At 41.1% G+C, this 72,089-nt stretch overlaps 1 pseudogene; it reads right to left on the reverse strand.

Moving 5' to 3' along the window:
* Positions 1–23,297: 23,297 nt before the first annotated feature.
* LOC147887315 (MADS-box transcription factor 23-like) lies at positions 23,298–39,336 on the reverse strand (annotated as a pseudogene).
* Positions 39,337–72,089: the final 32,753 nt, after the last annotated feature.

Genomic DNA, 72,089 nt, shown 5'->3' on the forward strand with positions numbered 1-72,089 from the left:
GAGGGAAAGGAAAGAGGGAAAAAGAGGGGGAAAAAGATTGAAAGATTGAAGGACAAGGAGAAGGAAAGGAGGGAAAGAAGAGGAGAGAAGAGGGAAAGAAGAGGGAAGAGAGGGATCCTACGCCCATCACTACAGCTAGCTGCAAGCCAATGCAAATAACAAAAATAACAAATGGAAAAAAGAGGAAGCACTTACCTGGAATAGTATGTCCCGCTCGGTGTTTTGTGGAAAAGCAACTTCTCAAAGAGATTGGATTGAGGAGATAAGGAGAAAGAGAAGGAAAAGAAATACAAAAAAGACTAGAAGAGGTGAGTCTTCTTTCTTTCTTGAAATCTCGTTTTTTGTTTCAATCCTTTGAAATCAAGCATGAAAACTAGTACACAGCTTTAGCAATACAAGGAGAAGCACTCACAAAATGAAATCTCACAAAAAACCTACCTACATTGTTCAAAGAGACTCACCTTCTTGAAAAACTTCCTTTCAAGAAACCAAAGAGGGAGAAGGGTGGAGAGGGAGCACAAGTGCTAGGAGATGGGTGAGTAGTGCTGAGGAGTGGAGAATAGAGTGGGAGGTCATCGAAAATAGGTGGGAGGATCAAAGATTGCTTTGCTTACAATAGAGATTAGAGAGTGCTAAAGAAAGCGCTACGCGTCGCGTCGAGTTTCGGGTTTTAATCCACAGAGTTGCTATATAGCGACACTGTTCTGTTGCTATATAGCAACATAACAGAGCAAAACGTTGCTATATAGCGACACTTTAAGACACTTTATGTTTAAAGTTAAAAAAGAAGCTCATAGATGCTATATAGAGATGACTTGCAAGGTGAGTAGATACCGGTAAAGGTCTTGAGACACTTTCCCATCATTGCAAGAATACAGCACATGTTCGGGACATGTTCCGATGCAAATCCATAACAGAGTTGATGACATGGCATGCATCTCATCGGTCCACTAATGACACATTAAGGATTCCTATAGATTGTGCAGCTTGAAAGCACATAGACAATCAGTGGCCAGACTTTGCGAGGGAGCCATGCAACTTACATCTTGGACTTGCCATGGACGGCATGAATCCTTTCGGATTACGCTTGACATCTTGGTCGATATGGCCCATAGTCATGGTGAATTACAATATCCCATCATGGCTAACAATAAAAAAGGGACACCTCATGCTTGCACTACTTGTGCCAAGGAAGTACAAGGCAAAAAATATGGACCTGTACATGGCACCTTTGGTAGAGGACTTATTACAAGTGGGTACCATGCTTGTCCTGTTTGTGGACCGGGTTTGAAATCGCTTGCATGATACTCCAAACATATGAGGAAAAATGTTTATGAAGGTCATGCTCGATACCTTCCGCTCGACCATCTCGGACCTGGAGGTCAACTTGATCCAACACCATCATATTTGAAGGCAAGTGAGTGGATTCAAGCTTGGAGGGTGAATGGAGATGAACATCCTCCTGGTATGAAGAGGCTATCGATCTTTCACGAGCTTCCTTATTGGGGTCAGTTACTATTAGCCGGAAAAGAAATCAAGACCAGAGGCTAGAGGCTAAGCATGGCGACGCTCGAGGGCCATAGAGAAAAGGAGAACGTGAGGGCGAACCGTTGTCATGAGAGGGGAAAAGGAATTAGAAGTGGAGGGAAGGAAGAGGGAGACTATGACACAAGGGGAAAAGGAGAGGGGGAAGAGAAGCATGTACATGATAGGAGGAGGAATATAGAGATGGAGACATCAAGGGAAGAGAACCATACTTTATTTGAAAGAAAGGATGAGAGGGAAATATCAAAATACTAGCTAGGTGGCTTTACAAGAATGAGCGTGTCTCATCAAGGAATAGCCCCCTCCTTTTATAGCCAAAAGAGGGGGTCTCTCCCAATGAATGTATCCTCCCACATGCATGGTGTGTGTGGAAAAGTCTCCCATGTGGGCTAGGCAATTACGCACTCTCAATTGTGTGCGACAACACTTTGCCTCAATTTTCCACATAAATCAAGCCCCATATCTCAAGTCTATGATACTCCCTTGGTCTCTTCCCAATTTTATAATATGTTCAAACCTCTAGGAAGACAAGTGGAGGGTTGGCACAAGCAATCTTGCCACCTCATCCTACTTTCCCCATTATTTAACTTGCTCTCTTGGACCTTCTATACCTCCCCCACATGGGCCTATCCCATATCGAGGGAATAACTCAATAAAATATCCATCTCCACCTATTTTATATTGCTTCTCCCATGGACATTGAGCCATATCTCACTAAATGCAGCCTAGGTGGAGGGGTGGCACATGGAGGAGCCATGCCACCTTACATTTTATAATATTACTATCATGGATTATGTACAACACACCTTATGGGTCCTCTTACATGGAAGGGTGGCACATGGTCATGCCCTGCCACCTCAACCTTGGACCCTATGCACACCATATTTTATTATACTATTGCCACATATACAAACACACACACATATTAATGCCTTTTTCCTTAGACAATTTTATCCATAACAGTTCCCCCCCCCAGGCAAGGAATGCATAGCATTTCCATGCCTGGGTCCATCACGCACAAAGAAAGGCTTGAGGTAACGGTTGTTGATCACCTTCTTGCCATATGGTTCATGCAGCTCCTGAACTTGTAAAGACCCATTGCTATGTTCCTTGATGACTTTGTATGGACCAGTCCACAGTGGCAGACACAACAAGACAAAGCACCCATAGACGTGTGCATGGACGCGTTTACTGAACTAAATAAAAAACTTACGGGCGTGTCTATTTGCGAGTCTATTTTTGCATCTGGAGACCCGCGTCTAATTGCACGTCTATATATCAGACACACGCGCGTATAGACGGGCACTTAAACGCATAAATAGACATGCTTATAAACGCGTTTATAGACACAAATATAGATGCAAGTCGAACAGACAGACGCGTAATTTTATAGAATGTTGTGTATGCTATATAGTTACAAGAATCCCATATCCACATTGTGTAATTCAATTCTTATAGTCAACCACATTTTAATTACAATTCCAAATAAAACATTACAACTCCAAAACGCAATAAAATTGAAAGCTCAAAAAGTGCCTATATACATATAGCACGAAGCTAAGCCATGTCATGTGGCTTCAAGTACAAAAAATAAGAGGAGTGTATTTACAAGAGGCACAAAGCCAAGCCAGTGGCTTTAAGTACGAAAAAGAGTAGCTAGCACTACTTGTACGACTAATCTATGTTCTCCAAGTCCTCTCTCCCTTCCACGCTCCCTTCTACGCTCCCTTCTGTGCCTCCTTCCTCCTCTTCCTCATTGTCTTGTGCATGGGCCTGTAAACAAGGGACAACATATATCAATGTATGAAAAATCAAATCTTTACTTATAATTTTGGCATTATTTAATTACTTTCAAATACCTCAGGGGCCGCTCCAGTAGCCTAGGTATACTGCTCCTCAGTAATCAACCCCTCATCATAGAAGTGCCTCCATGTATCTCCTCTGCGATGGTGACGGTGGTAGGCTGTCTCCACAGGAGTAGGGTATCTGCCCACGACCTCAAGCTACATGACGACACACTATGCAGAGGGATTAGTACAAAGAAACAACCTCCTAATAAACTACATAAGCAATATAATTTGAGATCGATACTTACAAATTGGGCCTCCCATGATTCAACACCCCCTGCTCCAAAATGCGTGCTTCCATATTCCTCCATCTGGATCCTCCATGCCTCCACGGTGCTACAGACTGGGGTCCTCCCTCGCTGACTTCATTGCCTTCTTCCACTCATGCTTGTGAGCGGTGTGGGGCGGGCCCCTTGGTGGTTGACCTACCTCCAGCCTGGCAAGCTCCGCTAGTGCCTGCCTCTTAAGTGAAGATCTTTTATTGCCAAGTATCGTAACAATCTTTGACTTGGCCCATTTATCTATGAACTAGAGATTAGGGGGGTTAGGATACCTAGAGCATCGAACAGTAGCGAGGGTCTCATCAGCCAACCTCTTTGGGTGGTCTTTGTAGTGGATAAAGCAATCTCTGTAATTGTTAGCAATTACAAAGCGCATGAAGGCCATGATGTCCTTCCCTCGTGCATCCATCAAGATGCCTCCTGTCTGAGTGATGTCATAATAAATCGTACCATCACCCAGAGGCACATCTAAATCATCTGAATCATCATCCTCCCCACTGCCACATTGCCTAAAGCATTGTGCCATGCATCCCCCACCGCTCTCCTTGCTACTACGCCTGCTACCCTGTTGTGTCGAGCTCGTACGCTGGCCACTCGTAGCTGGAGACTGCACGAGACTACATTGACCACTCGTAGCTGGAGAACGGAGTCTCGACAGCACAGGAGTACGTCGACGGCTCTGCGAGACAGAAGGACCTTCTGACGACATGGGGGAAGGGGCATAAGACGGGATGGAAGAAGGGACATAAGAGGGCATGGGGGAAGGGACATAAGATGGTATGAGGGAAGGGGCATAAGACAGCTGTGCTGACTCTGCTAGGGTGATCTCAGGCGGTGTGGGGTGGTTTGGAGTCTGTAGTGCCGACTCCTGGGGAGTGTTTAGAGTACCCGTCATATACCTGTATAACTCTGCAGGACTAGGAGGGCGCCCTAAAAGGTTATATAAGTCCTTCCAAATAGATTCCCGGGGATCAGGTGAGCTGGAAGCACTTCCTGGCCACATGTTGAACTGGCAAAAAGGAAAAAAATCTATTACTGATGAGCTGAGAAGAAAGGGGAAGGGAAGAGAGTCTTACTGTCAGATCGCGTCTACAGACACGTCTGATTTGCACGTCTATAAGCGCGTCTAACAAAGCATCTAATAGAGCGTCTAACAGAGCGTTTAATAGAGCGTCTAATAGAGCGTCTAACAGAGCGTCTATCAATGCATCTATCTCTGTCTGCAAATAGGCTAGACGCACGTTTAGACGCGCCTATAGACACGCTTTTAGATGCGCTCTAAGATGCGCCTATAGATGCACTCCGACAAGCGAGATTCCTAAAAAGTAGAAAAGGACATTGCGCCCGACACACAAACGTGACACTGATACCCAGATCATGCGCTTCTTGGATACGAGAAAGTACAAATCTAAAGAGAGCAAACTTCCAAACAAGATCAATTGCAAAAAGACTTACTTGGATAGAGGTATGGAAGGTTCTTCTTTCTTTTTCAAAGTTGCTTCTCCTCCTTGTTCGTCCTCCTCTCCTTTAAGCTTAGAAGTAAGTGTGGGTGCCTTCCTCTTAAGTATAAGCTTGAAAGTAAGTATGGGAGCTTTCCTCTTAGGCATCGAAACTATGGATCTGCTAATAAGGAAGGAAGCAAGCCACGCAAAGTATAAGTAATGTGAAGAAAAGCAAAGCGAGCACGCTAAAAAGCAGGTTTAAAAGCCGCATCTATAATCGCGTCTAATAGCGCATCTATAGGCGCGTCTAAATACACAAAGTAGACGCGCTTTTAGACGCGCCTTTAGACGCGATTTTAGACATGCTTTTAGACGCGCCTTTAGATGCACCACAGAGTTTAAATTAAACATTTGAAGAAGAGCAAATTTGGTGGGTTGTTTGTTTGTAGGATGTCTTCATCTTCAACAAGTAGCTCTAGTGAGGATGAATCCCTCCGTATCCACCATCGCAAAATGTGGTTGGAGCAAAAAATCAAATGTCTGTGTGATCGATGTCGAGGAAACATGTATCGTGCATGCAGGATTACACTCAATCATATCTCAAAGTATGGAGAATGGGATGTGATTGTAAACAGGGTAAGGGTTTATAAGTTAAAGTTGATTGAGATACCTATGGGTGTTCATATGTTTGAGTTATGATCCCATTTTAATTTGATACAGGATGCAGTGCTACACCCGCATATGTTACCCTATGCTCATCGTGAGGAGGTGAAGCGTCAGCGATATGAGGTGGGATCTTTAGGAGGGACCGTTATAGATGCATGGAGTGATGGTGATAGTAGCCCTCTGCCATTACCTCATGAAGCCGTGGAGGAGGAGGTGTTTGATGATATGGTGCGGGATTTATATGTCCATCAAGGGAGGGATAATAGCATGGAGCAGAATGATCTTTTTACTGCAGCATCGACTCCACTGTTTGAGGGGTGCACATTCTCTATTCTACATGCCTCCCTTGAGTTAGTAAACTTGCAAACCATCTATGGATGGAGCAATGCAAGTTTGAATGCATTACTCAAGTAAGCTTTAAAGTCGATTTTGCAAACATGGTGAATTATGCTAGTGGGTCAATTACTCGAATGCTTTTCCTCATTTATGGTCTTCACGTGCAGGCTATTGTGTAAAATGCTTCCAAGGGAGAATAAACTACCAACCTCAAGAGATATGGCAAGGCAACATGTGATCTCTCTTGGAGGATTAGATTACAAGCGCATCCATGCATGTGTCAACGATTGCGTTTTGTTTCGTGGACTACATAAGGATGCAAGAGAGTGTCCTACTTGTGGAGAGGCAAGATATAGAGCAGATCTCAAAACCTTGGACGTGCCTCGTAAGGTATTGTGACATTTTTCCATAATCCCTTGCATCCAACATATGTTCAAGTGCAAATCTATTGCAGAGCTCATGTCATGACATTCCTCCCATCGATCAACCGATGGCAAGTGGAGAACTCCCGCGGACTCTCCTACGTGGAAGCATATTGAAGACAAATGGCCAAGCTTCAAGGAAGAACCTAGGAGCTTGAGACTTGGATTGGGTATGGATGGTGTGAACCCATTTGGTCTCAAAAGCATGTCTTACAGTGTATGGCCAGTGGTATTGGTGAATTACAATCTTCCACCATGGCTATTAAGAAAGGACATGTTATGCTGTCCCTTCTAATTTCAGGGAAACATAAAGTCAAAAACCCTGATGTTTATTTGGAGCCTTTGATTGATGAGCTAGAGATACTTTGGAGAGATATCGAGGTGCATGACGTGAGAAGGCCTCCCTCGTCACGAGACTTCAACTGCAAAGCAGTCTTGATGTGGACGATGCATGACTTCCCAGGCTATGGTGAGTGTTCAGGTAAGCATTGCATTTTAAATTATGAATAGGCAAAGGATGTGGCACCCTAAACCCACCTTCCACTCTTAATTGCATCTATTGTTTAGGTCTCACTACATCGGGTTACCATGCATGTCCTGTTTGTGGTCCTTCGCTAGTTGCCTCATGGGCAGACACATTGAATAAGGTCATCTATGAGAATCACCATCGATTTCTCCCACCTGATCATCCTAGATATGTTGCCCCTTGGAATGAAGTCCTCCCACAATCACTGACCGCGGGAGATTGGATGAGAATTTGGGACGGTTCCACGACTCCTCCACCACTTGGCATGAGCCGGTAAGGGTTTGTAACTATTGGCTGGAAGTAAAGATTGGCTATATTGGCTGAAAGTAAAGATTGCACGCTAACACTTTATTTTGTTTAGATACTCCATCTTTTATCGTTTACCATATTGGTCCCACCTCAAGATCAATCACCTGCTTGATCCCATGCATATCTTCAAGAATGTGGCATCTACTATTTGGGAGCATTTGAATGGGACACGAGATTCGGCAGGCATAAGGGAGGATCTACGTACCACAGGGAGGATGCATGAAGCTTGGCCTCAAGAGAGACCAAATGGGCGTGTTTTTTGACCTCGTGCACCGTGGATGTTATCAAAGCCAGAGATGGCGATGGTGAAGCGCGCTATTACTACAATTCGTACTCCCACTGGATGCATGAGGTGTTTGAAGGGAGCCTTTACAAAGAGCAAGAAAAGAGGTGTAGAGCAATTATATGGCTTGAAATCTCATGATTGGCACAAGATGCTCCAAGTAAGTATTTTATGTGCATAATACCTTTTTCCTTTCAAATTTGTGAGTGAATAGCTATAAGCAACTAATCAACCACCTCCTCGCGGGTTCAGTTCATACTACCTACTAGCATTTCACGTAGTGCATCGAAGGACGTGAAAGATTGTATTTACAAGATGGGCGAGCTTGTGAGGTATGTGAGCTCAAAGGAAATAGATCCCACCACACTTGAGAATGCTCGAGTTATGTCAGTGGAGGCGGTTTGTTTGGTGGAGGAGACATTTCCACTTTCTATTCTCACAAGCCAACTACATCTCATAGTGCATTTGGTGGATGAGATTGCTATATGCGGTACTATACATGCATGATGGTTGTTCTTCTTGGAGCGCTTCATGAAGACCTTGAAGGGCTTCGTGAGACAAAATGCAAGACTCGAAGGTAGCATGGCCGAGGGTTGGTTGGTACAAGAGTCACTTGTATATATTTCTAAGTTTCTTGTTGATGTGGATAGCTCTCTCCCAGGACTATGGAGAGATGATGAAGACCTAAGGATGACCTCTATTGTGCCTCAAGGTAAAGGATGCAACAGAGTAATAGACACGGAGTTGCATAATAGTATCAACCTCTTTTGCGTGCTTAATAGTGATGTGATGAAAAGATGGGTGACAAGATACGAGGATGCAAAGGCAGGAAGACAAGAAGAAAGGGCCCTCTTTTGTACACACCACGGCTCGTGTGCCATACCCTCAGTATCTAAGAGCACTTCCAAAGGATATTCATGTGGATTGGCTACTTGGTGAAATGGAGAAAGCAGAGAAAGACGAGGGGATGCATATCACAATGGAAGAATGGGAGTATGCTAGGGGATGCATGAGCAAGGTCTGTATATAGAATGTTATGCATAAGTTAGGAGCTTTCAATAATATAGATTGCTTATTTAATTGATTTTTTCTTGGTGTAGTGCACTATGTTCAATGCTATATGGTGTGAGGGCAAGCATTTTCGAACACAACGGATTGATGATAAGAGAAACACACAAGATTGCGACATCATTGCTAGCTTTGAGGGAGCCAATGGAGCCATGGATGATTATTGTGGCAGACGCTTCTTTGTGTATGTTTTGGATGTAAAGTGGTTTAAGGACGTGGTGGAAAGAGGCCCTAATGCAACAATCAAATGCCATGCAAGTGGCTTTGTAACTATTGACTCCACAAAGTTTTGGCAAAGTAGGAAGGACACACTAGTACTACTGCAACAATGTGAACAGGTCCTGTGCACACATATTAAAATACTCGCTTTTAAATATTTGATGCAAGAAAAGTAACATGATTGTATTTGTGTTTGAATTAGGTTGTCTATCAACCAATGGTGGATAATAATAGATGGTGGCATGTCATACCTATTATGCCACGTTCCAAAGTGATGTATAGTACATTTACTAATATGGAGCGTATGGAGGATGATCATGGCCATGGACGTGATGATGACCGTGATACGAGAGAGGAGGATGATCATGAGATAGGAGATACAGATATTGAGGCCATTACCCGTGAGGATGAGCCTACCATTCGAGATGCTGATTTCGATGAGCACATGAGTGGCACAAGTAGTAGTGGGTTGAAGGTATTTGTAGATCTAAACACTTGTTTGGATTTTGAAGTAGATAGTTTGGCAAGGGTTGATCTCATTGAGGATGAGATTGAACCGTAGCCCCATAATTGATATTGGCAAAACTATTTTACATATTGTCTCATTCTCCTCATCTCACTTAATTCTTGTATATGTGGGCTTGCAAAAAATTATGTGCTTTGGTAATCATGGGCAATGTTTGGAAAGCAATGATGTACACCAAAATCTCACTTTCTGTATTCTCTGGTTTGCGTCTATCTACGCGTCTAAATGCGCATCTGATTCTCAGTGTAAATGCACAAATAAATGCGCTAATACGCGCGCAAATAGATGCACTAATAAACGCGATGTTAGACGGGCCCTTATTTTCTCAAGTTAGATGCGCACGTAGATGCGGTAATTTACACGCAAATAGATGAGCTTTTAGACACGCACTTAGACGCACTCATAATTCCTCCACTAAAGCAACGCCTGTAGACGCGCCCACTATTTTGCATGTCTACCAAGCGCATCTATAGTTGCTTTGTGTTGTTGTGAGAAACTTCTTATCCATTTGGTGGTCCAATCTGTTATCAAAGCATAGCACAACATCCCCCTCAGCAAAGTGTCTTACCCATCCCTTGCGAATCTTAGCATCCAAGCGGGCTTTTTGTCGATTCTTTCGGATCTCTGTTTGGTGTAGTGCAAGGTGTCGGGTTTTCAGAAACTTGTAGATACCACCATACCATGGATCCCCAACTTCTATGGCTGCTACAAGGGTTACATCAAGGCACTCCTCTAAATAAATCAAAGCATTTTTCAAGTTGGAACAACCCCCTTTTACAATTTTGAAAGAAAAATCATATTCTTGTAGAACTGCCAACCATTTGGCCAACCGCCCCATGGGATTTGGTGATTGAAGAACCTGCTTTGCAAGACCAGTGCTAGTGAGTATAAAGAAGGACTTTCCAGCCACATAATGCTTAAATTTCTCAATGCAAAACACCAAAGACAAGGCATGCTTGTCGGCCTCTGAATAGCGTCGCTCAGTGTCGAGCAATTGTCGAGAAGCAAATCGAACGGGATACATGAACCGATCCTCCCCTTGCTGGAGAAGAATACCTGCCAGAGTGTGCTCACCAAACCCAGGATTGATATAAAAAGTCTTTGACCAATCTGGATTGCGTAGAATGGGTTCTGAAGCCAGAGCATTCTTGATTTGTGCAAACCCATGATCACAATCCTCATCCCAAGAGAAATCAATCCCATCTTTTAATAGCATAGTCATGGGTCGTGTCAAAGCAGCATATTGATCAATGAAGCGGCGATAGTATCCTGCTAGATTGACAAATGAACGTACCTAACGTTTGGTTGTAGGCAGGGAGAGCTTGAGGATGGCTTCTACCTTCTCGGGGTCAGGCTTGACGCCCTCGGATGAGACAATATGTCCCGATAACCTCCCTTGAGTGGCTCCAATGGTGCATTCCTCAGGGTTGAGACTGCCATTTGCATCATTGACCCTTTGGAAGGCCAATCTAACCTTCATGATGTGCTCCTTACGTGACGAGAATATACAGAAATCATCTAAAAACACCTCCAAGAAATCCCCCAAATAAGGAGCAAACACCATCTGCATAAATCTTTGAAAGGTAGCAGGAGCATTGGTGAGGCCAAATGGCATTACTTTGAATGCAAATGTCCCCCAAATGTGGTTTTAAGCACATCTTCTTCGGCAATTTTGATTTGATAAAACCCAGAGTAACCATCACAGAAAGTATACATCTCATGACTACTTACCTTCTTAAGAATGAGGTCTTGAAAGGGCAGAGGATGATGATCCCTCTTGGTGGCGGCATTGAGTTTCTTATAGTCGATGCAGACTCGCCACTTGTTGTTTTTCTTTGGGGTGACTACCACTGGTGAAACCCATTCAGTATTGTGAACCGGAACAATAAACCTAGCCTCTACAAGCTTCTGCAACTCTGAGCGCAAAGCATCGGTCTGTAGGGGCCGTAATCTCCGATACTTTTGAGCCACAGGCTTCGCATCAGGCTTCAGCTCTATCTTGTGCTCTATGGCAGTCACATGGCGAAGGTGGTGGTAGCTAGTTGCAAAGAGGTCAGGGAAATCTTTGAACATTTCGAGGAACTCATCTTTCTCACTTGGAGTGAGGTCTCAGGAAAGCATAGATTCAAGCTGTTGAGGACTAGCTGTTATCTTTTCTGTAGGTGGCAGGGTCAGAGACACCCCCATCATGTAAACTTCCTCCTTTGATAATTTCCCCCCCCGTCTGATTCTTCCATGGATTCAAACACCGAGGATGAGAGAATATCACTGTCTTGCTCCTCTTCTTCTTCTGGTTCCATGGCACCAGGTTGCACCGGGATCTTATCCTTGGAAGCACCAAAAGACATGTGTCTTGTCTTCCAATAGCTGACTGCATCACTCTTTCTCAACCATGGTCTCTCGAGTATGGCTAGGTAACTCCTGCCTATATCTTCAATGTCCACTACATAGAAATTGACAGTGGTGGTCAACCCATTGACAATGATGGGCAAATCCTCAATGACTCCCAAGGTGGCGAGTCCTCGACCATCTGCTGCTACCTTGATTCGAGTGGAGGAACGCCTTGTACATTTCAAATTCAATTTCTTCATGATTCGGGGCACCATGATATTACATGCAGCTCCCCCATCAACACACACATTTTTGACACGGCAATTATCTATGATGACATCTACTGTATGTGGGTGCTGATCAATTTCTTCAGAGATAGAAGATACCTCTCGTACCTTTCCCTTTTTCTTGCTCTTCCTTGTTGAGAGACCTTGCTACAGCTCACATCTCACCTTAGGGCTTAATGCTATTAGTTGAGGGAGTGTGATGCTCAAAGACCGATGAGCAAGGTACTGAACGACCGAATAGTCCTCTTGCCCTGAGCCGATGGGAAAATCCGAGGGTGACCACTTACTCCTGTGAGATCTTTTAGTCTTCTCTATTGGTGGGTCTGCCATCTCAGCATCTGAGGGCTCTGAGAAGGACACCTTCTTCCTGGGGCGGCCTAATCCACGGTTTGGAAAGGGGTCCAAGGTGGCACGACTTCTTTTCTCGAGGTCAAGGATCTCCACATCAGAATCCTCAGTGCCCGACTCACTTAGAAGATTCACCCTTGGAATATTGGGGCATTCTGTGCGATAATGACCCTTCTGGTGGCACTCATAGCATACAACATTAGCACGGTCTCTTGGAGGGTGGTTGGCTTGATTTTTGATGCCCACCATCTCAAGCCAAAGATCATTTAGGGCCTTGGCTAGGTCATTGACTCCAGGTTCTATTGCAGGGGGGGCCTCTTTAGCTGGAGGGGCCGAGGGAGTAGAGAGGAGCGGGGCTCGTGAGCGAGGCTGGGGAAATCTTCGAGGCGGAGTGTGAGGATATACACCTTGTTGAGGGTAAGCATCTAAGGGAGGACCATACATTTGAGGTGGAGGCGGTGGATACATTCCTGATGAGGGGTGGGGGTATGCCCCTGAGTTAGACCCCCTAGGTTGTTGTTGCAAGAATTGAGGGGGTTGCGGAGGGACAATCGTCTTCTTTGAAGCGGGGTCAGTCAGACTGAACTTTATCAAACTTTTGAGTGATCTCATGTGCTAGCACCATAGTTTCTGGATTCTCCCATTTAAGCTTGAGGTGGAATTCATCACTTGCTCCTGCTACAAGGTAGCCCAGCACATGCTGAGTCATCCTAGCTCAAAATTTGGCATTGTCCTCCTGCGTGGCAATTAAACGGTCTAGGAGCACGGCCGCTCGATCCACATATCGACGTGCCGTCTCACCTTCGGACTGCTTCAAGCTTGCCATGTGCAGGTACACATTTTCTGGCTCCTCTTCTTTGCCGAAATACTCAATCATCGCTGCTGTCAACCTTGGCCAGCTTTGGCGAATGTCTTCGGCCTGCTTTTCATACCACACTTGAGCCAATCCCTCTAGAAATGTGGGAAGAACCAACAGCCATCTGTCTTCAGTAAGAAAGTTGAGAGAAACACAACGGCGCTTGAAGGCCACAAGATACTCATTTGGATTTTCTTCCACCTGTCCACAAAACACGGGAATGTCAGCCATGCTTGGAAGATGGAAAAGAGAGGCTTATCTATGGACAAACAATATAAAGAGGAAGCTTGAACTGAAAATCAAGTGAAGATACATCCACAAAGCACACATAGGCAGGGTAGGGTGTGACTGGTGTAGTGTGAAATACTACACAGGAAGAATCTTCAGCATAGAATAGCACATAGACAATCTTAAAAGGACCAACCCTCATGATATCACATCTATCTTTATAGGCGAGGGTTAGAGGCGCAGCGTTGCATGAGGTTGTTCATCAAGGCAAACAAGAATGCCATGACAAATGTCAATAGTTGGAGAGCTTGCACATCACCTTCAGCTTCTTCCAGTTCTTGTAGTCACCATGCTATTTCTTCAAGGGGTGTGCGGTCTGGCATCCTTCTTTTGAGCAATGTCCTTGAGGACCTTTCTGATGATCTTTCGAAGTCGGTGAACTTGTATCAAGTATGCCCAACACTTAGTTTCATGATGACCACAACCTTTGCATTCCTTACAAATGATCACCCTCCTTCATGGCTTGTGGCTTTGTTGGGGTAGTGCTTCCACTCATGTCATGCGTGATTGAAGTACAAGCTTCACGTGCCAAGAAATTAGCAACAAGATTTCGAGCTCGAGGGATATGCTGAATTTTTACCTCTTCAAATTGGTTGCAAAGTTCCAAAGCTTGTTGATGTCATGGAATCAAGCCTTTGCTCCGCACCTTCCACCTTCCACTAACTTGTTCACACACTAGTTGAGAATCTCCTTGCATGTTAAGTTGCTTGGCATGATGTTCTTGTGCCTTTTGTAGCCCAAAAATGAGCGCCGAGTACTCAGCTTGATTGCAAGTACTTGCAGGTGCAGACTTGCTGTAACAATACTCCTCACCACCCGGTGAAGTGAGCTTCACACCCACGCCAACAGCCTTGGTCGAAGGTTTGTAAGCTCCATCAAATTGAAGGATCCAAGATGTCATCACACCAAGACTAAAATTCAGACATCCCAAGTTTCTCGGTAGTCTAAGATAGGTAGGAGGAGAGGGTGGGGAGAATTCAACACTTGAGCCAAACATTCAGCACCAAACAAACTTGCAATCCGTTGTTGATAGTTTATCTTAAGACAAAAAAGAATTACAACTTGAAGCTCGAAATGAGGCACAAAAGGTTGATTAGGTACAAATGGATTCCTTGGGTGAAACATTACCAACCATAGCCAAGGGGTAGAAACCTTTGTAGTGAGATTGAGAATAAACCATTCAGGACGAGCTTATCCACAGGAATCAACAAGCAGATGCGCCAAATCTCCCCCCAAGCTTGGGGAGCATCCCACCCTTCGATGAAGAACACCGTTTTAATTACCTCTGAAGCAGCAAGTAGTTCGATCACCGCACAATGAGTAGAGGTAAAATCAAAGTTCTCCCAGCGTATCAGTAGTTCTTCACCATGAATCATCCACGGTGTATCATTCCACCCGTCATCTCCTTGAACAATGCACTGGACAATCAGCCGTTGAAGGTCGACATGAAGATCAAGGAAGACATCTCGTGCATTGGTAGCCGTAAGGTGCGGAGGACCAGGCACCAATTCCTTAAACGCGTCAAGAAGTGACATAAATGTCCACCCTCCTCGTGTGGCGTGCGTCCGTGAAGTGAGCTTGGAGAAGTTATGAATCGGCAATCTAGTAGGAGATGTGGATAGAGCACATAAAATGAAGTATTTTTGCTTTTTACAGCAAGAGCAAACTCCCCACGGTTAGAGAGTTACAGTTCCCACGATTTCGATATATGAACAAAAATCATCACTTTTACCACTTCCAACTTATTGGCCCAATGATAAGTCTCCCTTTTGTGAAGGGGGAGGTCTGGGGTTCACAAATCCTACTCTTTAATAAAAAGAGAGGAGAGGAGAGGAAAAGGACAAGAAGAAGAAGAGAAGAGAGAGGGGGCGCGGGATCTGCTGTTATAGTTTTGCAGGAACTCAGAAAACTGTCCGCGACCAGAAGCCGCAGCAGTCTAGAAAACTATCGCGTGGGCAGTAGATGCATGGAGCGAGAAGACTGTCCATGACCAGAAGCCACAACAATCCAGGAAACTGTCGCACGGGTGAACGCAGTAGACGTGCGAAGTGAGAAAACTGTCCACGACCAGAAGTTGCAGCAGCCCAGAAAACTGTCACGTGGTCAAACACAGTAGACACGTGAATCAAATGCACGCACAGTAGCTTAGAAGGAGCACAGATGGTACAGTTTTACAGATGCGACCGGTACGAGTAAAAGATTCGCCACTAGCCATGGAGATTCGTATCCCAGCAGCCACACCATTTCTATTAGCTGGAAAAGAAATCAAGATCAGAGGCTAGAGGCTAAGCATGGCGATGCTCGAGGGCCATAGAGAAAAGGAGAACGTGAGGGCGAACCGTTGTCATGGGAGGGGAAAAGGAATTAGAAGTGGAGGGAAGGAAGAGGGAGACTATGACACAAGGGGAAAAGGAGAGGGGGAAGAGAAGCATGTACATGATAGGAGGAGGAATATAGAGATGGAGACATTAAGGGAAGAGAACCATACTTTATTTGAAAGAAAGGATGAGAGGGAAATATCAAAATACTAGCTAGGTGGCTTTACAAGAATGAGCGTGTCTCATCAAGGAATAGCCCCCTCCTTTTATAGCCAAAAGAGGGGGTCTCTCCCAATTAATGTATCCTCCCACATGCATGGTGTGTGTGGAAAAGTCTCCCATGTGGGCTAGGCGGTTACGCACTCTCAATTGTGTGCGACAACCCTTTGCCTCAATTGTCCACATAAATCAAGCCCCATATCTCAAGTCTATGATACTCCCTTGGTCTCTTCCCAACTTTATAATATGTTCAAACCTCTAGGAGGACAAGTGGAGGGTTGGCACAAGGAATCTTACCACCTCATCCTAGTTTCCCCATTATTTAACTTGCTCTCTTGGACCTTCTATACCTCCCCCACATGGGCCTATCCCATATGGAGGGAATGACTCAATATAATATCCATCTCCACCTATTTTATATTGCTTCTCCCATGGACTTTGAGCCATATCTCACTAAATGCAGCCTAGGTGGAGGGGTGGCACATGAAGGAGCCATGCCACCATACATTTTATAATATTACTATCATGGATTATGTACAACGAGTGTACAACACACCTTATGGGTCCTCTTACATGGAAGGGTGGCACATGGTCATGCCCTGCCACCTCAACCTTGGGCCCTATGCACACCATATTTTATTATACTATTGCCACATATACAAACACACACACATATTAATGCCTTTTTCCTCAGACAATTTTATCCATAACATTACCAATCAATCATCTCTTTGATCCCATGCATATCTTCAAGAATGTGGGGGCTACTATTTGGGCACACTTGTTTGGTTCCAAAGACTCGAGAGGAGTGCGAGAAGACTTGTGTGCTATGAATAGGATTCTCGTTTGTGGCCCCAAGTGCATGCTTCAGGAAAAGTTGTCCTTCAGAAAGCAACGTGGATCCTCTCTACGAGGGAGGAGGCAACGGTCAAGGCGGACATTACCTCTTTTCAAACACCGATAAGGTACATGCGTTGCTTGAAAGGAGAATTTTCAAAGGACAATAAACTTACTAGGCTGAAGTCCCATGATTGGCACAAGGTCTTATAGGTATTCTAAGCTATACAATTAGTGTACCGATAATCGTGATGCGTTAGCGTAATTATGATTATGTTATATTGTTGACATGACTTCTTTGTTGTTTTGATAGTTCATCCTCCCAATTACAATAAAAGGGTGCTTACAAGAAGATGTTAGAAATGCTATATTCAAGATCTGTGGTATTGTGAGGTATGCTTACTATCAAATCGCATTGATTGCATTTTCTTCAATTTAAGCTGATTAATCTGTAGACTGATTATGAAAATATCTTACATGGACATGTGAAATAGGTGGATATCTCAAAAAGAGCACTCCATATCGAGCATCGAGAAGGCTAGGGTGGAATCCATCAAAGCCGTATGCTTGCTTGAGAAGCACTTTCCCTCGAGCATTATGACAACTCAAGTCCACTTGCTTGTGCACATAGTTGATGAGGTGGCTATTACAGGTACCATTCATAGTCGATGGATGTTTTTTCTCGAGTGGTTTATGAAAACTTTGAAGGGATTTGTAAGACAAAGAGCAAGACTAGAAGCAAGCATGGCAGAGGGATGGCTTGTGCAAGAGTCATTAGTATATATCACAAAGTTTCTTGCATCCATGGATCCCGATATGCCGCAAGCTTGGCATAACAAGGATGATGATCGCATCGTTGGCGAGGTTCCCCAAGGAAAAGGGATTGAAAGAAAGATGAGTGAAGACCAAATGGAGAAATTCAATAAGTTTTGTATCCTCAATAGCCTTGAGATGCAGAAGTGGATTGAGAGATATGAAGTGGCCAAAGCAAAAAGAATAAATGCAAGGAAGAGATTCAGAGTAATGTACAGGCGATCGCAACCATATCCATGGGATTTGGCTCTTCTCCCCACTCACATATCACTTGATTGGCTACAACTGGCTCTACGTAAAGCCGAACGTGATGGAGAGACAATAAACAAGCGCGAGCGAGAGTTATCATCTGGATGTATGATGCATGTAAGTTTCTTACCTCTTGACGTAATTAAGTAATTATTTGTGGCAATATACGCTATAAAATAGATGCATCTTCGTTGTTTTAATGATGCTCTTTTATAGTACAAAAAGTACATCGCATTAAGGTCATATGGATGACATTTTTGCATGGAATGCATCGATTTAAAGAGAGTCATGTATGATTGTGGAGTCATGGCTAACTTCACATAAGATAGCCGAGCAAGTGCTTCAGATACCAATCTTCTCTCCTCATAGTTGGATTATTGTGGAACCATACGCGAAATCTATGAAGTTGATTTCAAACGATTTAGTATTTTCATTCTTGATGTAAAATGGTTTAGAACTATTTACAACGGTCCCCATGCGACAGTGAGAAAAGATAGTAGCGGTTTCTTTGCAATAGACTCCACCAAACATTGGACTGATGAAAGTGATACTTTTGTTCTTCCTGAGCACTGTGAGTAGGTGCATACTAATGATTTAATTAATCGAAGCTTTCGTTTTTAAAGATCCATTGATACATGTACTTGATCATAATTTCATATATATAACTGATGACATCTGGCACCCATCTTCAATATAGGTGGTTTTTCATCCGGATCATTCTGATCCAAGATGGTGGTACATGATCCAAGTTGTACCACGAAGTAAGCAAATTTTTAAAGATAGAGATGTGGATATGGAGATGCCACTACCAATGCCGGATCCAATTGATCCTGATGAATCTAGTGAAGAAGATGAAGATCTTAATATGAGCCAAGAGGAAGATGCACATAATGACATCACACGGGAGGAAGATGGAGATCACGATAGTAAGGAAGAAGACAACGATCATCAAGAATCACCACACTTTATTGAAGAAGATGATCGAGTACTTTTAGGTGAACATACGATGCTAGAGCACGATGATGATATAGGAGATCAACTCGGTATAGAGTTGGAGATAGACTTGTTTGGCACCTTAGACTTGACTCAAGATGAAACAGTTGATGTAAATGCTCTTCATTGATTTTTTTCATCTCAAACTTGGACATGAATATATGAGCTTCAAAGGCTTGATGTACATGCTCTCATATTTTTATTCTCTCAAAAGATCAAACATGTATGAAAATTTAAAAATATTTGTCATTGGAAAAAACTAACTTTTAAGGCCTATATGAGTAAAAAACCTCTCTGAAAAACGTTGCTATAAAATAGTATCTCAGTGTCGCTATATAGCAAGACTTAAAAGTCGATATATAGCGACCTTTGTAATAGTCACTATATACTGACGTTTGCCTACATTCGCTATATAGCGACGCTTTATGGGATGCGCAACCTCGATTGAGGTATTCTATGCCTCATGCACATTGCGGTCATAAACCTCGATCGAGGTATTCTATGCCTCATGCACATCGTGGTCATAAACCTCGATCGTGGTATTCTATGCCTCATGCACATCGTCGTCATAAACCTCGATCGTGGTATTCTATGCCTCAGGCACTCAAATCACATGCATGTATAACTTACCATGCATGTTGATGATGTGGCTCACCATCATCATGATAGGTATACATGTGGCTGATATGGCACCATGCATGGTGATGATGTGGCAATATGGTGTGGAATATATGAGTCTCTTCCATGACGTGGAGATGTGATGTGGCATGATGAGTTGGCATTCATGAGGTGGTAGATTGACATGGCAAATTGAGGTGGAGGGATTGGTGATGTGGCAATGTTGACGAGTTATGCCAAGGTGGCAAGGTGTGATGACATGGCTCCAAGAGTTCCTATGATGTGGAATGATGAGGTGGCACATGTGGCTGATGTGGCAACATGTGTGGCAATCTAAGGTGACATGGCAAGGAGTGATGTCACATTTCCTTGATGACATGGCACCATGCGGTCTAACAATGTGGCATGGTTGCAAGGCAAAAATAGATGACTCAGCCTTCCACATGGGCAGCATGCACACTCCAAAGGCTTGCCACTAGGGTCGGTGATGCTCCTGGCCTACTACCTCATCAAGCCTAATACCAAGCCTACCTTGTTGGGTATTAGGCTTGGGTGGCCCTTTTTCCCCCACAAAAGCGAGATTTCACTCTTGGAGGCCATATTGTACGTTTCCCTTAGTCAAATTTAACGAAATTTTTTCCCTCTTATTCATCATGCGGAGTACTAAAAATATTGACATTTTTGAAATGTTTGGTCATGTTTGAGAATTACTAGATTTATTCTTAATATTCTTTGTTGATCCTCTAAGGAGTAAAAGTAAAAATTAAACTTCAATCTTCCTAAATCTAACCATTGGATTTGGGATTTGATGATTGAACCACACACCCTTATGTGCCTACTAACCTTCCACTAAATTGGATTTGCTTAATTATTCAAAATACTAAAAAAATGTGGTGTGCTACTAAAATGCATGTATTTTATGACTTTATTTATTATAAATAATTATTTATAACTAGATAAATCATTCAAATAATTACCAATAAATCAAGTTAAGCTCTACATAATGTAAAGGGACCACCTACAAAGTTTCAATAACATTTAATCTAAAATGAGTGAGAAATTTAGAATTTAATATGACAATCTCTATTTGTGACAAAGGTGTGACCGCCGTGGAACCATGCCGTGTGACACAAAGAAATTTTTTGTGTGTGCATCGAATTTTCGATCAGACTATACCATTATGTGCACAATAGCATGTGTGATGTTGTGTCTGAAGACTTCAAAGAGATCCATAGGGAAGTACATGAGATTTGCATTTTTGTGGCTAAAAAGCTTGTTTTTCCACCTCCTAAGGATTGGGGAGTGAACAAAAAGCGGACACCCTTAGCTTGCTACTTCCCTGGAATGCTAGAGCTATAGTGTGTAGCAGATTATCATCGTGGCCACTACGACCTACATCACATTTGAATGGAGTTTAAAAATTCTCAATGGATGGAGATAGAACGGATCTTCAGGGGTTTCATCTGGGTTGAAGAGGGGGGATAAAAAGAAACTGCAGTCATCCTTGTGGGAGGCCCTCAAGGCCCCAAAACCTTCAAGGCGGGCTAGGCCTACCAGACATTAAGACAAAGAATATTTTCCTAATTGCTAAATGGTTCCCTTAGATTCTTGAGAAATAAGTTCCGTGGATTGAGATCACCAAAGCTTTAATCTACAAGAGTTGAAGCAAAGGATCCAATGCTTGCAAAGAACTTTCATGGTATGAGCGACTGATTTCTCTTTTCTCGTTGTCCATTGTTGGCTCGAATTTGATTGCAAGGTTGGTAGTGGCATGGAAAGAATGCGTGGCTCAAACTTGATTGCAGGGTTGGTAGTGGCATGGAAAGAATGCGTGGCCTATATGACCTAGGAAGGGTGGAGAGGCCTAAAGGGGGATGCTAGCTTGATGAAGAATATATGGTGGAGTCTTGTAGCTCGATGGGGTGGCGAGGCACTTGCATCAATTAATGTAGCCCGGGCCAGCAATGTATCCAAGGAAGGGGTCTGGCTGTGGACCTCTAGGATGCATACAAGGCAAACTGGTTGTCTATTGAAGAGGTGTGCAACCAATTCCATTTGAACAATGAAGAACTGGACTTGGTTTGGGTAGTGCTAGATAGCACGCAGTTAGAGAAAAGACATATATATATATATATATATATATATATATATAGGGTTCTTATAATCCCTTTTATTCAATGCATATGTTGAAGGAATAGGATATGAAATCTATAAAATACAAGGTATTTACCATTTGAGTGGAAATGCTAGCTAGGGCTTCAAGTTGGGAAGGCTTATAATACAAATTTTAGAAGATTCTTTAAATTTGGGAAGGATTAGGATACAAAATCTACACAATATAAGGGCATTTAAATTGATCATTTGAGTGCAAGTGCTAGTAGCTAGGGCTTTCAAATATAACAAGTCAATACCAAGCTAACCAAGTTGGAGGCCAAGCTTCATGGTATCATGAGATGGGCCTAAGATTTTTATTGTACAAGAAAAATGTAGTGTGTATTGCTATCCACATGTCTAGGGTATATCAAAGACAAATGTAACATCTCTTTTTGAAAAGCCAATCTTGTGGGTTGTTTAGGTACCATAATAAGAAATATGTTATTAAAAATTTTTAATTTCCAATAGAACGTACAAGCTATAAACATAGTTAGCCAAAATTAGAAGTGTTGGGAGAAGTATTGTCTTTATCCAAACACAAAATGATTCAAGGATAATGATCACAGGATACTCGGGTGTAAATATCAAGGGTAGAAGTAGAGTTTAATGACCAAGGAAGGTCTAGAAACTTTCATGAAATGCATCTAGTCACTTTTAGCTTTAAGGCATGCATATCAAAGCATAACTAAAAGACATAAATATCCTTTCTTGATGGGGTACTTCATGTAAATATCAAAATCTGATAGCATAAGTGAGAGAGGGAGAGAGAGAGAGAGAGGAGTGCACATGATATAGCTACTTGTACACTAAGTTGCATTGAACATAACATGAAGATATACATGTGAACCCATTAGGGTTAGGGTTATGATTTTTTCCTAATGTCCTAGAGGTATGGTGCAATTTATACCATCCTCCACACCCTCTTAAATTACACTGGGTAAGTAGAGGGTGCATGCACAAGACCTTTTTGTGTATTTTGTTTGGTGCATATGATAGCATCCAAAATTACAAAGAAATTAAAGTAGTCTGTGTGTGTATGTGAGCATAGTGACTACGTAGTGGAAGCATGTACAATGAGTACAACTTCTAATCCTATACATAACATGGATTTTCCCCTCTTAAGTTATGGGTCATCCTTCGTCTTTGGGAGTAAAACCCAAAAGATAGGACAAAAGGAAGAGGAAGAAAATATGCAGGAAGTCAAGTCCACTTGGATCAAAAACTGGTTGATTGAAAGATGAATGCATGTATGGCTTCGTGCTGAACATGTCAAGGCTGAACATTTCATAAGTCATCCTGGACTGTGCAGCTGCTCTATAGAAGAGGCATCACGATGTGATGCTAGTTGATGTAGCTATGAAGAAAGAATCCAGTCGGTTGTGACATACGAGAGTGTCACCAACTCAAAGACAGCAATGTTGATGTATGCTGCAATAGTCATCTTGGACTATTACAGCTGCTCTGTAGAAGAGGCATCAGGATGTGATGCTAGTTGATGTAGCTGTGAAGAAAGAATCTAGTCGGTTGTGACATACGAGAGTGTCACCAACTCAAAAACAGCAATGTCGATGTATGCTGCAATAGTGTAATCTCTGTTAAATGATACAAGATTGTAAAAGATTACATAATCAGTGTGGACAGAGTGATCCATGGGATGCATAAAAGCTAAGGCCGAAGGTGAAGCTGTGATACACTACTCTATTGATGGGGAGGCCCATAGAACTGACAAGGTACGGTAACCTATCGAACCTATATGCTCAGTTATCATAAGCTCAAGGTCGTCTACTATGTTCATAGCTAAACATGCATCGGCATGGGATGTAGCATCTGTCATAGGCTCATCGAGAAGGAGCTGATAGTATAAAGGCCTAGAAGTTAGGAATATAACTGAAAATGCATGTGATGTCCATGAGGCATATGCAGTGCTGAATGTTGATGTAGGGAGTGATATGAAGTCATGGATCCAACCACTGAGGTGCATCATGTAAGGAATCTATACCACGGCCATAAGTGCATGATGAAATAATGAGTCTCCCCAGGTTGCACTATGGCTGAACCTGATGATGTCTACTGAACTGGGGTAGGACTGTACTGATGCATAAGTATCCTCATACTGAGGAATGATCCGCTAATCAAAGGTGGTGATAATTGGATTGAAGGGTGGTGCAATGCGGAAGGACTGACTCGATGCTAGAATATCCTAAAGACTGATGTGTTGATCTCAACTCCTAAAGGAAAATGAGCCCAAGATATGCTCCGTATTAGAGGTGAAAGCATTAATGATGGATGCTGGAATGGAATCACTTGAAGAGCTAGATGCGCTGGGTCATATATCTCTGCATGCGGCAGAAGATGTGAGTTCCTTGTACTGATGAGGACTTACCTACTAAATTCCTATTGAGCATCTACATCTATGGCAAAGGATGGAGTCAGCGGATCCATGCATGAAGATGATGGTTGTGTATCATGAGAATTAGACGATGCTGATATGAGTGGGACTACCTCGTGCTGAGGGCTTATTAAAACAGTTTAAAAAATCAATTAATAACGTCTTTAATGAGAAATATGTGTTCCATTCCCTTGCAATGTTAGTGAAATCTAATTATTTCATATGCTATTTAAAAGGCATGTTTTCTAGGTTTACTAGATCTCAAATGCATTAGAGTACTTGAAACCACTAGTCTAATTCTCTTGTGTCCATTTTCTTTCTTATATACATTGTTTTCTACTTCAAACTATTTAGCATCATTGATTGAAGGAATGTCTTGCAAAGGCTTGAAGTTGCTCAATGTGTTGCACATGAAAATACTCTTTAACTATTGATTTTTTATTTTTTGAGCTCTCTCTCTCTCTCTCTCAATGACAGGAGCTCTCTTGTTAAAGACAACCACCAAAAGTATTAACATACTCTTAAGCTATATTTGAAATGAAACCTGTAGAATTAAATGAGAAGAATTATCCTCTGAACCTTGGTGAATCCTAAGCTTCAGTAGAGACTCAAATTAGCTAATGTGATCGTCTCGTATTCATCTCAATCTTTCTTATACTCTCTCTCAGGCAATGGCAGAAACACTCTTGTTAAAGACTGCCACCACAAAGCTTTCAAATACGTTTATGTCGATAAATGCTTAAGCTATATTTGAAATGAAGCCCGAAATGAGAAGAATTTCGTGAATTCTAGGGAACGGAGATTGGTAAACAGTGTGGAATGTAGCGCGAAAAGCAAGTTTAGATTGAGTCGGAAAGAGAACTAGCAAAAAAAACGAAACCACGTATGTATTGTCCTATCCTAGGCTGATGGAAGCAGCTCCAACCTGAGGAAAAATTTACACGCGATGTTAGCTTCCTTCCGGGCAATGGATGCCTCAGAAATTATCAATATAAACTGCTGTCAAAAACTTGGTGTAACGAACAACGAATACAGATTGTACGTTCAGACAACGGCGTACCCGAGGTGCAAGGAAATGCCGGACTCTTTGGTAGCTTTATGACCTGCGCCGTGATTGTTCAATGAAAGACTTGGGGACGATCTCTTACTTAAGCATTCGTCCATTCTTTGAGCACTTGAAGCTCCTGACGGCAAAGGGAACCTCGATGTTGCCTCAGCAAGCTGCAGTACACGGATTTAATATAATTACATGGATTCAAGACGATCTATTACGATTAGAAGTAAAAAAAATCCCACCAATCGTACCTTGATTTTCAGTAAGTTGTTTTCTTCCCGGAGCATATTTTCCTGAGCGAAATATATTGTAACAATATACAAATACTCAGTATTCAATAGACTACTCGTGTCTATAGCCCTAGCAAAAGAGAATTCGGGTTATACAAAATACTCCGTAGTCGGACAAATACTAGTATCTGTCCCGGTGGAATAAATTGGTGTGCTAGGTTTGACAATGAAATCGAAATGTGAATGAAAATTAGAATACAAGCACACACATGCTTTTATTAGACATGCATCTATTCTCTTCATTAAGGAGAGAAAGCCATTACAGGAAACGCCACCATGGAAGCCAAACGTTGGATCTTACATAGACATTTAGGATCTTACATGGACATTTAGGATCATTGGATCGATAGAATAGGAAGGACTTTTAGTCTTTGGAAGGTTGAAACAAGGAGTCTCAACGTTTCTTGCCGTTGATTGATGAACAAGCTAGGCCAAAGATTATTGGAGGAATAATTGTTTGAAAATTGCACAGTAGGCATTATCGAGTTTATTCGTTGAATAAGGCACTTCTATTGCGATAATTAATACTTGCTAGCATCTTTTTCTCTCTTAAGGAGAGCTTTGGGGGAGGAGGATTGGAGGAACATGGCCCATTGGATTCAATCTAATCAATCTGAGCCATCAAATTAAAGTGCTACACGAATTGGTGCAAGGGTGGTTACAAAAATGGATTCGCCTTGAATCGCATCTTGCGACATGGATCCTAGCTCTGTAGAGTATTCGTTCCATCTCCAGAGCACCCATCACTTTTGCACATGTAAAATCACCCTCCAGCATAAAGATGATCGTCGTCGCCTTCTCCAGCATCCTCTTCACAAACTACGTGCAATCCTTCACAGCTTTTTCCAACACACAAATTGGGATAGTTTCGTGTTTATTTCTCCACAATCGCTGCAGCTACCTATTGTGCCAATGCATGCCCCTCACCCACCAAATCTGTGTAGATGCCACTCATCTGCTCAAGCTGCTTCCTCAAAAGCTTCTTGAACATTGCATCCGACACCACATTTGGTAGTGTCACCCCCTTCATCTCCTTCACCAATGTCTTGATCTTTTGGATTTGCTAGCACTGGCCTAGCACACGCTCTGCATATTTCAATGCATGCTCATGTATCCTCGATGTGAAGTGCAAGCGCTTATCATTTGGAAATACGTCCATACTTCCTCGCATCAATACTTCCTCCATGTGCAATCTAGAATTCCTTTCCAAAGACAGCACATTGGATCCAAAAATTGGATGAGATGATGATGGATCTTGGCAAGAAATAGGCATGCTCCTTTCCTCACAACACCACATCTTTCATCATGCTGGCAGAGGAATTGAGTGGTATCTCTCATTGGGCAAACCATTACCCTGCAACTCTATAATCCCAACTCTGGTCCTGTCGCTAATTGGGTTGCAGGACAAAGGTTTGCTCAAGCAGATCTGGGTGTTGATGGATATGGCTCCATGAATGGGAAAAACAACCTTGGCAAAGACCCACTCTTGCATGGGAGAATAAGCAGACAAAGATCTGCCACCATGCACCATTAGAGGACAAAATGTAGACAAAGCAATCGAATATCCGCTATAAATAACAGAAGACCTCGCTGATGGAGGTAACATTGACCCTCTAACCCCTCGACCTAACTTTGATGAGTGCGAGGGAGAAAACCATGTAGTAAAAAATAATCTGCACTCAGGAGGAAACAATGTCCCTCCTCATCATTCCGACACATAATCGGGCGATGGCTACACAACCCACCAAAACCTCATCATCGTGCCTCAAGAGCCTGACATAGTCTAAGCAAAAGATTACCTGCAATCGATGATTGACTTAGTACACAAAGATCCGAAGTGAAATGCGAAAGCAACAATAATTCTTCAATTTTAGACATGACACACATTCAATTCTTAGTCGAAAGTTTCATAAGACAATCATTGTCAAAGCCACCAAATGTAGCCGAGCAAACTGGCCTGTATTCCTCTACATGCATGTTAATTCCCTCATCAATTTTAACATGGCACTTACACTTCCCTATCCAAGGGTCAAGATGAAGTCTGAACTTCATCTTACGTGATTGCTGAAGTGTTTCCTCCATCCTGGTGAACATCACTATAGCAACACAAGGCCCAAAGGTCTCTACACGCTTTGCGACTAGCATCCCCAACAGAAGGTTCAAAACTACCGCATGCAGGCTGGAGCATGAAGGTGATCTATCTACTATACTACACGGAGCTTAAAGGATTGCAGATTGCAAGCGTGCTGGGAGATTGTCTTGAAAGAAAGAACCCTATTTCCTAGGCAGGAAATGATACTCAAGATGCTCAATCTGGTGGGAATCATAAAAGAGGCACAAAGGACGACTATCATTGCTACCGTTCCCTATCAAAAATGAAAGATAAAGAGTATGGGAATAGCTCAAACAAAGCATGTAGCGATGGAGCTTTTGACGGAGGCCCAGTGGATGACATGGACGATGGAGATCATGATGAAGCTCAACATACTGATGTTGTTGAGGTTTTGGAAGTGGAGAACACCATGCAAGAACATACAAGAACATACTAATGTTGTTGAGGTTTTCAAAGTGGAGAACACCATGCATATGAAGACTCTTCTCTTTCTCTTTTTCATTCCTTTGAGGGGGAAAAATGGTATACATGATCAATGGCATGAAAATGTATGTTTCAAATCAACCAGCTACACAAGTTTTATGGCTATCCAAGGACTTGCTTGATCTTGGATGAATTGTAAATACGCTCTCACATTATTAATTGGCAACTCACCTCCAAGTTAAAACTAGTGATTGTATGCACACACATCCATATTCTATTACTTGTTTAGACATTTCGTCTTACGAGGGAGTATTGGAAGTAACACTTAGTCTAAACTACTAAACACACACGATGATGCGAAAGGATGCATCCTATCCTAATCGACACAAATGATCTACAAAGTTGTAACTTGTCCATTCGATCAACAAATCCTGATTCACCTATTCGTTCTTGTCTCTATGTGCATCCTCTGATTTCTATATTTCTAACATGCTCACGTTTGACCATCACACGTTCATTTGCTAGATACAATTAAAGAAATCACTGCAGCTACTGTAATCATGTAGACTTGTGTATTGTACATTATAGTCGCCATAACAATAGTGTTGCGGATGGAAAAGACTGAGGACTGCAAGACGAGGTAGCATTGTCATGCTAGGAGCAACAACAATAGCCCTGGCAGTTTTGACCAAGGCAAAAGTTGACATAAAAGAGATAAGAGTATCTAGGATCATCTCGAAGAGCAAGGAGACCACTAAAAGACATTTGATGGTGGCCACGAGTTGTGGAAAATGTAGTTACAAAAATGTCAGTAACCCATTTTCTAGGACAATTCATTAGCGATTCACATGCAAATCTGTTGTAATGTTAATCTGTTTCCAAAAAGATGATGTGCATCAGTATTGTGCATCTATTCTCCCTTGAGAATTGTGTGTGTGTCTATCTCCAAGTATTGTTGTTATGAATGCATCTCTTCTCCCTTGAGAATTCCTATGTGTGTCTATCTATAAGTATTGTTTGTTATGAATGCTTGAATTCAAACATGATGTCAACCCTTGCTTGATCCAAATCTATAGAGGAATAAAGTATGTATTCCTAGAGTCAAATCATTTTGAAATAACTACAAAACATGGCAACATATCATCTATCTATATTTCCTTATTTTGAACATGCTACGTCCCATAAAATCTTTTTCCACGTGGCATGTACAGGGCTCACGTCTTCTCCTTTCTCACAATCATGCACAATGAGGATCTCCATGGACTCCCCACACAATGATCCAAGCGAGAAGATCTCTTCATGTTCTCTTCCCCCCCACTCACAACCTATCCCTCACTTCAGGGTTTTCGCATCTCCAAGCAGCGCTCTCCCTTATTGCCCTGCCGTAATGCCTCTCAATATGCAGATCCCTTTTGGGCCATTCGAATTGTCAATGACACATGAGCTGAAGCTAGGGTGGGCAAGGCTAACCTTCTCATGCAACATGAATGACGAGGAAGTGGAATATGTGTTGGCAGCGATGATTGAGACGGTGGCCAACTATGGGCAATGCTCTTGCTAGTGATTGGCTGAGCTGTACACTCTGATCGGAGGACAGGAGATTGGATGGACATGTTCCAGGAACATATGAGCACATTACTAATGTCGGTGCGAACAAGTGGAACAGAAATCTTGCAAGATGTTGAGGAGACTCACGCTGGAATGCATTAGAAGTCTATCTCTCTACACCTTGCGATTCCAAGGCGATTCCCTTCACTGCTCAGCCAATCAGGGAGGGTGCTTAAGAAGAAGTTTGAAGATAAGTGCTTTTGCACACAAAGAAACAGAGAGAGACAAAGAGCACCTTGGAGCTTTGATGGATTTGGCTACGTGGGCCCTTCCACTGAATGGCACAATGTGAAGCTCACCTTGGTAGAGAAGAGCAAGGATCTACGTTGACAAAAGAGGGTTGAGCTCCAATGCTCCATAGATTCTAGTTGCAGCAGCACAGGCAGACAAGAGCATAGATCTATGTCTAAAAGAGGGGTGAGACTTCCAATGCTACATGGATTCCAATCGTCTTAGCATAGGCAGAGAAGGGCATGCATCTACTTAAGACACAAGGGCCTGAGAGGTGAACAAAATGAAAGGTGCTCAGATGCAATACTATCCATCGTTTTGATAGGATGGATAAAGCTACACAATTACAGTCAAGCATCGGCTACAAGCCTGCTTTGGCAATCAACAAATACTCAAGAGCATGCCAAGAGATTATATAGGAAGGGAAACGCTTTGGTAGTACTACGAAGAACAAGGTTGCTTGAAGAGGATGTTGGCAAAGCAACCAGATTCCAAGGAAGTTCAATCGAAGCGGGATGCCATCAAAACGTGCTTGAGGTCTAAGAGGCCGCAGGGATCTCATGAAATTACAAGAGTGCTGGGACATTTGGAAGTCATGGATGGTTGATGTTGCCTGCCTCCATGAGCCAGTCATGGAACTAAATCATAAAGAATAATGAAAGCCTCACTCTTCAGTCTCTCTAATGAAGCATGGTGATAATTGCCAAGGTCTCTCCTCACCTTCCTCCAATCGCCTCCCACTTAGAGCTACGTTATGATCACTATCAAGGTAATGCTTTTGCTCTTCAATTAGCTAATAATTTCTAGATGGAGCGAGGAGAATATTTAGTGAAATCATAGACAATATTTCACCTAGCTTTACAATGAAGCAAGCCATAGATATCACAAGAATGCTACTCAAGGATATGAATTACTAAGTAATACATCTAAATTTCTAGATTTCTATTGCACTAGCTTGGGTTGCTAGCCCAGGAGCTCAGAGTAGATCAATATTGATTAATTGAGCAATGAGTCAGAAGACAAGAACCCAAAGCATGGAAAATGCACGGCTCAACTGACGACGCTTGGGAGAAGTCCTAGCAAATTACATTTGTCAAGTTGAGGGGGATCTTAGGATTGAAATTTGATATAGAAAAGGAATGTGGAAGCTTGGAGGTTTCATGTAAGGACAAATTGACAGAACTTGGCACCAATAGTGCATCATCAAACTATTTCCACATTATTCCCCCTTTCCATCCCTCTTCTTACCATCAAAATATCATTGCACCAAGAGAGGTTTTGGGCTTTACTTGGAGCATTGTATGGGGATGAAAAAAGCTTACTTGCCATTATTTGAAGTACTTGGCAAGATCTTGATTATGCAACCGCTTCAACTATACTATTTCTAACTTGAATTTTAAATGCAATATGAATAAAGTAATCATTGGCTTTGGAATTATTTTAGGTTTTGAGGATACAAGAAGACACCAGAGTGGCCGTTGCTTCAACAACTTTCCTCTTTAAGCAAAAGCAACCTTTTGAGAGTGTCAATTAGTCTAGTGGTTGACCTACAAAATCGGAACCATGAGCTAATCAAGAAAATAGAGAGTTGCCAAGTGCACCCACCTAAGGGACCTTTCTTTATTCCTTTACTAAAACCAAATTCCAATAAATTTAGCTGTCACTATGTATAGGAGGAAAATAAGATATTGGACAAAATACATAGATAAATGTTCACAAAGATTGAGAAATTGAGCACTACCATAGTAGAGGTTGAGGAGAGGAATTTCCTGCCAATGTTGTCCATGATATTACCAAAGGGTAGATATAAGCGATGTCTTAGGATTATAGGCATCATGAAGTTGTGTAGCTCACTTAAATGGATGCCTTGGCATGGGGCCCCACTCCCCACCTGTGTGTATGTGTGTGTGTGTGTTTCTCTCTCTCACTAATATATATGTATATGTATATATATATATAAAAGACAAAGTTTTTTATAACAAAATTCTTTTAAGTCATGTTTTTATTTAAAAAATGCACATATACATACATACTATACGAGTGATGCGTACGCATAAGAAATGTTACGAGAAAAGTTTATTTGAACTAAAAGCGATGATAAGGCTTAATCAAGATCCAACTTAAAGATTCATTAAAAAGCATTCAAATATTGAGATGTGTAAGTAAAGCCTATAATCTTGTTACTTAAAAGTGGGTTCCTGGTTGTGGACCTAAAGGAGGTGGGTCCCTAACCTTTGTAGGCGGATCCCTGTGGAGTAAATTACATTTGGCCAGTTGAGGGGGATCTTAGGATGGAAATTTGAAATAGAAAAGGAAGGTGGAAACTTGGAGGTTTCATGGAAGGACAAATTGACAGAGCTTGGCACCAATTGCACATCATCAGTCTATTGCCACATTATTCCCCCTTTCCATCCCTCTTCTTACCATCAAAATATCATTACACCAAGAGAGATTTTGGGATTTACTCGGAGCATTGTATGGGCATGAAAAAAGTTTATTTGCCATTATTCGAAGTGGTTGGCTAGATATTGATTATGCAATAGCTTCAACGATAGTATTTCTAACTTGAGTTTCAAATGCAATATGAATAAAGTAATCGTTGGCTTTGGAATTATGTTAGGTTTTGAGGATGCGAGAAGACAATAAAGCTCTAAACCAATTGACGCTCTCAAAAGGTTGCTTTTGCTTAAAGTTAAAAGGAAAGTACAAATTGTTAAAGCAACGGCCTCTATGTTGGTTGACCTACAAAATCAGAACTATGAGCTAATCAAGCAAATAGAGAGTTGCCAAGTGCACCCACATTGGGGACCTTGCTTTATTCCTTTGCTAAAACCAAATTTCAATAAAGTTAGATGTCACTATGTATAGGAGGAAAACAAGATATTGGACAAAATAGATAGATAAAAGATCACAAAGATTGAGAAATTGGATACAGGTTAAGGAGAGGAAGTTCTTGCCAATGTTTCTTTGAAAATGTTGTCCATGATATTACCAAAGGGTAGATTATATAAGCGATGTCTTAGGATTTTAGGCATCATGAAGTTGTGTGGCTCACTTAAATTGAAGCCTTGGCACGAGGCTCCACTGTGTATGTGTGGGGGGGGGGTGCACGGGGCCCCACTCCTTGCCCATGTGTGTGTTTCTCTCTCTCACTAATATATATATATATATATATATAAAAATAAAAGATAAACTTTTTTTTAATTATTCTTTTAAGTTATGCTTTTATTAAAAAAGGCACATATTCATATAAACTATACGTGCCATGCATACACACAAGAAATGTTAATAAAAAAGTTTATTTGAACTAAAAGCGATGATAAGGCTTAATTGAGATCCAACTTAAAGATTCCCTAAAAAGCATTCAAATATTGAGATTTATAAGTAAGCCTATAATCTTGTTGCTTGAAAGCGGGTCCCTAATCATGGACCTAAAGGAGGTGGGTCCCTAACCTTTGTAGGCAGATCCCTAACCTTAGACCTGAAGGAGGTGGGTCTCTAACCCTCCCTAACCTGTCGTAGACGATGTCATGATTCTCGTGTATACAACTTTTAAAGAACTTTTATTATGGGCTTTGTGTGAGAATGCGGTTGGGCCGAGCAGTCACATTACTCCTATTTTCCCTATTCACCTCTCCTACCACCTCAACAACATATTACTCTCACTATTTTCCCTATTCACCTTTCCTACCAATTTCAATTAGTTTTATTCACCTCTTCTACCAATTTCAATTAGTTTTGGTCCATGGAGGCTTAATTAACCTATGTTTATCTATGGCTTAATTTAATTACATTTTAATTAAGCTATGTTTATCTATGGTTTAATTTGTTAATGCATGTCTTAATTTATTTTATGCATAGACTATGTGCAAGGGGGATTTCCCAAATGTTCAAGAAAATATTTGAACCCAAATCTTTCCTTTTCCAACTCATGAGCCTTACCATCAAGCTACAAATCAATGTTACATCCCCTTTTTCTTATGATAGGCCTCCCTCCCTTATGCCCTTCATATGTGGTCCCCCCCCCCTTGTGTAATTTCCCTCCCTTATTTAATTCAACCTCTCCCCTCCCCACTTGTGAGATTGCCCCTCCCCCTTCCCCCTCTAATTATTTCCCCTCATTCTTCCCCCTTTATATGATTCAAGACTTCCCCCCTTTATCCCCCTCCCCCAACAAACTTATTAATTCATTGCCCCTAAATTCAATGTGGGGGCACCTGTTTTCCCTAGAAAAAATAGTTGCCCATGATGGTACAACCTTAGATGACATCACTTTCTTTCAAAATATTGTAATTTCAATCATTTTATTAAGTAACTTGAAGGCCTTCTATTCAAGTAGCCTAGGTGACCTTGATTTTGAAGAGAACAATTTTGAACATTAATCTTTATGCTACTAGCTGAGTTGCATTGTAGTTGGTTCTTCTGGACTTAGAAGGAAAAGTATGGACATGTATATTTTTTTAAAAAAATTCATCCATGATGAAACCATTCATTGATAGAATGAGATCTACTTCTAAGCCATTAGAGAAACAACCAACATTGTCTTAAAAGATGTTCTTTCTCCCTATTTTCTACAAGAGTGGATCCTTCTTGTTGCAAGACTTTGTATTCATGTCCTCTAACAATTGCACCATGTACTACTCTTTCTTTCCTTTTTATGCTAGTACCATGGTGGGCTTAGAAGGTGAGGGCCATAATGTGAATGACCATTTGAATTACGTCAAAGACATAATAAATCAATTAGCAATGCATCATGAGAACATGATTGATCAATAGAGAATTGATATTCTTCTCAATAGTCTTTCAAAGCTGTGGGACAATTATGTCACCATGCTTTTTTATTTAGAGCGTGCATCCTACCACTTTCTCTTAGCTACATAGTTACCTCATCAAGGCAATGGTAAAATTAGGAAATCGAGATGATACAACCTTTATGGGTAAAAATAGAAGAATAAACCTAAAACCCCAATTCAATCCTAAACCAAAGCAATGGCAATGGCCTAGTTGCCTCATCAAGGCAATGATAAAAACTAGGAAATCGAGATGATACAACCTTGATGGGTAAAAAGAGAAGACAAAACCCAAACCTCAATTCAATCCTAAACCAAAGAAAAATTTTACTTCTCCATATGAATGTAATAAAAAAGATTATCATGATCAAGCCAACACAAAGAAGAAAGGACCTTGCTATTCCTATGCAAAGGTTGCCTCCTGAGTGTGGGCTGCTCTAAATCTAGTGGTAAACGCATTGCCACACAAGTAACTCTAAGAAATGCTTAGCTATCTCAAAATCAAAATGGTGTGGCCAAGCTAATGAGTCATGGATTATCGACTCTAGAGATCCTCCAATCACTTCATTCCACACAAGGAGGGTTCTCTCATTAGAGAGAAGTGATAATGACCATGTAAAGCTAGGACACTCCAAACTTCATCAAATTAAGATATCGATAACATACCAATGCAAATGTGCTGGATATACATAATGTTTTGTATCTTTCATGTGCGAAGAAAAACCTTCTATTTGTTTAAATAAAAAAAGAAGGCAAAATTTGATGAAGGGAAATGTCCCGTCTGAGACAAAATTAGTCACTTTAAATTGATACCCTGGGGGATTGAGAGAGAATGCCTTTATAAATTGACATCACCCATTTCTATATTTAAGGCCTACATCTTTGAACAAAAAGAAAGGAATCTTGTGGCACGAAAGATTTGGCCACCTGGACATGCAAAGCCTATTTCTTATCAATCGAAAAGGTTTTTTGAATGGCTTGCGTCATCTTTGCCAAATGACTCTTTCTTCTCAATAAACATTTCATTATCCTTCTCAACCACTAGAAAGGGTTGTTCGTTACTTATATCTTCTTCTTTGTGATACTGGCCTTGTTGTTTGTACCATGTCATATATATATGGTTTTCCATTGCTTGTGGATTTTTTCCTATGTATCCATAATAGGAGCACAAAAGTTTGGGAAGTCCTCATACCCCAATTTCTCACATTGGGCATAAACTTTCATGTATTTCATCATTAATTTAAACTAATAGCTTCTTGTCTACTTAGGGGGGTCACTATGTATAAACCCTCTATACCACGTGCGTTCAAGGCCTATTTCTAAAATCCCTTATCTGTAAATTTTTCATTAATAAAATGTACCCCTTTTCTATACAAATCTGTAAATTTTTCCCAAAACTAATTTAAATAGTCCCTTATGTATATTTATTTCTGTAAATTTTAGAAATAAAAAATATACTTCTGTTGAACTCACGTGATAGGGTTACATATGATGAGTGACCCCCCCGAGCTTGTCTAGATCAATTAAGGGGGTCCAGGGGTCTAGGGCCCCACTGGTAGCCTCATGTCTAGATCAATTAAAACACAAGATGGGGTTTAGGGCCCCAACATTCAAAACATTCCTCACATTGGTGTTGCTTAAGACTTCCTAGAAGGCTTTCTAGTATATAATAATGCCCATTGATACCATGTTTTTACAATAGGTCATACAAGGAGAGATATGGCACCTCTAAGTACTATGAAAAAAAAAAGTATTAATGAGACAATGAGTCAAAGCATTCAAGATCGTGTCGCATGATGATTAGCAATAGCCAAAGAAATTATGCATGGAAGGAGTAATGTTTAATATAGGTTTATTATATAAATTCTCAATGTCTAGATATAAATACAACAAAAATTACTAGCTTTTAGTTTAGACAAACACACTCGTGTGTATAAGAAGATGTAAAAACATGCAAAATTAAAGCAGAAAACATAGAGACATGTGTTTGATGAGATATCTCAAGGAGGAAAGCAGCTCACAAATGATGAATTTGGAGTACAAGGTGTGACATCCATGTTTATAGTAAAATAGGAAAATAAAAGGGGGATAGAAAATGAAGCTCACCTTTTTATGCATTTCTTGGCACTAAATTTGCATCAATTGCACCTAATGATCCAAGAAAAAAAAAGAATCAAATATTTAAAATATTTAAAGAAAATTAATATTGCATGACACATCACATAAAGAAAATCCCTGAAATTCATGTCATCGAGTTTTGATAAGAGCTGGATATAAATAGCTAAATTACTTACTTTTCTAATCCTTGTTTTGTTGAGTGCAACTTCTAACCTTGATTCAACCTTTAGGACATCCTTTAATGGTAATGACATGAGGTTATCACCCATCATGAACCTACAATGGTCAAGTATAATACACAATTAATACGACTATAGAAGTTTAGATAAAGAAAACTACTTGAAACTAAGACAAAGATACAAATGTAGACATGATGTAATATTAAGGATCAATCATATAGACAAGGGATATACATATACAACAAATAAACATAATTGAAAATAGTGACTTGAAATACTAACTATTGAATGAGAGACAAGGGTTGGACGAACTACTTTAGAATTAAAAAGAATTGAGAACATTTCAGTGAAAAGATTATTGCCTACCTGTGTAGACCTTGTACATAGTTGATTTGTTCCTTCAGCAAGCTTGCTTCATGCCTCCAATACTAGTATAAAAATACATTTTGAATTGTTAGAAAATGACATTTCTTGACTCGAAAGTAGATTGCAATTTTCTATTTTAAAATAAAGTGCAAAATAAAGATTGATCCTTACAAAGCTTCCATTCAATGGAAACCTTAGTGATATGGTAAATGTTCTCTATGTAATGATAAATTTAGTAGGAGGTTTTAGCAAGAAAAGTGAGGCATTCATTTATATTTAATATGAAACTTCTTGTTCTTGTTGTGTGTATACTTGTGTGCACCTACATTGCACATTGAGGGTATGTAGAGGCACACTAAGATGAGGATATCTCTTTGAGAAGAATATAAAAGAATGTGAATCTTTTTCTAAACAAGCATGACTTTAAAAAGCCATGAAGGTTTCGCAAATGCATTTATTTCGATATAGTCATGTCAAAGTACCCTATTGAGAGGTTGTGATTGTATGAGCTTTCATTTGCATGTGTGCAAATGTACAATAGATATACACTTGGCCTATGACCCTTTTGGGAAACTTGATCCCTTAAAATTAAGCATAAACCAATTTAAAAATCAATAATGTTGATTTATTTCACATTTCCTAATCTTTGTGATGAGGTTACCTTCAAGATCAACGCGCACATAACTTTTTTATGCATTGATATTTTTTACTATATATGAAGATGGATATGATGTCTTTGTAAAGAACCATGAGTAGAATAGTTAGTAAACAAAGAGTTCTTTCACGGCGACGTTTCACAATGAAGCTAAAATAAGCATACTAGAGAGAGAGAGAAAGATAGATAGAGAGAGAGAGAGAGATAGCTGCCATAACGACATCATGGGAAAATTTTGAAATCACAAATCTGCATTATCTTACCTCTGCATTATCTTACCTCTGCATCCTGTATCACAAATCTGCTAGAAGGTATCCCATCTGTGCATTCTCGATACCGTTCCAAGGTGCTTGACATGCTAAAAAAATATCACGTGATAAGATATAAAGATACGACTAGTTCAAGAAGACAAGTGATTGTTAGTATTAAACATCTGTCTAACTTCCTCCTTAACACTCAATGTCAATGGGTGTCCAGAGCAGATGTTTACGGCAGTACGCGCAAAAGCTTACCTATAAAGTACAGGAGGTAGCAAACTTGTTCCTGGTAACTACGCTTGCATCACCACACAATATAGAAGTCCAAATGCTACTTTTAAACAAATAAGCACCACTGTTTCACGGAAAATATTTCGGAACTTGCAAGTAGAATAGATATGATAACACACGTTGTAACTGACGTCTTCGGTTAACAGTGGCTCGTCCCAAAGAATTCCGTCCATGCTCACGCCATGTGCATGAAGCTAGAGAATTTCGACTTACCTATTTATAATTATCTGCGACGGGGAATCGCAGGATAGTTGTCTTTGTTAAAATAACATTGACGCAAACTGTTTACACTAACCTACGCTTCGTCACTTATCGCGACTCGTATGTTCTCACCGGTGTCTGTTGTCTGTTGTAACTGACGGGTGTCCGTTGTAACTAACACCCTCTCTACCTAAAATAAGGTAAGGTCTCCTTTCAATCTCGTTTCTTCGTTCCGCTCTACTTGTTCTCCCTATTCTCTGCGCGCACCTTTCTCCACTTCACAATTGATCTTTCCTTCTCGACTAAGATACTTACGCACCCAAGATTATGCAACGGGAATAATTTCAACCAAGATCGGTGGAAGTCGGCAGCAGCTACCTGGAGCTGGCGAATTCGGACAGCTTCCCAGTGGCGGAGAAGACGATAACGGCAACCTCGGCATCGCAGAGGACGGAGAGCTCGTAGGCTTTTTTGAGGAGGCCATTGCGGCGTTTGGAGAAGGTAACCTGGCGACTGGTGGGGTTATCGATGCGACGGATGGGGATACGAACACGAGGAGGAGGAGGGAGGGAGGAAGGGGAGAAGGGCATGGGAAGGGTGGGAAGGGGAGGAGTGAAAGCGTGAAAACATGTTGAGGATGGAGGAGTTTGAGAAAATGAGAAAGTCTCAATTAGCTTGTAAACTAGTATATACTCTATGGTTTTGAAGAGCAACAACTCTCTTCATTGGGTAAGGTCGATCCCAAACTTCCCATTGCCTTTTGTCTCTCGAAGGCCACCCCACATGAACTACCAAAGCGAAAGTTGGTTCCTTACAAGTTCTTTCTCTTCAGACAACTCATTGCTGACCTTGCCTCATCATTGAACACAGCATTCAATACAAGTCTCATTACTTTACAAAAGGACCTCTGCCTATGTCAGTTGGGGGTTTCTCATTAGTTAGTTGGGGGTTTCTCATTGGTTAGCCCATCGAAGTCTCTACCTTTTCCAAAGCATTGAAAGCAATCCAATTCAAACCCAGCACCACATGCCCATTTCCCATTGGCTGATGAGCCAATTACACTTCGGTTCTTGCCCACTGCTTGGAATGGCACCTCCAAAAATTGAGGTGGGAATTTGGAGTCCAGGGGCAGCTCCCTTGAGGCTCCCTTTATCTCGTTCCTTATGTAAACGACCACTAGTGCCACATTTTCAATGACGTGTGCACTAAGGGTCTGTGCACACCCAAAGAGTAGGGCGTAGCTCGAAAATTTGGCTTTGTGTTCATGCGATTTATTTTGAAGAGCTTGAGAAGCTCATTAAATGCAGACTACAAAGAATGGTGGAGATGTAGAGGGCCTTTGACAAGCCTTAGTTGGCATTGATAGATTGGCTCTTTAGTATCCATGTCAAGTGTGCATGGTTCCAAACGAGCGTGTAGCCCATGGGAGCTGCAGAGTTTTGAACCATTACGTTGTGGCACCTCATTGGTTGAAAACAAAATCGCGCTCTCGTGCTTGTTTTGGCACCTTTCAAAATTCAAGTGCTCCTTTTACAGACCAATGTGCCACCATTTTATCTCAAAATTTGTGTGAACCATCACTAGCTGTGCATAATCCTCGATGTGTGCACAGAGCCTAAGCCGAAGACATACTACTCACTTTTAGCTCCCTTCCACATAGGGTGTAGGTGCCAATATGACCTACCCCTTGCATCCTTAATTATGTCTATTCTTTCGGTGTCCGCTGAGTTTTTGAACACAAGAAGGCAGTACATTCTACATGTCTTTTTAAGTTTATATCCGCTTCTCTTCCATTTATGTCCAAACCTCACCTCGTTATCTATATATCCTATAAGGCAACATAATCCTAGCACCTACTGCATATTTAAATTAAAGTTGCACCCAACCCTAACAAAGAGATTCAAAACCATCTCCATTAGTGGATTAGGGAATCTCCACAAGCACATGGGAACCATCTACAATAGCAAATTCAAGACAGGGCGTAAGACATGAGAATGGCATTATGAATCCCTTTCGATTGAGAAAGGATGGTTTCATATGGTGCATAATGCTAAGGTACTAGGTGCTTGCATATAAATTCTATTGCACATGATCTTCCAGAAATTCAATATAGCACATATTTGTTGATTTGGTGGCTTCATTTAATGTTCTTGCAGATGGTGCTCATTAAGGATAGTTTTTTTTAAAATAAAAATAAAAATGCGGAGTATATTTATAGGGCAGTGGTGATGATAGCTCTTCATAGCTATAACAGTGGAAAGTCAAGCCCCAAAGTGCACAATGCTATACTAAGCACTCAAAAACAGTTACTATACTAAGGACACAACGTGGATCACTAGGTAGAAATCATCCATATGACACAAGTATCTTCAAGGGATGTAATAGGATGATTTAATATAATTCAACTAGTACTTAGAAATAACTATAGTTTAAAAGTTACTTGATCAGTGAATTATTTCCTTAACATAGGTGGATTGAACAATGCCTATCATAACATGCTTTTCTTACTACCATGCCACAATGTATAATATGGTATACTCTTCAAGTGATTTTTTTTCAATGGATACCAATGTGCATTCAAGATGTAATTAAGAACCCCCTACTTAAGAAAATGTTGCAAATTTTTTGCCACTAAAAGTGTCACATCAACCCTGCCAAAATAAGAATGGACATCTCATATTCATCTCATATTTAGTCCTCATGCAATATGCCATTAGTGCATTTGGTGCAAGCACGCAAGCTTAGACCTGAGAAATTATGATGTCATTTTGACAAGTTGTCTTGTGAATCGAATTGTGGAACTGTTAACTATTCTTCTAACGTGCAGACAACTGTAATATGTGAGATGAGACTTTTAGGACTTGTGTGTAGTGGTTCTTCCATATATCCAAAAGAAGTATTTAAAAAAGAATGAGGTTTGATGTTAAGTTATGGAAATTTTTAAGGTTTGTGCTTAAGGTCATCCTAAATTGGAAATTTAGGGATATGCAACTTTTTGAGCTATAAGGGAAGAAGTAAAATTTTGTTTAATGTGATATTGAAACGATGCTGGAATATTTAAATCATATAAATAATGTTTGCATTTTTTATATATTGGTAAAAGGACCTATATCATAGGCTCTAGATTACCTGTCTAAGCTTGGGCTGAGAGACGGTAGTGCTAACTCTAAAGGATTGGTTTAGCATACACTCCACAATTAGAGGCTAGCTACTATAAACATTAATTAAACTTTAAGAGGAAGATTAGTGCCAATCTTTTTTTGATGTGTTTTATCTTAGCTCGTTGTAGGTTATGAGGTGATCTGATGAGCATTTTTGTTGTTCACAATCTTCTTTCTAATTCTCCCTTCAGATACTTCCTCTGAGAAACTATAATGTGTATTGATTCCGTTTGAACAGAGATGTGATGATTATCTTATGAATATGATTTTCATCATTATTATTCTTTTGAATTCTGCTTCTACGTATTTTGGTGGGCCTTGATAAAATATGTTTCTTTGCATATTATTTATATATGAATTCTATGCAAATTTCTAATGCTAACTTGAGAGATGGTTATATTGTTTTTTTCTACCAAGTCACAAATGCGATGTACATTACGCTTATTTTAATGTTTGAAGAAAGTTGCTACAAGCATACATCACAACAAGACAAAGCACCCATAGACTCGCGCACAGACGCGTTTCATGAACTAAAATAAAGACTTACGGGTGCGTCTATTTGCACGTTTGGAGACCCGCATCTAATTGCGCATCTATATATAAGACTTAAGCGTGTATAGATGCGCACAAAGACGCGTAGATAGACGTGCTTATAAACGCTTTTATAAACGCGTGTATAGACACAAAACGAACAGACAGACGCGAATATAAATGCGTTTTTAAACGCACTGATAGACGCGTCTTTTTTTTTTTAAAAAAATTTACAGAATAGTGTGTATGTTGTGTATGCTATATAGTTACAAGAATCCCATATCCACATTCTGTAATTCAATTCTTACAGCCAGCCGCATTTTAATTATAATTCCAAATAAAATATTACAACTCCAAACACTACTACACACACATCCTATTGCGACGTTTACGTACCGACGATTAGCGCCCGCTTAGCGTTAATCGTCGGTATAAAAATCGGGTGTCGTAAATCGTCGCTATATAGCGACTTTTAATAAACGTCGCTATATAGCGACGTTAGTAAAAGTCGCTATATAGCGACTTTTAAAAGTCGCTATATAGCAACGTTAGTAAAAGTCGCTATATAGCGACTTTTAAAGGTCGCTATATAGCGACACTGAGACACTAAATTATAGCGACGTTTTACAGAGAGGTTTTTTTTTTTTTTAAGCCTTAAAATTTATTTTCTTCCAATGACAAAATTTTTTAAATTTTCATACATGTTTGAGCTCATAGAGAATTAAAAAATGAGAGCATGTACATCAAGCCTTTGAAGCTCATATATTCATGTCCAAGTTTGAGATGAGAAAAATCAAATTAAATAAGAGCATTTACATCAACTGTTTCATCTTGAGCCAAGTCTAAGGCGCCAAGCAAGTCTATCTCCAACTCTATACCGAGTTGATCTCCTATATCATCATCGTACTCTAGCATCGTACGTTCACTTAAAAGTATTTGATCATCTTCTTCAATTAAGCTTAAGTGTGGTGATTGATCTTGACGATTGTTGTCTTCCTCGTCAATATCGTGATCTCCATCCTTCTCCCGTGCAATGTCATTATGCGCATCTTCCTCTTGCCTCATATGGTGATCTACATCTTCTTCGCTAGATTCATCAATTGGATCCGGATTTGGTAGTGGCATCTCCATATCCACATCTCGATCTTCAAAAATCTGCTTACTTCGTGGTGCAACTTGGATCACGTACCACCATCTTGGATCAGAACGATCCGGACGAAAAACCACCTATATTGAAGATGAAAAATCACGTGCCAAATGTCGTCAATTATATATATATTAATGGACTTAAAAAACGAAAGCTTCGACTAATTAAATCATTAGTATGCACCTGCTCACAGTGCTCGGGAAGAACAAAAGTATCACTTTCATCGGTCCAATGTTTGGTGGAGTCTATTGCAAAGAGACCGCTACCATCTTTTCTCACAGTTGCATGGGGACCGTTGTAAGTAGTTCTAAACCATTTTACATCAAGAATGAAAATAGTAAATCGTCTGAAATCAATTTCATAGATGTCGCTTATGGTTCCACAATAATCCAACTGTGAGGAGAGAAGATTGGTATCCGAAGCACTTGCTCGGCTATCTTGTGTGAAGTTAGCCATGACTCCACAATCATACGTGACTCTCTTTGAATCGATGCATTCTATGCGAAAATGTCGTCCATATGACCATAATGCACTGTACTTTTTGTACTGTAAAAGAGCATCATTAAAACAATGAAGATGCACCTATTTTATAGCATATATTGCCACAAATAATTACTTAATTACATCAAGAGATAAGAAACTTACATGCACCATACATCCAGATGATAACTCCCGCTCGCGCTCGTTTATTGTCTCTCCATCACGTTCGGCTTTACGTATAGCTAGTTGTAGCCAATCAAGTGACATGTGAGTAGGGAGAAGAGCCAGATCTCGTGGATATGGTTGTGATCGCCTGTACATTACTCTGAATCTCATCCTTGCATTTATTCTTTCTGCTTTGGCCACTTCATATCTCTCAATCCACTTCTGCATCTCAAGGCTATTGAGGATACAAAACTTATTGAATTTCTCCATTTGCTCTTCGCTCATCTTTCTTTCAATCCCTTTTCCTTGGGGGACCTCGCCAATGATGCGATCATCATCCTTGTTGTGCCAAGCTTGCGGCATATCAGGATCCGTGGATGCAAGAAACTCTGTGATATATACTAATGACTCTTGCACAAGCCATCCCTCTGCCATGCTTGCTTCTGGTCTTGCTCTTTGTCTTACAAACCCCTTTAAAGTTTTCATAAACCGCTCGAGAAAAAACATCCATCGATTATGAACGGTACCTGCTATAGCCACCTCATCAACTATGTGCACAAGCAAGTGGACTTGAGTTGTCATAATGCTTGAGGGAAAGTGCTTCTCAAGCAAGCATACGGCTTCGATGGATTCCACCCTAGCCTTCTCGATGCTCGATATAGAGATCTCTTTTTGAGATATCCACCTATTTCACATGTCCATGCATATGTAAGATATTTGAGATATCCACCTATTTCACATGTCCATGAAGAAAATACATAATGCGAATTGATAGTAAGCATACCTCACAATACCACAGATCTTGAATATAGCATTTCTAACATCTTCTTGTAAGCACCCTTTTATTGTAATTGGAAGGATGAACTATCAAAGCAACAATGAAATCATGTCAACAATATAACATAATAATAATTACGCTAATGCATCACTATTATCGGTACACTAATTCTACTTAGAATACCTGTAAGACCTTGTGCCAATCATGGGACTTGAGGCCACTAAGCTTATTGTCCTTTGAAAATGCTCCTTTCAAGCAACGCATGTACCCTGTCGGTGTTTGAAAAGAGGCAATGTCTGCCTTGATCGCTGCCTCCTCCCTCGTAGAGAGGATCCACGTTGCTTTCGGGAGGACAACTTTTCCTGAAGCATGCACTTGGGGCCACAAACGAGACATCCTATTCATAGCACGCAAGTCTTCTCGCACTCCTCTCGAGTCCTTGGAACCAACCAAGTGTGCCCAAATGGTAGCCCCCACATTCTTAAAGATATGCATGGGATCCAAGAGATGATTGATTTGTAACTGACCCCAATAAGGAAGCTCGTGAAAGATCGATAGCCTCTTCATACCAGGAGGAGGTTCCTCTCCATTCTCCCTCCAAGCTTGAATCCAATCACTTGCTTTCAAATATGATGGTGGTGGATCAAGCTGACCTCCACGTGCGAGATGGTCGAGCGGAAGGTATCGAGCATACCTTCATAAACATTTTTCCTCATGTGTTTGGAGTAGCGTGCAAGCGATTTCAGAGCGGGTCCACAAACAGGACAAGCATGGTACCCACTTGTAACAAGCCCTGCACGCGTGCATGAATATGTTAGTACAAGACATGCGTGCAAAAGAGAGTAGGATCATCACCTGCGCATGCCTCCCACAAGGGAAGGAAGAGTAGGATGGGCGGCTCATGTTGTGCTGACTCAGGAGATGTAGACGAGTCAGCACACTCACGCTCCTTTAGGTCTCCACTTGGTCCGGAGACACAGTATCAGTCAGGTCCCTTTCCCTCTCCTACTCCCACAGCTACTCCTCGATCCGGAAGCGGTCGCGCAGCTTCCACTCCTTCAGACTCTGCTACCGTCAGTCCCCCTTACTCATCAGGGGATCTCTCCTATCAAATCACATCTGCCGGAGAGATAATAGAAGACAAAAAGGGCAAAGCAGTGATGGCCGCCATGAGGCGGTTGATGAGTCATCACTTCAAGAGCGGCATAAATATCGATTGGCGGTATCAAGATGGCCAAAAGAAGCAGGCGGTGATCGATGAGTTAAAACAAAGATATCCTAATCCGCCAAATGTGGAGTTTAATAACAGTTATATGCTCGAGCGCATGGGTTTGGTCCTAAAGCATCGCAGATCAACCATGCGTACTTCCATTACAAAGGGGTTGGCTAAACCCAGCTGGGCAGACAAAGCTAATTGGAAGTATTTCAAGAAGCAACATAGGGACCATCCTGAAATGTTCGAGGGTCAGAGGAGGGCTGCGAAGAGATGGCTGGATGTCGTAGGTACTTCGCACTTTGGTGCAGGCGGACGGTATGCGTTCGAGGCAACCGTGGTAAGTTTACTTCTTTCCATTTAATGTATTGTTCTATTTGTTTTACTTACATATTACATGCACTTTAGCTAACTCTAACTCTCGTAAATTGGATCCACAGCAAGCTGCGATGGGTCGTCTTCCTACCGATGCAGAGACGCGGCGCGCATTTTGGATAGAAACCAAGCCGTGGTTCATTGAGCAAGAGGCAATGGGAGCGACAGTCGATTGGGCTGAGGTGGCTGCTCGCACGGTATAAGTTTACTCCTGCTTGTAATCTCACTTTTTAATTTAAGTTCCAATATAATTTTCGATTTATATGGTTCACTCTCAGGGTCAAAGCTCAAGCGTCCCATCATCAGAGACGAGCGATCAACAGGGGCAAGGATCGGACGCAGGTGCCGATGACGAGGGAGAAGACGCAGGTGTCGGGGACGAGGGAGAAGATGCAGCTGCCGAGGACCAGGGAACAGCCCAACAAGACGATTCGGATTCGGATTCGGATTAGTAGTGGTAGTAGCATTTTTCATATCCGCTCGTTAGAGCCATTTTGTATCACCCTTTCACAGGGTAATTTTGTTTCAAACACAGTTGTATATGTATATGCATTTCTTCCTCATCGTTCACAAGAACAATTTTGTATCACCCTGCAAGCAAGGGAAATTTTGTTATAAAAAACTTTCTTTTGTAATTACAAAAAAAAAAAAAGGGTTAGTGGGGCTAAACAGGGCCAAAAGGAAGCCCTGTTTAGCCCCACTAACCATTTTTTTAAGCTTCTGTTAATCGTCGCTATATAGCGACGTTTACCAGTGTCGCTATATAGCGACGATTAACAGAGTCGCTATATAGCGACGTTTTTATCGTCGCTATATAGCGATGTTTACATCGTCGCTATATAGCGACGATTAACAGCGTCGCTATATAGCGACGGTTTATAGCGACGCTCCTTTTCCGACGATTTTAATGACTTTTATAGCGACCTTTGCGCCCGTGAAAAAAAAATTTTTTAATGTAAAAAGCGTCGGTATTTCCGTCGGAAAATGGCCTATGCCTTGTAGTGAAATCGCAATAAAATTGAAAGCTCAAAAAAGTGCTTGTATATACATATAGCACGAAGCTAAGCCACGTCATGTGGCTTCAAGTACAAAAAATAAGGAAGCTAAGCCATGTCATGTGGCTTCAAGTACAAAAAATAAGAGGAGTCTATATACAAGAGGCACGAAGCCAAGCCAGTGGCTTTAAGTACAAAAAAGAGTAGCTAGCATTACTTATACGACTAATCTATGTTCTCTAGGTCCTCGCTCCCTTCCACGCTCCCTTCTGCGCTCCCTTCTGTGCCTCCTTCCTCCTTTTCCTCATCATCTTGTGCACGGGCCTGTAAACAAGGGACAACATATATCAATGTATGAAAAATCAAATCTTTACTTATAATTTTGGCATTATTTAATTACTTTCAAATACCTGGGGGGCTTGTCCAGTAGCTCAGGTATACTGCTCCTCATAATCAACCCGTCATCATAGAAGTGCCTCCATGTATCTCCTCTGCGATGGTGGTGGTGGTAGGCTATCTCCACTGGAGTAGGGTATCTGCCCACGATCTCAAGCTGCATGACCGCGATACACTTTGTGGAGGGATTAGTACAAAGAAACAACCAACCTCCTAATAAACTACATAAGCAATACAATTTGAGATCGATACTTACAAATTGGGCCTCCCATAATTCAACACCCCCTGCTCCAAAATGTGCGCTCCCATATTCCTTCATCTAGATCCTCTGTGCCTCCACGTGCTGCAGACTGGGCTCCTCCCTCGCTGACTTCATTGCCTTCTTCCACTCACGCTTGTGAGCGGTGTGGGGCGGGCCCCTTGGAGGTTGACCTGCCTCAAGTCTGGCAAGCTCCGCTAGTGCCTGCCTCTTAAGGGAAGATCTTTTATTGCTAAGTATCGTAACAATCTTTGACTTCCCCCATTTATCTGTGAACTCGCAATTGGGGGGTTAGGATACCTAGAGCGAACAGTAGCGAGGGTCTCATCAGCCAACCTCTTTGGGTGGTCTTTATAGTGGATAAAACAATCTGTGTAATTGTTAGCAATTACAGAGTGCATAAAGGCCATGATGTCCTTCCCCCGCGCATCCATCAAGATGCCTCCTGTCTGAGTGATGTCATGATAAATCGTACCATCACCCAGAGGCACGTCTAAATCATCCGAATCATCCTCCTCCTCACCGCCACATGGCCCAAAGCACTGTGCCATGCATCCGCCACCACTCTCCCTGCTACTACGCCTGCTACCCTATCGTGTCGAGCTCGTACGCTGGCCACTCGTAGCTGGGGACTGCACGAGACTATGCTGACCACTCGGAGAACTGAGTCTCGACGGCTGGGGAGTACGTCGATGGCTCGCCAAGACAGAAGGACCTCCTGACGGCATGGGGAAAGGGGCATAAGACGAGATGGCAGAAGGGACATAAGACGGCATGGGGGAAGGGGCATAAGACGGTACGGGGGAAGGGGCATAAGACGGGGCATAAGACGGCTGTGCGGACTCCGCTGGGGTGATCTCAGCCGATGTGGGGTGGCTCGGAGTCTGTAGTGCCGACTCCTGTGGAGTGTTAAGGGTACCCGTCATGTACCCGTATAACTCTGCAGGACTAGGAGGGTGCCCTAAAATGTTATATAAATCCTTCCATATCGATTCCCGCGGATCAGGTGAGCTAGAAGCACTTCCTCCCCACATGTTAAATTGGAAAAAAGGAAACAAATCTATTACTTTGGGAGCTGAGAAGAAAGGGAAAAAAAAAAGAGGCTCTGTTAGAGCGCATCTATAGACCCGTCTGATCTGCGCGTCTATAGACGCATCTAACAGAACGTTTAACAATTCAAGTAAAACCGCGTCTAACAGTTCGTCCAGCAATCCGTCTAACAGTGCGTTTACAAGCGCGTCTAACAGCGCATCTAACAGTTTGTCTAAACATCCGTCTAACAGCGTGTCTAAAAGCGCGTCTAACAATTCATTTAAAACTCCGTTTAACAGAGCGTTTGTGTGAGCGTCTACATATGCGTCTGTGTGTGTCTGTAACAAGCCAGACGTGCAAATAGACGTGCCTGTAAACGCGCGTTTAGATGCACCCTCAGACGCCTCTATACACGCGCTCCGACAGGTGAGAATACTAAAAAGTCGAAAAGGACGTTTCGCCCGACAAAAGAACGTGTCGCTCATACCTAGATGCTGCGTTTCGTGGATGCGAGAAAGTACAAAACTGGAAAGAGCAAGCAAGAACAACTTCAAAAGGACTTACTTGGAAAAAGGTATGGAAGGATCTTTCTTTTCCAAACTTGTTTCTTCTCCTTGTTCATACTCCTCCTCTGTAGGTACGGTCCCTTTGTCTTAAGTGAAAGCTTGGAACTATGTATGGGAGGCTCTGTCTTAAGCTTTGAATCTATAGAACTGCTAATAAAGAAGGAAGAAAGCCGCTCGCGAAGTTTAAGTAGTCAAAAGAAAAGCAAAGCGAGCGGCGCGCCGAAAAGCAGGTTTAAAAGTCGCGTCTATTAGCGTGTCTATAGTCGCATCTATTAGCGCGTCTACAGGCGCGTTTAAATACACAGAGTAGACGCGCATTTAGACGCGCAATTAGACGCGACATTAGATGCGACGATAGACGCGGCGATAGACGCAACACAGAGTTTTTAAGTTAAGCATTTGAAGAAGAGCAAATTTGGTGGGTTGTTTGTTTGTAGGATGTCTCCATCTTCAACAAGCAGCTCCAGTGAGGATGAATCCCTCCGTATCCACCATCACAAAATGTGGTTGGAGCAAAAAATCAAATGTCTGTGTGATCGATGTCGAGGAAACATGTATCGTGCACGCAAGATTACGCTCAATCATATCTCAAAGTATGGAGAATGGGATGTGACCGTAAACAGGGTAAGGGTTTGTAAGTTAAGGTTGATTGAGATACCTATGGGTGTTCATATGTTTGAGTTATAATGATCCCGTTTTAATTTGATACAAGATGCAGTGCCACACCCGCACATGTTACCCTATGCCCGTCGTGAGGAGGCGAAGCGTCGGCAATATGAGGTGGGATCTTCAGGAGGGACCGTTACGGATGCATGGAGTGATGGTGATAGTAGCCCTCCACCATTACCTCATGAAGCCGTGGAGGAGGAGGTGTTTGATGATATGGTGCGGGATTTATATGTCCATCAAGGGAGGGATAATAGCATGGAGCAGGATGATCTTTTTACCGCAGCATCGACTCCACTGTTTGAGGGGTGCACATTCTCTGTTCTACGTGCCTTCCTTGAGTTACTAAACTTACAAACCATCTATGGATGGAGCAATGCAAGTTTGAATTCATTACTCAAGTAAGCTTTAAAGTCGATTTTGCAAACATGGTGAATTATGCTAGTGGGTCAATTACTCGAATGCTTTTTCTCATTTATGGTCTTCACGTGCAGGCTATTGTGTAAAATGCTTCCAAGGGAGAATAAATTACCGACCTCAAGAGATATGGCAAGGCAACATGTGACCTCTCTTGGAGGATTAGATTACAAGCACATCGATGCATGTGTCAATGATTGCGTTTTGTTTCGTGGACTACATAAGGATGCAAGAGAGTGTCCTACTTGTGGAGAGGCAAGATATAGAGCAGATCTCAAAACCTTGGACGTGCCTCATAAGGTATTGCGACATTTTCCCATAATCCCTCGCATCCAACATATGTTCAAGTGCAAATCTATTGTAGAGCTCATGTCATGGCATTCTTCCCATCGATCAACCGATGGCAAGTGGAGAACTCCCACGGACTCTCCTGCGTGAAGACAAAATTCAATATGATATTCAAAATGATAAAGTTCATAGCACGAGAAAGCTCTAGAAAGAGAGAGATAGATAGATAGATAGAGAGAGAGAGAGAGAGAGAGAGAGAGAGACCTTATACTTGAACACCTTTTCAATGCTTAATGTTTACAATTACAACACACGGCATTATTTTTAAAATACTTTATGTATTAGACGTGTGAATTGAGATATCTGAAATTCAAAATCATACTCTTAATTTTAAATATGCACATGGGGATGAAACTTCACACGGCTCTTAGGTTTAGTGTAATAATTGCAAGCATTAATATATATACGAAATTCAATATGATATTCAAAATGATAAAGTTCATAGCACGAGAAAGAGAGAGAGAGAGAGAGAGAGAGAGAGAGAGAGACCTTATACCTCAACACTTTTTCAATGCTTAATGTTTACAATTACTTCACATGGCATTCTTTTTAAAATACCTTATGTATTAGATGTGTGAATTGAGATATTTGAAATTCAAAATCATACTCCTAATTTTAAATGTTTACGTTAGATTTGAACAAACTATAAACTGAGATAAACAAAGTAAGAAGAACATCATGAAAGTACGAAAATGCTCATACATCATAAAAGTAAGAACAATATCATGAAAGTACCAAAATGAATGTGTACATCATCATCATCATCGTGCAGAAGTGCATCCCTAAACAAGAAATCTGTGAAGCCTAAACAATCATCCTAAATTGAAATCTGATAACTCCACATATGATCCTCTAGTCATCCTCTGATGTGGCTCCTGTATGACCCGCTGCCCAACCGTCCGCTGTGTGCCCTCAGGAAAAGCTGGATTAGATGGGCCAGCCTCATCTCCTGCATGAGATGGGCCAGCTTCATCCTTATGAAGAGGAGGGCATGCTGCATGAGCCACCGCTGCCATCTCTGCCTCCCTCGCCTCCTCTATGTATGTGCGTCTCAGCTTCCAAAGTCGTGCATCTGTGAATACTCGTGCCTCAAATCCAGTGCAAGTAATCATCTCTACATGTAGAAGATGTTGGTCTCGACCCCGCCCAAGCTGCTGCTCCACCCACTACTGCAATGATGTCTGAAGCTCTGCCTCTCGCTCAATACAGCGTGCCTCCTCTGCTCGTGCCTCATCACCTAGCATGAAATCACCATATGAGAAGCGTCGTGGAACACACGCTGCAACCACTGATGTATCAGGACCCTCCTGCTGCAGCAAAGCTCTCTGTGCCTCCTCCCTGTAGTGCTCTGTCAAGACCATGCAGGCGAATGGATCAATGTCCTGACGATGACCAAGATACAGATCATCCATGTCTAGTCCTCTGTATGTGGCCACATCAAGCAAAGCATACAGGGCACACTAATCGTGCCACCATGTGGCAAGTCATGCAATGGAGATGTGTGATGTGGCCGCACCCTAGTCCAAACCACCCTACAGTGTCAAGCTCCTCATGGCAAAGGACGCAAGTGGTGGTAGGAAGCCTGGATATGATTGGTGTGTCTATGGGTATCCTAGTCGGCACATCTATAGGAGGAGCGGGGTATAGGCCACGTTGGAGTCGATCCTATGGCGAGATGGATCACGACTAATATGTCTCAACTGCAAAATATAGTGCTCTGTACGATGGTATGCTATGCGTGTCCGAATCCTCTGCTCCTCCAAATTTGCCTCCAACAGTCGTACACGAGACTCCATATCCTATGGCAATAGATGTGCCTACAATGCAAACATGTCGCATACATGGTGAGAATTAACCAAAAAACTTCAGTTCAAAACACGCAACAAAAAAATAAACTAAATAATCAGAATAACTAACCTCGTCCCTAGACTCGGCCAACAATGCCTCCAACTTTGCAATCTATGCATCTTGAGTCTCCAACTCATGCAGAGGTGGTGTAGATGTGGGAGGCTCCATAGATGTGGGAGGTGGAATCAAAAGTGATCTCGATAGGGCAGAGACCATGTCGTGCAAGGATGATGCCATTGAATGAACATCCCCCCTAATCCATCCTCCAACAGCTCGCAATGCTGGTGCAGGGATAGTGTGCAACTCTGGTGCCTCGCATACAGTTTGATGCTCCTGACGCCCCATCCTACCATGTCCCGCTCCTGATCTTGGACAGGTACTAAGGTAGTCTACCCGATGACCAAGCACAAACTCAGTGTATAGCTGCATGGCAAATGACCTGGCTATCTGACAGTTGTGCGGCAATCGACCACCATTCACAGTGAGATATCTCGGATAAATGTGTGCTGCTATGACAGGGTGCCTACAATGTAAAATATGCAAGGGCAGCCCTAATCATGGTCGCATCGCCTCAGTGTGACCATCCCAAAACATATCCTCTAAGGCCTGCCTATGAGGTGACTCATGCTCAAACAACTCTCGAATGGCTCTCCAATCCAAGCCATGACCAGTGATCTCTGCCTCACAGCCTTTGCCTGAAAGGTATCCACAACATCCTCAACTGTGTCCAATCGACCCAGAGCCTCAATGACTGAATCTAGACTCGCAACCAAGTGAGGGGGTGCCCTAGCATCCTACAGTGCCCTCATCTTAGCTCTCAGAATCTCTATCTGCATACGAATAGTGGTGCCAGAACCTGTGCGCTGGCTAGCACATGCACAAAAAAAACACATGGAAATTAATATTCTATTTGGGTAATGAAAATAATATTCTATTCAATATGACTTATAATCTATTTATGTAATGAAAACTATTTGTATGTACTCCTTGATGAGGTAGGATGTCGTTGGGATCATCCTATGCACCTACTAGTAGATGGGCCAAATGTGTGGCTATGCCTACAATAGTGCTATGTTGCAAATTCAATTCGTATTTACAATTATTTACAAGTTGTTTACTTTAGAAAGTCAGTTTCTTCAAGCTTATCTCCTTGTCTATACTACCCACCCTTGTTGTAATTAATAGCAAATAGCTTTTGTTCTAGATGCTCCCTCCATTTTTTGAGGCTCTACACTACCATGGGCTCTACTAGCATGTCAAAGTATGTAGTAGAGGTGTATTTTTGGAAGAGAGATGCAAAGATACTGAGTGATAGAAAGAAAATATTATGTACAATACATTATAATAAACTACAAGGAATAGATGCTAACTTGAAAGATATAACCCAAGGCAAGACCTGCACACTAGAATATTCCACATGAAGGTGGACAAATGCACCTCTCAATAATTGCAAGTGGAAGTCAAATTGCACCTCTAAACATATGCCAAACTAATGTAGAATAGCATCTTGAAATGTATAGAATATATAGGAAATGACAATATTTATAGGATAGAGATAGGTTATGGTCATTGAGATAACCCTAGTTATACTGCTTGACTTGGAGCATCTGTTGAATGATTGGTTGGCATGACTGGCTCCTAGCTAGTTGGGAATAGCTAGCCCTAAACAACTTTTTGACTAGGCCTTAACTAGATCATCTTGCTCTAGCTTGTTAACTCAGCCTACTTACTCTACCTAAATTATGAAACAACTCTTAACCAACTATATAATCTATAATATTCCACATAAAGATAGATAAACGCACACCGCAATAATTTCTTTTTTTTAATACATGATTTCTAAAAACAAAATTTAAACGTTATATTTAATTCAAAACTTCTCTAATTTAAAAAATAACATGCAAACTACTTTAATCTCTTTTTTTTTTAATAGATGATTTTAAAAAATAAAATATATACTTTTTGACATTTAAGTAAAAACTTCACTAACTTAAATAACATAAAAGCTACCTTAAACTTTTATTTTCTTGTTTTTTTAAAGATGATTTTTAAAACTAAAATTTAAATGTTTTTTTATTTAAATAAAAATACCACCAATTTAAAAAATAACATAAAACCTACTTTAATCTCTCTTTTTTTAATAGATGAATTTAAAGAACAAAATATATACATTTTTACATTTTAAATAAAAAATTACGTAATTAAAAAAAATTATTAAAAAAAACTTTAAAATGCATTTGAAATTTTGAAATATTTTATAATTAGATTATATATTCCTATAAACTAAAATAATATAAAAGCTACTTTAAACTCTTTTTTTCTTTTTTTTAATAGATGATTTTTAAAAACAAAATTTAAACGTTATATTTAATTCAAAACTTCAGTTAAATTTTTTTTTAAATAGATGATTTTAAAAAACAAATTATATACTTTTTGACATTTAAATAAAAACTTCACTAACTTAAATAACTTACATAACATAAAAGCTACCTTAAACTCTTATTTTCTTTTTTTTTAAAGATCATTTTTACAAATAAAATTTAAACGTTTTTTTATTTAAATAAAAATAGCACTAATTTAAAAAATAACTTTAATCTCTTTTTTTTTAAAGATGATTTTAAAAAACAAAAAATATACATTGTCACATTTTAAATAAAAAATTACGTAGTTCCAAAAATAATTTAAAAAAACTTTAAAATGCATTTAAAATTTAAAAATATTTTATAATTATCTCTAGAAACTAAAATTTAAACGTTATATTTAATTGAAAACTTCACTAATTTAAAAAATAACATGCAAACTACTTTAATCTCTTTTTTTTTTTAATAGATGATTTTAAAAAACAAAATATATACTTTCTGACATTTAAATAAAAACTTCACTAACTTAAATAATATAAAAGTTACATTAAACTCTTATTTTCTTTTTTTTAAAAAGATGACTTTTAAAACTAAAATTTAAACATTTTTTTATTTAAATAAAAATACCACCAATTTGAAAAATAACATAAAACCTACTTTAATCTCTCTTTTTTTAAATAGATGAATTTAAAAAACAAAATATATACATTTTCACATTTTAAATAAAAAATTACGTAATTTAAAAAAAATTTAAAATGCATTTGAAATTTTGAAATATATTAGATTACATATTCCTATAAACTAAAATAATATAAAAGCTACTTTAAACACTTATTTTCTTTTTTTTAATAGATGATTTCTAAAAATAAAATTTAAATGTTATATTTAATCCAAAACTTCAGTAATTTATAAACTTCAGTTATATATATTTTTTAAATAGATGATTTAAAAAAACAAATTATATACTTTTTGACATTTAAATAAAAACTTCACTAACTTAAATAACTTACATAACATAAAAGCTACCTTAAACTCTTATTTTCTTTTTTTTTTTAAGATCATTTTTAAAAATAAAATTTAAATATTTTTTTATTTAAATAAAAATAGCACTAATTTAAAAAATAACTTTAATCTCTTTTTTTTTAAAGATGATTTTAAAAAACAAAATATATACATTTTCACATTTTAAATAAAAAATTATGTAATTCCAAAAATAATTTAAAAAAACTTTAAAATGCATTTGAAATTTAGAAATATAATTATTCCTATAAACTAAAATTTAAATAAATTTTCGCAAAAAAAAAAGCTACATAAAAAAAATCTTACCTGGAATCTCCCGCTCTGTCCATCGTCGATCGTTGTCCGTCGTTGCCGCAATTCCGTCGAGCTCCAGTAAATCCGTCGATTTCGATGAGGAGGAGCTCGATCGAGGTATGAAGAATGAGGGGGGGTCCCTCTTTTTATATACAAAAATTTAGGGTTTCCCTACCTCGATCGAGGTATTTCACATGCAACATACATATCGATCCATCATACCTCGATCGAGGTATAGACATGCCACGATACCTCGATCGAGGTATTTTACATGCCACATATACATCGCTCCGTCATACCTCTATACCTCGATCGAGGTATTTGACATGCCCCATACACATCGGTCCATCTACCTCGATCGAGGTATGGACTTGCCACAATACCTCGATCGAGGTATGTCAGTTGCCAACTGGATGCCACATACCTCGATCGACATATTGGACATGCGGCCAAGTCATCGGTCCAACATACCTCGATCGAGGTATGTTAATTGCTCTCTCGAATGGCACATACCTCGATTGAGGTATTTGACACGATCGAGATTGAGGTATGTGGACTTACCACAATACCTCGATGGAGGTATAGCTGGATTGCCACGATACCTCGAACGAGGTATAGGTGGCATGCCAAGAGACCTTGATTGAGGTATAGGCTCGGTTCGATGAAAAAAGTCCAGGACCTCGATCGAGGTATTGGCTTGGCTCGATTGTCCTCGTGTGTGATTTTCATTGGAGATAATACCTCGATCGAGGTATTGCAGACCGAAGCAAAACCTTTGTATTTTCACTCAAGCGGGTGTCACACTCACCCGAAAGTGGTCCAGAAGTGGACACCCTTAGCTTGCTACCTCCCATAATAGCTAAAATCATCAAGACCTTAAAACCTACCTGGACTCTATGGTGAAACACATTCATGTTTCTTAGTTCCCAGGTGCCCACTAGGAGCACAACACCCTTGAGATATGGCCAGCTACCTACCAACATTGAAGGAAGCTTAAAAGTATCCCCTAGCTGGGGAATTCTCAACTGGGGGCCAATTTTAAATTGGGCCATTAACCTCGAATGACAAATTATTGTAGATTGATGCTTCCGCCACACCTACCAAACTGCCACATAGTTCCATAGCAAGTGCCTCAAGTCCTCGAGGGCTTTGCCACACAAGGAGCACCCAAATTCACCTAAAGTTAGTCTATAGATACACACAATGGGCACACAATACAGGCACGAAAGTATTGTACATATGCTCCTATAATTTGCAAGAACATGCAAGTTCATATGGTGTTTTGAAAAAAATGTGATGTCTTTCTTCAACAAAGTGGTTCACTACTTCACATGGGTGAAAGCATGCTACGGTGTCTAAAAAGTACTCTTTTTGGCAAAGGTTCTAGCATAGATATAGTACTAAATTGTGTACTAAAAGGTGCTGACAGTTGGACTAGATTTCTACATATTGAGGAGTCCACGATCTACAATTTGCAATCCACTCTCAATCGAGGATGATTTTCCTGCACATAAAGGAATCTGCGATTTGCAATCTACTCTCAATTGACTCTCTTCTCTCTCGTGGAATCACTCGCACATGTTTGAAACCATTGATAGTCGACTCTCTTCTCTCTTGTGGAGTCCTATCTCTGTCCCTGCAATTATCTCCGCTCATCTTCACTAGAGGTCCATTTCTCTCTCTCCCAGAGGTCCATTGCTCTCTCTCTCCCCGGCTCTCTCCATTCTTTGTGCAAACTAGCTGTCCCCTTCTCTCATTGAAGCCCTCACACTTTGGACCGTATGTTCTCTTTGGCACAAAAACCAATTATGTTTGAGTGATTCTACAGCTCTCTCTCTCTCTCTCTCTCTCTCTCTCTCTCTCTCTCTCTCTCTCTCTCTCTCTCTCTCTCTCTCTCTCTCTCTCTCTCTCTCTCTCTCAGGATGACTTTCTTGTACAGTAAGATTCAGCATGCATGTTTTCATGTATTGTCTTCTTGTGTCCATTAATTTATGATTTACCATTGAAATACGGTTGTGCACAGAATGGAGAACTCTACACTAGAAGTACCACACCATGAAGGGAACTCGCTCAATGCACTGCCACAGCATTGCTTCGAAAGGAACATGAGACACTTGACATTAATAGTTGTGCAACATTTCAAGCATGCCACAAAGAACTTAGACTTGAGAACGAAGGTTGACATTTTGTCTAAGGTTATAAAACATCTAGATATGCAAGAGCCTGCTCCAAAATGCACATTTTCATGTCGTTCTATCTAGATCCGTCGTGCCTCCACGTGCTACAGACTAGGGTCCACTTTCACTGCCTTCATCACTTTCTTCCATTCATGCTTATGAGCGGTGTGTGGCTGGCCTCTTGGTGGTTGTCCTCCCTCTCTCTTGGCAGTCTTGGCTAGTTATTGCCTCTTAAGCAAAGACCTCTTATTGGCAAGGATAGTGGTAATCTTTGTCTTTGCCCATTTTTTAGTGAACTCAACACGTTCTTAGCTTGGTTTAACATTTAAATTAGGAAGAACTGTACAATGTGTGGAAGGCATGATTTTTAAACTTATTCTTAATTTCAGATTGATCCTAGTTTGTAGTCAATGGATGCTACCGTGAAGTGCTGGATCAATTTTTGCTTTTGTGTGCCTTGATTCTGACTTTATTTTAAAGTTATTGAGTAGGTTCTAGTTTGATCCTTTGCTAACTAATCGGCATAACAAGGTAGAATCATTTGCAAAATGATGATTGTATGCCAAATGAATTTATGATTTTCCTTCTTATCAAGTTGCCTTTTTTTTCCCATGCAAAAGACTTCTATTAGAAAGAAACCCATGTGAGCAAGCTCGAAGTGGAAATACATCATGCTAGACACGAGGGGAGAAAACACTCTAGAGGAGTAAATAAAAACTCACAATGAGCTGAAAAGAAACCAAGGTTGAGGCTGAAAATGCCACCTCAACCATGCTGAAGTCTCTAAGAAAAAGGGAAAGCCACTCCATTTCATAAGGAATATAACCATCTTGGCAGAGGTTGCTCGAGAGGACCCCTACATGCTCGTGCAAATGGCCATCAGAGTGTGAATAGTATCAGCACAAATACTGGCCAAAGTGTGAGAAGGGTGGACATATGATCCATCTATGGCCTCTATGCATCTGGCTCTCCAAATTTGCCAAGCATAAATGCTAGCCAGTATCTCCCTAGCAGAATCCACATCAATGTGTACTGGTCTATAGTGGGAGATAGGCACATCCTCCAAAGATCAAGCCTCGACTAGGTGTTTACATCTTCTGGCCCCAGATATAGCATGGGTCATCATCTGTCACTCCCTCATTGAGACGAAGATTTAGGGCTTTCATTTACATCATTTTGGCTTCTAAATTTAAACCTATTTCATCACCTTCCTCTTCTTCATGCTCTTGCTCTTCCCGTTTTCCTTTCTTTGTAGATAAATGACCTCTTTTTTGAGTACTTGTAGTGATACTAGGACTTGGTATCATAGCTCGCGAAGTACTCACCTTGAGCGTTTGATGTCATTGTTTACTTTTTAGAGGCTCTATATCCAAACTACTTTAGACCATCTTGCTTCTTCCTCTATTGCTTGCACTCCCAGTGTACTCAAGGGTTGTACTTGTTCTTGCATCCCATCACCTTCTTGAGCTACATGATCCAAGTGAGCATCCCTGCACGTGGCACCCTCATCCAAGGCTACCAGATGTGTCTTAGCCACTCCACTTAGTCTCTCATATGTACGACCCTAAACCAAGATTGAATGTTTTGCCTCGTCCTATGCAATTTTGGAAGCTCATGTGTAGTTCCTTTTACCTTAGGTCCCTATACGATGACACCGTGGAAGTTCAGGGGGGGGAATGGTTTGAGTCGTCCCAGGTGTAAGAGAACTAGCCACACCAATAGGGGTTGTTTGTAGGACTAACCACCCTCCATCTCAACATGGCATTGCCCAACAAAATGGAGAACTCCCATTGGTACACCTAAAATCCCTCACTAACCACTTGAAATTAGGAAACACTTGTTGGGAGCCCTTTGGAGACACCAATTCTCCCCTAATGGAGTTTGTATCTCATGCTATAAGAGCAAAAAATCCATAGGTCCTTTCATCATTTAAAGAATTCTAAATCCTACTAATGTCCAACAAAAAGTGGAAGTCTTTTGATTACTATGTTGGAACACTTGTGCAACCACCTAATTGGGAGGTCACATTATTGCAAATGGGATATCTTTCTAAAGATCTTCTTAGAAAGGATATTCCACCAATATTCTTGAAAGAAAGTCTTGCATGGCACACTTTCACTTGCAAGCTGATCTAACTATTAGCTACAAGAAAGAGGTGGAACATAAGAGGATTGGAGATAATGACATATTGGATGCTTTTGGTGGCTCCCATAATAAAGAGTATGCAGATAATGACAAAGAGGATGCAAGTAATGATCTAGAGATGATACACAACAACACAATGTATCCATACATGCATATTTAGATGTGTTTATTGATTTTAGTAAAAAGTGACGGGTGCATCTATTAACACGTCTACAAACCTATGTCTATAGGCACATCTATATAATAGAGAGATGCACATATAGACGTGCTAATATATGCTCTAATAGATGCTCTATAGGCATTAACACTACTACACACGCATCCTATTGCGACGTTTATGTACCGACGATTAGCGCTCGCTTAGCGTTAATCGTCGGTATAAAAATCGGGTGTCGTAAATCGTCGCTATATAGCGACTTTTAATAAGCGTCGCTATATAGCGACGTTAGTAAAAGTCGCTATATAGCGACTTTGAAAGGTCGCTATATAGCGACCTTAGTAAAAGTCGCTATATAGCGACTTTTAAAGGTCGCTATATAGCGACACTGAGACTATATTATAGCGACGTTTTACAGAGAGGTTTTTTTTTTTTTTTTAGCCTTAAAATTTATTTTCTTCCAATGACAAAATTTTTTAAATTTTCATACATGTTTGAGCTCATAGAGAAATAAAAAATGAGAGCATGTACATCAAGCCTTTGAAGCTCATATATTCATGTCCAAGTTGGAGATGAGAAAAATCAAATTAAATAAGAGCATTTACATCAACTATTTCATCTTGAGCCAAGTTTAAGGCGCCAAGCAAGTCTATCTCCAACTCTATACCGAGTTGATCTCCTATATCATCATCGTACTCTAGCATCGTACGTTCACCTAAAAGTATTTGATCATCTTCTTCAATTAAGCTTAAGTGTGGTGATTGATCTTGACGATTGTTGTCTTCCTCGTCAATATCGTGATCTCCATCCTCCTCCCGTGCGATGTCATTATGCGCATCTTCCTCTTGCCTCATATGGTGATCTACATCTTCTTCGCTAGATTCATCAATTGGATCCGGATTTGGTAGTGGCATCTCCATATCCACATCTCGATCTTCAAAAATCTGCTTACTTCGTGGTGCAACTTGGATCACGTACCACCATCTTGGATCAGAACGATCCGGATGAAAAACCACCTATATTGAAGATGAAAAATCATGTGCCAAATGTCGTCAATTATATATATATCAATGGACTTAAAAAACGAAAGCTTCGACTAATTAAATCATTAGTATATGCACCTGCTCACAGTGCTCGGGAAGAACAAAAGTATCACTTTCATCGGTCCAATGTTTGGTGGAGTCTATTGCAAAGAGACCGCTACCATCTTTTCTCACAGTTGCATGGGGACCGTTGTAAGTAGTTCTAAACCATTTTACATCAAGAATGAAAATAGTAAATCGTCTGAAATCAATTTCATAGATGTCGCGTATGGTTCCACAATAATCCAACTGTGAGGAGAGAAGATTGGTATCCGAAGCACTTGCTCGGCTATCTTGTGTGAAGTTAGCCATGACTCCACAATCATACGTGACTCTCTTTGAATCGATGCGTTCTATGCGAAAATGTCGTCCATATGACCATAATGCACTGTACTTTTTGTACTGTAAAAGAGCATCATTAAAACAATGAAGATGCACCTATTTTATAGCATATATTGCCACAAATAATTACTTAATTACATCAAGAGATAAGAAACTTACATGCACCATACATCCAGATGATAACTGCCGCTCGCGCTCGTTTATTGTCTCTCCATCACGTTCGGCTTTACGTATAGCTAGTTGTAGCCAATCAAGTGACATGTGAGTAGGGAGAAGAGCCAGATCTCGTGGATATGGTTGTGATCGCCTGTACATTACTCTGAATCTCGTCCTTGCATTTATTCTTTCTGCTTTGGCCACTTCATATCTCTCAATCCACTTCTGCATCTCAGGGCTATTGAGGATACAAAACTTATTGAATTTCTCCATTTGCTCTTCGCTCATCTTTCTTTCAATCCCTTTTCCTTGGGGGACCTCGCCAATGATGCGATCATCATCCTTGTTGTGCCAAGCTTGCGGCATATCAGGATCCGTGGATGCAAGAAACTCTGTGATATATACTAATGACTCTTGCACAAGCCATCCCTCTGCCATGCTTGCTTCTGGTCTTGCTCTTTGTCTTACAAACCCCTTTAAAGTTTTCATAAACCGCTCGAGAAAAAACATCCATCGATTATGAACGGTACCTGCTATAGCCACCTCATCAACTATGTGCACAAGCAAGTGGACTTGAGTTGTCATAATGCTTGAGGGAAAGTGCTTCTCAAGCAAGCATACGGCTTCGATGGATTCCACCCTAGCCTTCTCGATGCTCGATATAGAGATCTCTTTTTGAGATATCCACCTATTTCACATGTCCATGAAGAAAATAGATAATGCGAATTGATAGTAAGCATACCTCACAATACCACAGATCTTGAATATAGCATTTCTAACATCTTCTTGTAAGCACCCTTTTATTGTAATTGGAAGGATGAACTATCAAAGCAATAATGAAATCATGTCAACAATATAACATAATAATAATTATGCTAATGCATCACTATTATCGGTACACTAATTCTACTTAGAATACCTGTAAGACCTTGTGCCAATCATGGGACTTGAGGCCACTAAGCTTATTGTCCTTTGAAAATGCTCCTTTCAAGCAACGCATGTACCCTGTCGGTGTTTGAAAAGAGGCAATGTCTGCCTTGATCGCTGCCTCCTCCCTCGTAGAGAGGATCCACGTTGCTTTCGGGAGGACAACTTTTCCTGAAGCATGCACTTGGGGCCACAAACGAGACATCCTATTCATAGCACGCAAGTCTTCTCGCACTCCTCTCGAGTCCTTGGAACCAACCAAGTGTGCCCAAATGGTAGCCCCCACATTCTTAAAGATATGCATGGGATCCAAGAGATGATTGATTTGTAACTGACCCCAATAAGGAAGCTCGTGAAAGATCGATAGCCTCTTCATACCAGGAGGAGGTTCCTCTCCATTCTCCCTCCAAGCTTGAATCCAATCACTTGCTTTTAAATATGATGGTGGTGGATCAAGCTGACCTCCACGTGCGAGATGGTCGAGCGGAAGGTATCGAGCATGACCTTCATAAACATTTTTCCTCATGTGTTTGGAGTAGCGTGCAAGCGATTTCAGAGCGGGTCCACAAAGAGGACAAGCATGGTACCCACTTGTAGCAAGCCCTGCACGCGTGCATGAATATGTTAGTACAAGACATGCGTGCAAAAGAGAGTAAAAAAAGCATAATCCCTCATTGTACATGTAAAGACATAACCACGTACCTGCGCACTCTCCATATCCTGGGTAGTCATGCATGGTCCACATCAAGATACCCCTGACGGAAATATCATTGGTATGCCTAGGAGCTCTGGAAATATCAAAGACCTGCACTCCTCTCCATAATATCTGTAACTCCTCTATCAAAGGTGCCATGTACACGTCCATGTTTCTTGCCTTGTACTTTCCTGGCACAAGTAGTGCAAGCATGAGGTGTCCCTTTTTTATTGTTAGCCATGGTGGGATATTGTAATTCACCACGACTATGGGCCATGTCGACCAAGATGTCGAGCGTAACCCGAAAGGATTCACGCCGTCCATGGCTAGCCCAAGATGTAAGTTGCGTGGCTCTCTCGCAAAGTCCGGCCACTGATTATCTATGTGCTTCCAAGCCGCACAATCTGCGGGAATCCTCAATGTGTGATCAGTGGACCGATGAGATGCATGCCATGTCATCAACTCCGCTATGGATTTGCATCGAAACATGTGTTGTATTCTTGCAATGATGGGAAAGTGTCTTAAGACCTTTACCGGTATCCTCTCACCCTGCAAGTCATCTCTATATCGTTGTTCCCCACACTTTGGACAACTAGCCAAATCTCCATGCTCACGACGAAAGAGAATACAATCATTACGGCAAGCATGGATGGTATCATAATCCATACCCACCATTGTTAGCATCTTTTTCGCTTCATCTCTTGATGCGGGCATGGTATTTGGTGCAGGCAACATCTTTTGGAGCAACCTATGACAAAGACACTATCCAAATGATGATTCTCAAAACAAACAATATCCAAATAATGAGTCAATCAAATTAATGCAAGGGCTAACCTCATTAAGGCCGAGACACTTGTATCCGACCACCCATACTGTACTTGTAGATTCAAGATTGAGAGACAAGCACGTAGTTTAGACATCCTGGCACCCTCGTACAATTGTGTTGATTGCAACTCTCGCATTTTCACCTCAGACTCTGACATCACGTGTACGTGGGATGTAGTGCCCCTAAAAATGGAATCCATCATGTCGACCATACCCTCGTCGTCATCTGGGAGACTATAGTCTTGTTGAAAGTGAGAAGGTATATGTGTACCCTCGTCACCCTCGTCATCCTGTCATAAGCTCATTCGTGTAAATAGAAGATCTTCTAATTCCGGGTATACAATAAGATTGCGAACTTAAATAGCTTTGACTTACCGATGATCCATCAACATGTGCAACACCAACGGGGGGTACTGGTTCTGGCTCCTCCCCATACATCCGCAAGTGGCGCATGATAATACGACGTTGATGTCGTACTTCTCGCTTGCAATGAGTGCAATGACAATATAACCTCTCCGTAAGCCACTTCGTGCTCCCGGGCGTTGGCGCATCATCGGATGAGCTTCCACTCGTCCCTTCCATCTACACTTATAAAACCAAAACATAAGCATGAAGAGGAGATGTACACAATTATGAGCATAGCATGTTTAATTTGAGCTTCTCTTGAGGCTATATAAAAAGAATGACATCGCTATATAGTAAGGATTGAAACAAAAAATCCTATATAGTAAGGCTATGTAGTAAGAGGAGATATTGACAATTATAGGCATAGCATGTTTGAGTCACAAGAGGCCTCATTAAAAAACAAACAGTAAGCGTCGCTATATAGCGACGCTCTGTTCCGTCGCTATATAGCGACGTTTTTAATTGAAAACGTCGCTATATAGCGACGTTTTCAATTAAAAACATCGCTATATAGCGACGAATAAGCGTCGCTATATAGCGACGCTGTGGGTTAAAACCCGAAACGGCGAAACCCGCGGCGTTTTGCTCAAAGCTTTCCTAATCTCTAAACTAAGCTCTCCAAAATCTCCTCCCACCTATTTTCACTGACCTCCCATCTATTCCAAGCAACCTCCTACCCTATTTCCCACTCCTCACCCTCCTCCTACCTCTTGTGCACCCTCTCTCTCCTTTTTCCCTCTTTGGTTTCCAGAAAGAAAGTTCTTCAAAAGGTGAGTTTTTTTCAACAATGTAGGTTGTTTGTTTGTTAGCTTTGGTTTTGTGAGTGTTTCTACTTGTATTGCTAAAGTTTTAAACTAGTTTTCATGCTTGATTAGAAAGGATTCAAACAAAAAACGAAATTTCAAGAAAGAAAGAAAGAAACTCACCTCTTCTTTCTGTATTTCTCTTCCTTCTCTTCCTTCTCTTCTCCTCAATCTCCTCCTTTCCTTGTCTCCTCAATCTTCTCTTTCCTTGTCTCCTTTCAAGAAGTTGCTTTTGTGATCTCCTCTTTCCACTAACATCTTATTTGAAAAAATGGGTTGTTTTCTCTCTTTTGTAGGGCCAGTCCACTACACCGAGCGGGACATAGTCTCTCTTTTGTGGGCCCAGTCCACTACACCGAGCGGGACATACTTTTACAGGTAAGTGCTTCCTCTTCTTTCCATTTAAGCTTTTTGTTATTTGCATTTGCCTGCAGCTAGCGCCTTAAGCGCTAGCTGCAGTGATGGGCGTAGGAACCCTCTCTTCCCCCTTCTCTTTTTCTCATTTTCCCCCTTCTCTTTTTTCCCTCTTCTCTTATTCTCTCTTTCCCCCTCTCTCTTTTCCCTTCTCTCTTTCCTTTCCCCCTTATTCTCTATTTCCGCATCCCTCTTATTCTCTTATGCTTATGCTTCTCTCATTCCGCATAAGCTCCTCCTCTATTTCCGCATGAGCATAAGCATGAGCTTATGCTTATGCTTATGCATAAGCATAAGCATAAGCTCATGCTTATGCTCATTCATGAGCATGAGCTTATGCGTAAGTTTCCGCAAGAGCTTATGCGGAAATAGAGAATGAGAGAAGCATACGCTTCTCTCATTCTCTTATTCCGCATAAGCTCCTTCTCTCATTCCGCATAAGCTCCTTCTCTATTTACGCATGAGCATAAGCATGAGCTTATGCTTATGCTTATGCTTATGCTTATGCATAAGCATAAGCATAAGCTCATGCTTATGCTCATTCATCCGCAAGAGCTTATGCGTAAGTTTCCGCAAGAGCTTATCCGCAAGTTTCCGCAAGTGCTCCTTCTCTTTTTCCGCATAAGCTCCTCCTCTATTTCCGCATGAGCATAAGCATGAGCTTATGCTTATGCATAACGCATAAGCTCATGCGGAAACTTACGCATAAGCTCATGCTCATGAATGAGCATAAGCATGAGCTTATGCTTATGCTTATGCATATTCTCTCTTTCCCCCTCTCTCTTTTCCCTTCTCTCTTTCCTTTCCCCCTTATTCTCTATTTCCGCATCCCTCTTATTCTCTTATGCTTATGCTTCTCTCATTCCGCATAAGCTCCTCCTCTATTTCCGCATGAGCATAAGCATGAGCTTATGCTTATGCTTATGCATAAGCATAAGCATAAGCTCATGCTTATGCTCATTCATGAGCATGAGCTTATGCGTAAGTTTCCGCAAGAGCTTATGCGGAAATAGAGAATGAGAGAAGCATACGCTTCTCTCATTCTCTTATTCCGCATAAGCTCCTTCTCTCATTCCGCATAAGCTCCTTCTCTATTTCCGCATGAGCATAAGCATGAGCTTATGCTTATGCTTATGCTTATGCTTATGCATAAGCATAAGCATAAGCTCATGCTTATGCTCATGCGGAAATAGAGAAGGAGCTTATGCGGAATGAGAGAAGGAGCTTGTCATGAGCTTATGCGCAAGTTTCCGCAAGAGCTTATGCGCAAGTTTCCGCAAGTGCTCCTTCTCTTTTTCCGCATAAGCTCCTTCTCTTTTTGCGCATAAGCTCCTTCTCTCATTCCGCATAAGCTCCTTCGCAAGTTTCCGCATGAGCATAAGCATGAGCTTATGCATGAGCTTATGCTTATGCTTATGCATAAGCATAAGCATAAGCTCATGCTTATGCTCATTCATGCTTATCTGCAAGTTTCCGCAAGTGCTCATTCTCTTTTTCCGCATAAGCTCCCTCTCTTTTTCCGCATGAGCATAAGCATGAGCTTATGCTTATGCTTATGCATAAGCATAAGCATAAGCTCATGCTTATGCTCATTCTTCCGCATGAGCTTATGCGTAAGTTTCCGCAAGAGCTTATGCGGAAATAGAGAATGAGAGAAGCATATGCTTCTCTCATTCTCTTTTTCCGCATAAGCTCCTTCTCTCATTCCGCATAAGCTCCTTCGCAAGTTTCCGCATGAGCATAAGCATGAGCTTATGCATGAGCTTATGCTTATGCTTATGCATAAGCATAAGCATAAGCTCATGCTTATGCTCATTCATGCTTATCCGCAAGTTTCCGCAAGTGCTCCTTCTCTTTTTCCGCATAAGCTCCCTCTCTTTTTCCGCATGAGCATAAGCATGAGCTTATGCTTATGCTTATGCATAAGCATAAGCATAAGCTCATGCTTATGCTCATTCTTCCGCATGAGCTTATGCGTAAGTTTCCGCAAGAGCTTATGCGGAAATAGAGAATGAGAGAAGCATATGCTTCTCTCATTCTCTTTTTCCGCATAAGCTCCTTCTCTCATTCCGCATAAGCTCCTTCTCTATTTCCGCATGAGCATAAGCATGAGCTTATGCTTATGCTTATGCTTATGCTTATGCATAAGCATAAGCATAAGCTCATGCTTATGCTCATGCGGAAATAGAGAAGGAGCTTATGCGGAATGAGAGAAGGAGCTTGTCATGAGCTTATGTGCAAGTTTCCGCAAGAGCTTATGCGCAAGTTTCCGCAAGTGCTCCTTCTCTTTTTCCGCATAAGCTCCTTCTCTTTTTGCGCATAAGCTCCTTCTCTCATTCCGCATAAGCTCCTTCGCAAGTTTCCGCATGAGCATAAGCATGAGCTTATGCATGAGCTTATGCTTATGCTTATGCATAAGCATAAGCATAAGCTCATGCTTATGCTCATTCATGCTTATCCGCAAGTTTCCGCAAGTGCTCATTCTCTTTTTCCGCATAAGCTCCCTCTCTTTTTCCGCATGAGCATAAGCATGAGCTTATGCTTATGCTTATGCATAAGCATAAGCATAAGCTCATGCTTATGCTCATTCTTCCGCATGAGCTTATGCGTAAGTTTCCGCAAGAGCTTATGCGGAAATAGAGAATGAGAGAAGCATATGCTTCTCTCATTCTCTTTCTCCGCATAAGCTCCTTCTCTCATTCCGCATAAGCTCCTTCGCAAGTTTCCGCATGAGCATAAGCATGAGCTTATGCATGAGCTTATGCTTATGCTTATGCATAAGCATAAGCATAAGCTCATGCTTATGCTCATTCATGCTTATCCGCAAGTTTCCGCAAGTGCTCCTTCTCTTTTTCCGCATAAGCTCCCTCTCTTTTTCCGCATGAGCATAAGCATGAGCTTATGCTTATGCTTATGCATAAGCATAAGCATAAGCTCATGCTTATGCTCATTCTTCCGCATGAGCTTATGCGTAAGTTTCCGCAAGAGCTTATGCGGAAATAGAGAATGAGAGAAGCATATGCTTCTCTCATTCTCTTTTTCCGCATAAGCTCCTTCTCTCATTCCGCATAAGCTCCTTCTCTATTTCCGCATGAGCATAAGCATGAGCTTATGCTTATGCTTATGCATATGCTTATGCATAAGCATAAGCATAAGCTCATGCTTATGCTCATGCGGAAATAGAGAAGGAGCTTATGCGGAATGAGAGAAGGAGCTTGTCATGAGCTTATGCGCAAGTTTCCGCAAGTGCTCCTTCTCTTTTTCCGCATAAGCTCCTTCTCTTTTTGCGCATAAGCTCCTTCTCTCATTCCGCATAAGCTCCTTCGCAAGTTTCCGCATGAGCATAAGCATGAGCTTATGCATGAGCTTATGCTTATGCTTATGCATAAGCATAAGCATAAGCTCATGCTTATGCTCATTCATGCTTATGCTTATGCTTATGCTTATGCTCATGCTTATGCTCCTTCTCTATTTCCGCATGAGCATAAGCATGAGTTTCCGCAAGTTTCCGCAAGTTTCCGCAAGCATAAGCATAAGCTATCCGCAAGTTTCCGCAAGAGCTTATCCGCAAGTTTCCGCAAGTGCTCCTTCTCTCTTTCCGCATAAGCTCCTTCTCTTTTTTCGCATGAGCATGAGCATGAGCTTATGCTTATGCTTATGCATGAGCATAAGCATAAGCTCATGCTTATGCTCATTCATGTCCATGAGCTTATGCGTAAGTTTCCGCAAGAGCTTATGCGGAAATAGAGAATGAGAGAAGCATATGCTTCTCTCATTCTCTTTTTCCGCATAAGCTCCTTCTCTTATTCCGCATGCAAGTTTCCACAAGTTTCCGCATGAGCTCCTTCTCTTATTCCGCATAAGCTCCTTCTCTCATTCCGCATAAGCTCCTTCTCTCATTTCCGCATGAGCATAAGCATGAGCTTATGCTTATGCTTATGCTTATGCTTATGCATAAGCATAAGCATAAGCTCATGCTTATGCTCATGCGGAAATAGAGAAGGAGCTTATGCGGAATGAGAGAAGGAGCTTGTCATGAGCATAAGCATAAGCATAAGCAAGTTTCCGCAAGCATAAGCATAAGCATAAGCATAAGCATAAGCATAAGCTATCCGCAAGTTTCCGCAAGAGCTTATCCGCAAGTTTCCGCAAGTGCTCCTTCTCTCTTTCTGCAAGTGCTCCTTCTCTCTTTCCACATAAGCTTATGCTTATGCATGAGCATAAGCATAAGCTCATGCTTATGCTCATTCATGTCCATGAGCTTATGCGTAAGTTTCCGCAAGAGCTTATGCGGAAATAGAGAATGAGAGAAGCATATGCTTCTCTCATTCTCTTTTTTCGCATAAGCTCCTTCTCTTATTCCGCATGCAAGTTTCCGCAAGTTTCCGCATGAGCTCCTTCTCTTATTCCGCATAAGCTCCTTCTCTCATTCCGCATAAGCTCCTTCTCTATTTCCGCATGAGCATAAGCATGAGCTTATGCTTATTCATGAGCATGAGCTTATGCGGAAGTTTCCGCAGGAGCTTATGCGGAAATAGAGAATGAGAGAAGCATATGCGGATCTCATTCTCTTTTTCTGCATAAGCTCTTTCTCTCTTTCCGCATAAGCTCTTTCTCTTTCTCTTTTGCGTGAGCATATGCGGAAATAGAGAATGAGAGAAGCTTATGCTTCTCTCCTCCTCTATTTTCGCATATGCGGAAACATGAGCATAAGCTCATGCTCACCCATGAGCATAAGCATAAGCTCATGCGGAAAAAGAGAAGGAGCTTATGCGGAAATAGAGAATGAGAGATGCTTCTCTCCTTCTCTTTTTCTGCATAAGCTCCTTCTCTTTTTCCGCATGAGCATAAGCATGCGGAAACTCATCCTTCTCATGCTTATGCTCATGCATGTGCATGAGCTTATGATTAAGTTTCCGCATAAGATCATGCACATGCGTGAGCTTATGCGGAAATAGAGAATGAGAGAAGCATAAGCTCATTCTCTATTTCTGCATAAGCTCATTCTCTATTTCCCACTCTATTTCCCCCTTCTCTCATTTCCCCCTTCTCTCATTCTCTATTTTCCCTCATCTCTTTCCCTTTCTCTCATTCTCTATTTCCTCGTTCTCATTCTTTTCTTTCCTTTACATCTTCTTTCCCTCTTATCTTTCCCTCTTCTTTCC

This window comes from Dipteris shenzhenensis, chromosome 23, assembly GCF_047967505.1.
Source record: "Dipteris shenzhenensis isolate YYH24624 ecotype China chromosome 23, Dip_SZ_1.0, whole genome shotgun sequence".
Classification (NCBI taxonomy): domain Eukaryota; kingdom Viridiplantae; phylum Streptophyta; class Polypodiopsida; order Gleicheniales; family Dipteridaceae; genus Dipteris; species Dipteris shenzhenensis.